The 62,603-nt window shown below is 36.0% G+C and overlaps 2 protein-coding genes, 1 long non-coding RNA gene and 1 pseudogene across 7 annotated transcripts; 3 read left to right on the top strand and 1 right to left on the bottom strand.

Annotated features, from left to right (window-relative positions):
* Window positions 1–12,641: 12,641 nt before the first annotated feature.
* On the top strand, window positions 12,642–18,104 carry LOC104893479 (probable inactive purple acid phosphatase 27). Of its 2 annotated transcripts, none has more exons than XM_057395134.1 (12): window positions 12,642–12,855; window positions 14,024–14,115; window positions 14,351–14,420; window positions 14,518–14,640; window positions 14,769–14,861; window positions 15,221–15,350; window positions 15,702–15,783; window positions 15,864–15,996; window positions 16,237–16,442; window positions 16,683–16,808; window positions 17,146–17,455; window positions 17,647–18,104. In XM_057395134.1, exons 4-12 carry the CDS (start codon window positions 14,521–14,523, stop codon window positions 17,950–17,952), a joined length of 1,506 nt encoding a protein of 501 aa, XP_057251117.1. In that variant the 5' UTR covers window positions 12,642–12,855; window positions 14,024–14,115; window positions 14,351–14,420; window positions 14,518–14,520; the 3' UTR covers window positions 17,953–18,104. The 2 variants fall into 2 exon arrangements, with proteins under 2 accessions (XP_057251117.1, XP_010677881.1); XM_010679579.4 differs by lacking the exon at window positions 12,642–12,855 and adding an exon at window positions 12,955–13,370.
* Window positions 18,105–24,613: 6,509 nt separating this feature from the next.
* On the bottom strand, window positions 24,614–33,954 carry LOC104893480 (uncharacterized). 4 transcript variants are annotated; one of them, XM_057395132.1, is made up of 8 exons: window positions 33,493–33,630; window positions 32,989–33,095; window positions 32,495–32,681; window positions 32,169–32,419; window positions 31,564–31,678; window positions 30,589–30,681; window positions 27,911–28,054; window positions 24,614–25,410 (listed from the first exon to the last, which is right to left on the bottom strand). In XM_057395132.1, the coding sequence occupies exons 2-8, from the start codon at window positions 33,033–33,035 to the stop codon at window positions 25,300–25,302; spliced, it is 948 nt and encodes a 315-aa protein (XP_057251115.1). In that variant the 5' UTR covers window positions 33,036–33,095; window positions 33,493–33,630; the 3' UTR covers window positions 24,614–25,299. The 4 variants fall into 4 exon arrangements, with proteins under 4 accessions (XP_057251115.1, XP_010677883.1, XP_057251114.1 ...); XM_010679581.4 differs by lacking the exon at window positions 32,989–33,095 and having other exon boundaries at window positions 33,493–33,952; XM_057395131.1 differs by lacking the exons at window positions 24,614–25,410; window positions 27,911–28,054; window positions 32,989–33,095 and having other exon boundaries at window positions 30,583–30,681; window positions 33,493–33,954.
* Window positions 33,955–45,506: 11,552 nt separating this feature from the next.
* On the top strand, window positions 45,507–48,339 carry LOC130591515 (uncharacterized). The gene is made up of 3 exons (XR_008969270.1): window positions 45,507–46,148; window positions 46,334–46,394; window positions 48,048–48,339. It is a non-coding gene; the product is annotated as an uncharacterized LOC130591515 (long non-coding RNA).
* A 967-nt stretch (window positions 48,340–49,306) lies between these two features.
* Window positions 49,307–52,012, top strand: LOC130591426 (uncharacterized; annotated as a pseudogene).
* Window positions 52,013–62,603: the final 10,591 nt, after the last annotated feature.

Raw genomic sequence — 62,603 nt, 5'->3', positions numbered from 1 at the left:
ACCCAACGTCACCCTCCCCAAAACCACCATACCTAAGCCCGAAACCGCCCCAAACAAAACTGTAACCACCACGAAACCACCAAAATAGCAAAACTACCACAACCAACTTTCGAAAGAGGGAGAGATAGAAAGGAAACACTGCGGCGGTGGAAGTTCGGTGCTCAAAGTGTGGCGATCCGGTGGGTGGAGGCTCGGTGGTTGGATGATCGATGAGTGATGAGAGAAGTTGGAAGATAGTGGAGAGGGAAGCAGGAGATTGAAAGAGAGGAGAGAAGAATAAAGACAGAATTAAGAAGAAAAAGAAAATTAAAGAAATAAAATAAAAATATTACCTAAATAACCGGTTACAGGTCATCTGACCTAAATTTGGCAAAAATGATTCAAAGGTTGTATTATATCTATATTTTCAAAAGGTTGGCTTAGGGGAATACCGGCTAAAGGTTGGCTTATTTTTGGCAATTTTTTCTTTTGCTTTTGTTGTAAATTTTTTAGAAAGGGGTAGGAAAGGGGTCTTCTAGCAAGTTGAGGTTTTAATGATTGGACTCATCTTAGTATTAGACTTAAAGAGCATGAGATAGGGGTAGAGCATAATAAAAATATGACTACTTGGTATGAGTTACGATTAAGATTGCCTAAGAATGAAACTATAGATATGGTGGCCCAAAAACAATCTGCAAAAACAATAGAGCACTGTAAAAATGTTTTCCTAAGAATAATTTCAATGATTATATTTTTTCGCAAAACACAATTTAGCTTGTCGTGGTAGTAATGAAATGTTGTATGAAAATAGTAATGGAAATTTTTTGGCTTTGGTTGATATGTTAGTAGAGTTTGACCCAGTTATTCAAGAGCATGTTCATCGTATAACTAACAATGATCTCCATTTTCCTTATCTTGGCCATAACATTCAAAATAAGTTGATACGTTTGCTTGCTTATGCAATAAAATCTGATATCATAAAACAAATCAAGCATGCTAAGTATTTTTCTATTATTCTAGACTGTAGTCCTGATACAAGTCACCAAGAACAAATGTCTATGATCTTAAGATATGTAGATGTTTCTTCAAGTTTAATAAAAATCGAAGAATCATTTTTGGGTTATTTAATTGTAAATGATACAAGTGGGCAAGGTCTTTTTGGTGTTTTACAAGATGAATTGAAGTCCCTTGATCTTGACATGGATAATATTAGAGGACAAGGCTATGATAATGGTGCTAACATGAAAGGAAAACATGAAAGAGTACAAAAAAGAATTTTGGTTATAAACCCTATAGCTTTTTATACTCCTTGTTGATGTCATAGTCTTAATCTAACATCATGTGATATGGCTAATAGTTGTGGAAAGGCTAGAGTTCTTTTTGGAGTTGTTCAACTATTTACACAATATTTGCGAATTCTACTAAACGATGGAAAATTCTAAAAGATAATGTGACAGGATTGACTCTTAAATCATTTTCATATACTCGTTGGGAAAGTCGAGTTGAGAGTGTGAAAGGCATTAGATTTCAAATTACAGACTTAAGGGAAGCTTTACTTTAAGTTGTTGAAATTGATCTTGATTCTAAGATAAGAAGTGAGGCTAAATCTTTAGCAATGAATTAACTTGTGATTTTGAGTTTTTGATGGCATTAGTTATTTGATATGACATTTTGTCTTTTTTTTTTTTTTTGGTGAACAAGGATAATTTCAAGATAAATTAAGTGTTTTGGCCAAAAAGCCTAAAACAATCCGAGGCGATAAAGTTTTGACAATAATTAGCTGGATGGGGAAAATGCCTAATTACATTAAGGGTGTTCGACCCATGCCTACTTTTTTTAGCTAATGCATCCGCTACTTGGTTATCTTGTCTTCTAACGAGCTTGAGATCCATGTCCACAAAGTAATGCCGCAGCTCCCTGCAATCATTTGTAATATCACAATATAAATCCTCATAACTATCTTTAGAGTTGACAAGTTCAATAGTTTTTCTGCAATCCGAGTGAACAACAATGTGCGTGAAATTGGCGTTGTTGGCTATTTGTAATCCCTGACGAAGGGCAAGACATTCTGCATGGAGAGCATTAGTAGCATATAATAAACAAATTGCACCCGTGATCCAGGTGCCATAATTATCCCGAATAATACTTGCAATACTCGAAGGTGTTTCAATATTCACAAATGATGCATTAACATTCACATGGACATAAGTAGCTGAATAAATCCTCCCATTTTTTGAGATTTGAGGAGCTTGGACGAGAGTGGAGGTTTGGTTGGCAATGAACTCTTTGGCAAGGCTGGTGGCTTTTTTAATGGTGATTTCAGGCAATGTGTGGGGCTTTTCTTCAAAAATAAATTTATTTCTTTCTTTCCACAACTCAAAGCAAATAAAAGGAAAGAAAACATCCCAATACAAATCACGATATTTTTGTGTGCTACTAGAGTTATGTTTAAGCCACTTACCTATACGATCATGCTTCCAAAACCCCGGGGGAAGTGCAATAAGATTCCACACTTGTTGAGCCTTAGTACAATTACAGATGACATGCATAGTGTTCTCAGGAAGGATTGGGCACGAGGGACAGTAAGGAGATTGGATAATTTGTCCATAATGAAGGAGAGAGTTATAGGGGAGGCGATCCCACCACATAAGCCACACAAAAAATTTAAGTTTAGGGAGAGTATTGAGCTTCCAAATCCAGTAACTTCCAGTGCAATGCGGCCTTTTGTCTACAAGGGTGTTATAGGCTAAGGTCAAGGAGAACTTATTCCTCTCAACTAGGGAGGACAAGGTAGAATCAATATTTTTGGAAAGAAATACGTGTGGAATAGATGCGTTGAGCAACGAACTCATGGAGGGTGAAGGAAAAGTGACTAGGATCCCATTGGTTATTTACTATGATGTCCTTTACTCTCATCATCTCTTCGCTTTTGTTAAAAGGCCCCTCCACTAATTTACAGATAGCTCCAATTCCAAGCCAATTATCATTCCATACATCGATAAGAGCCCCATTACCAACTCTCCAGTTAAGACTACTAGCTAAGAGATCTTTTCCTTTGGCCACATTTTTCCACACTTGCGATCCTTTGTTACAAGAAATGATATAGTATTCTCACATACTTTGAAGAAATACATTCCTTAGCAAGATTATCAGGCCCTGGTGTCAATTTCCAGCCTGGCTTAGTCATGTAAGCAATGTTTAGATCATGGTGACTCCTAATTCCTAACCCTCCTTTACTTTTGGGAAGAAAAATATGTTTCTGCCCAACTAGGTGAATTTTTTGTTTGCCTTCAGTTTCTCCCCAAAGAAAGTTGCTACAAATTCTATCCAGGTCATTCAACGTTGATTGTATGAGTGTAAGTTTCCCGGCTCTTGAAAGGAATCTAGATTTCCACAAAGCTAGTTTTCCCCGAACCTTATCAACAAAAAATTGCACATCACTTCTTTTAGGTCTTTTATGAGTGAGAGATATTCCAAGGTACAAACCTAGGTTTTCACTTTGCTTGACATTTAATGTTTCTTGAAAAAGAAGTCTATGGTCAAGGCTAGTATTTAGTGAGAAGGTTAGGCAACTCTTACTCTCATTAACTTTTTGACCCGAGATTTGACAAAACTTATTCAGGATCTCCCTAAGTTTGAAAGAAGTGGTTTCATCTACCCTCCCAAAAATCAATAATTCATCAGCAAAGAGGAGATGAAATATAGGGACTCGCTTTTTTCCAACCCAAAAGGGTGTCCAAGATTTCTCCAAGCAGGCTTGATTGATAATGCTGGTAAGTTATTCCAAACATATATTGAAAATGAAAGGAGACATTGGCTCTCCTTGACGCAGGCCTCTAGAATGTTGTAATGATTCCGTTTTTTTCCTATTAACTAGGACCGAAGAAGTAGCTTTATTAATACAGTTCATGATTAGAGAAATAGAGTGAGAATCAAGATTTTGATCAGTAAGGCTTTGTCTAATGAAATCCCATCCTAATCGATCATAAGCCTTTTCTAAATCCACTTTCAAAGCAAACCACCCCATTTTTCCTCTCTTCTCATGCATAGAATGCAAGACCTCGGATGCCACCACAAGATTGATTTCAGTACCCCTTCCCTGAATAAACCCATTTTGATTTTGAAACACCCAACGAGGAATAAGCGGTTTTATTCTGTTTACTAGAATTTTTGTGACAAGCTTATAAATGATATTACAGAGGCTAATCGGAGGTAACTGCTTAACACTCCTAGGGTTATCTTGTTTAGGGATTAGGCATATTAGGGCATGACCAAGGTCACTAGGGATATCACCTTTTTGAAACCAAGATCTAATGGAGGTGCAAATATCCGAACCTACAATAGCCCATTCTTTTTGGAAGAATATTAGATGAAACCCATCAGGACCGAGGGCTTTAAGGGGTTTCATGGCAAAAAGAGCCCTTTTTATCTCATCATTGGACGGACTTGTGCTAATATTGACCTGGTTAGTGATGTTATTAACTTCACTCCTAACCGAAACCCACTTTTATGTGGAATATAAACCAACATAGAACTCTCTAATATGATTGTTGAGATGGATTGAGTCAGTAATAGGATTTCCACAACTGTCTTTGCGACACCTAATGGAACTCTTATGACGCTTAATCAACACACTTTGGTGAAAAAAGGTCGTGTTTCTATCCCCATGGTTAGACCACTCAATCCTACTTTTAACAAGCCACAACCATTCCTCTTGCTGGAGTATTGAAATGAATTCTTTTTGTAAGGTTTCCTCTAAGATTAGGTGTTCTAAGGAGGAAGGATTAAATTGTAAGTAGTTTTGAATCCATTTTAGCGTAGCTAGAACACGGTTCTTTTTAGCATAAACATTACCAAAAGCATGAGTATTCCAATGAGTTAATTCCATTCCTAGATTGTGCAACTTGTTTTTTGTATTCTGCTCATCAATACTCCAAGCATCTAAAACAACCTTTTCAAAGGTAGGATCATGCATCCACATAGGTTCGAAATGGAGAGGTTTTGGACCAATTGAAGGAGGAGGGGTATCAAAGAGATAGAGAATAGGTGCATGGTCAGATGATATACGGGTGAGATGCCAAATACACGAGTTAGGAAATTTTTCGAGCCACTCTCCATTACCCAAACCCCGGTCAAGTCTCTCAAAAATAGGATTATTTTTCGTTTATTAGTCCATGTGAATTTTGGGCCATTGTAACAAGATCAAGTAAATTGCAAGTATTCATAACTTGTTTAAACACATTAGCTCTCCTTTGATTTATAGGTCGACCACCCCATTTCTCACTTTGCCACATGATCTCATTAAAATTTCCAAGCACTAACCAAGGCATGCTAATAATTGAAGCAACATCACATAGATTATCCCATAATATACTCCTAATATGCATTTTAGGACTAGCATAAATTGCAGAAAAGAAAAAAGAAGGGTTCGAATTTACCTCCACCAAAGCGTGAACCCCTTGAGCATTGTGACTAATGATGTGGAGGTAAACTCTTGCCGAGTTCCACATAATTAGAATACCGCCTGCATAGCCGGATGGGTCAACCAGAAACCAAGAGTCAAAGGGCAGGGAACCTATAATATTTGCAGTTTGGCTACGAGAAGTTTTACTTTCAACAAGCACAATAATATCCCGGTGATTATGGCTAATTAAATGGAGGAGGTTTGGCTTAAAAGCTGGACGTGCCAACCCACGCGCATTCCAGTAGAGAATTGACATGTTATACGGCAGATACGGCTTGCGCATTAGCGCCTGAATCACCCCCGATGGTTCTTTTCCCTATGGTTGAACTTCCTCTCCGGTCATTGGACACACTCATCGTTTCCTTTGAGGTAGCACCAACATCTTGGTGGACCTTAGGCGTCTTGCGGCGCTTATCACGTCCCATCGTAGAAGAAGTGTCATCTGTTTTAGCATGGGTTGTATGGTCATTTCCCAAGTGGCATTCTTGTTGTAGTAGGAGGTGACCCTCAGCAGCATTTGCCTTAGTTGTACCCTCTTCCTTCTGTTGGAGTCTTGGAGATAAATGGTTTCCGGTCCAGCCATTGGCCGAATTGATGCAGGGTCTCCTTCTCTTCTTCCTCTACCCCTACCTCTTTCTTTAGGAGCCAATTGAGTAGTATCTACGGTATGGTTGGCAGGTATGCTGCATCTTGAATTTGGGGAAGATGAGGGACTTCGAATTGATCGGCTTGACGGTACATAAGCAAGTTGGTATCGGTTAACTTGGCTCTCACTGGATGTAGTATTAAAGCTTTCACCTCCGCGAACGAGAGTTCGTTGAGAATTTCCCCCTCCTTCCTTAGATAAAAGGTGGTGCGAATATCCACTTCTGGTAACAATGGCAGCATGGTTTTCACAATAAGGCATGGGTAATTGGGGTCGAGATGTTCGTAATGAGGGGGGGAGCGAGTGGGCGAGACGGGTTGTGTTTCGTCGAAGCTTGTTGGTGATGATGGCGATGGTGATAAATCGTTTCTCACCATTTGATTGTTGATGAGAAAATGTGGAAGCATTGGAAACATTTTGAACGTGGATTTCTTTTTGTTTTGGCTGGGTGAAGTGAGTTTCTTTTTGGTTTGCAAAGGAGAAGGGTAAGAGAGATATAACAAAAGGGGGGGTGGTGTCCAATGCACTGTTTGAGTTGACATTACCATGTTTCACAATTTTATTGGGTGAAAGGGGGGGGGGGGGGAGGGGTTTCTGTTGCAAGGGAGAGATTTTCTGAGTGGTCTTGCAAAATTGAAAAAGGGTTATCAGATTGAAGTTTCTCTTTTGAGTAAGAGTGAGAGTGATTAGACAACTTAGGATCATAGGATGGGTGGGATAGGATGGGTTGCCCAATTAAAGATGAAGTAGATTTTTTGGGTGTCCACCTTTTGGGAATTGGTGGGTCCACCGTAGTTTGACTTTTGCTATTTTGAGCATGAAGACTTCCAGCTTTCCTCCTAGCATGCAACCGCATTGTTTCATCTTCTATTTGAGGACTTTCGGCCGATGGCAATGGTGATGGTGATGGTGAAAATGAAGACTCCGATCACGATGACCAAATTTATTACATCTTGAACAAAACCAAGGACCATCGCTGAATGTGATTTCTTGAAAAAACTTACCGAGCCATAATCCTTTAGGTGGACTATTTCCCTCTTCCATAAGCAAACATATATTTGCATATCTTCTGCCATCTCCTTTCATAGCAATGCTATCAATTTTTAGAAGTTTTCCCATGGATTTACCTATTGTTTCTAACATTTCTTCCTGAAAAAATTCAACCGAAAGTTCATACAAACTTGCCCATGCAGCTCCTAACTTCGGAATGGATTTTGATGGCTTAAAACCCGGCTCCCAATTCTGGGTCTATAAATGGAAAAGTTGTATTAGCCATGGACCCCCTGCTAGGATGTTAGATTTCTCTTCTAAGGATGCACATTTATATGTGTAGAAACCTTTACCCAGAGCAAGGAGTGATGGTATTTTGGGCAACACCCAAATTTTCTTGAGTTCAGAGGCCAAGAATTCCTTTGAAAAGGATTTGCCGACGACTTCTATAATGACAGCAAGGGTGCATGGTTGACTTAACTCCTCTTACTTCTCAGAAGAAATGGGAATGAAAATGTCACACCCCAAATCCTCCACCGGCGGCGAGGTGGCAGCAGGGTATGCAACTGTAACACCCTGATAATTATCTCTTTCTAGAAAACACTTTTATAACATAAACCTTAGAGAATTACCCAGGCATTATCGCCCGTGTGATAACGTATCGATTTATTCAGAATTTTGCAACGGAAAAACGATTAACAAAAACCAACTTTATTAAAACTCACTAAGTAAATGACATATGTTTAGAACTTAAACAAACCAACTTAAATGAACAACCATACATCTGAAATAAATATGTTCCTACGGAAGCAGAAATTAAATTACGCTAGATATACAGTCTCTCCACTCCAGATTCCCAATGAGATGCACATCTGCGAACCTGTAATGTCAATGCAATATCGACTCTGCTCACCGGAAGGATCATCACAAGATCAATAGGCAAAGCCATGATCACACGCACAAGTAAAGCACGTAATCAGCAAAGCTGAGTACTACATAGCAAACATAAGCATTCCTAAGCATGATACTAAATAATAACGTATAGGAATAAATAAGAAATAATCATATAATAATCCGCAGGCAACTTTTACTGAACTAAACTCAAAACATCATTTTAATTACTTTAATGGAATAGTTATTGAACGAGTTGACTTATCTACTAATGTGAAATACGGGCGCGACTCCATACTTCAGAGTGACCTACGATATCGAGGAACCTTTGAACTGAAAGAGGGATGGTGATCAATCCATTCCTAGAAAAGCCATGGGCTACCACCATGTACTCCAACCCTTAGTGTCCAACTCTAGACGTGCACCAGTCTAAAGTCTATGACTTATTCTCGTTACACTTTACGTTATTTGTATATTATTACTTGTGTCGACTCACACATATAAGTAACACATACATAAATAATCAGACAATGATAACTGAACTTCTTTTTATCTTTGGATTTAACAAGTGATCACAGCTTACAATCCAAGACCACGTTAATTCCTTTTTACTCTTAACTTTCTTTACTTGTTGAACCTAGCCAACAATAATCTCACCTTTATATAGGTATAACTTGTAAACTTACCAAATAAGGTCCACAATCCTCATAAGATAATAAAATAATACTTCTCAAAGAATACATGAATAACATGATTCACTTTATAACATATACTAATTCTTATACGAATTAATAAGTAAACTTTCTTAACATGCTTGCATCAATTATTCCATACAAACATATAATTCGATATTCATAATCAATTCCAAGTCACATGTTGCACACAGGCATAAAACATGTAAAATAATTTCCAGAAATCACATATACGAACAAATTAGGTTCCTATACATGATACTAAAATTTAAATCTTCCTTAAACATGATACTAAGCCACATAGCACGTAAATATGTACGTACCTCGTGTATACTAGCCTGTAGGCCACTTTTAAACCGCTAAAAGTCTCCTACGATGTATTCTCCGCCTAGAAAACAAGGTAACTAAAATTAATAACTTAAAATAAAAATTACAGCAGCTTTAAATACTTCAAAACCCCCTCAAAACACGTTTTAAATCGGTTTTAAGTATCAAACTTGTATTATTTTTAATTCCTAGTATAGTACTACTATTCTAGTAATTAAAAATCCTTAAAAACTCTATAAATAACTCTTTTCTGAAATTACAGCACTTTTAAAATCTAATAACCCTCCTTAAAACATGTACAACGTATTTAAAATCACGTACTAAGTAAATCTCATAGTTCATAATATATTACTTTAGTTTTCTAGCAATTTAAAACCCTAAAAACTCTTGTTTTCATGATTAAAACTAAAATAAACTCAATATAGCAAATCTGAAATTTCTTATAATAAATAACTATATATGCCGAAATCATATATAAAAAAAACAGTAATTTAACTTGTAAACATGATTAATAATAATAAAACAACATAAAAACCTAGTCTTTTAATGGAATCTTAAGAAGGAAGAAAGAAAATAACCACCAAAAGAGGAAGAATAAAGGCGCCGGCAAGGACAGGACCCCAAGTAGCAGCACGGCAGAGCAAATTTCGAGATTTTAGGGAGACTTGTGACATTTCTTGTTGAAAAAGAAACGTTACTTGAAGAAGAAGAAAGGTGATTTGAGAGAGAGAAAGGGAACGACGGCTGAAGAGGAGAGAGAAAATCGAAGGGAAGGAAAAGGACGTGAATGGCGTGAGTTGAGGGGAAAATATAATTGTGTGGGATAAAATAATTGGGTATTAGGATATTTATCTAAAGGCTTCCCTTTTTGGGCTTAGGAAAAGAGATAAAGTTTAATGAAGTTTGATGATCCATAAGATGAACAACTTAAGACTTTAATCATCAACATGACTTTTTCCTTTTTATCCTTTTAGGATTTTCGATTCCATTAGACTTCTTTTTCAATATACTTTAATATTTAAAACTTTTATTAAAACACGCTTAATTAAAATATTTCCAATTTTATTAAGTCATGAAAAATAATTTCATTTGACTTTTAAAAATAGTCAACCTTTTCAAAATAGTCAAATCATTTTCCAAACTCATTTGGGTTTAAATATAACTATGTAAATACTTAAATATATTTATAAAATCCTTTAAAATTGTGGGGGATTACAGCGACAGGTGGCAAAAAGGATTTTGGGGGAGGGGATGCTTCCATGGATGAAGAAGCCAGAGCTTGGCTAAAGGTTTTAGCTACAAGGGCAGGGGAGGGAAGGTTTATGGAGGGTGGGGGCTTGTCTGGGGGCTTGTCTGGCGGCTTGGGATCGGGGGGTTGACTCTTGGATGACTGGTTGTCCCCGACAGCGAGGCTGGAGTCCACAAGGTGGAGGGTGGTTTGAGCCGTGAGGGCTGGGTCTCTCACTTGGGTTTTCTCTCTCTCTCACTCTCTCTCATAATAGTGTTGGTTCTACATTTTGTCTGTAGTGAACTTGGTTAGTAAGCATTTACAGGAAAAAGATATGTTGATTGATGTTGCTATTTAAAAGGTTAAGGGATTAATTTATTTTTTTGAGAAATATAGAGAGAGTGGATTTTCGATGCCGTGGATACTGCTAAAAACATAATTATAGATTTGAATATTGATCTGTTTTTTCCCAAAAGGTGCGAGAATCGAAGGAAAAAATATTTTGATAAGAATTCAAATGATATGGCAGCATTATCAGAAGAAGAATGATTTAGAGTCAATTATTTCTTATATCTTGTTGATCATGCAATTTCTTCTATCACTAAAAGGTTTGAGCAATACCAACAATACGAAGATTTATTTGGGTTTTTGTTCACATGTGGGAAGATTTATGCCTTGGATGATAAGACTTTAAAATCTTATGGTGTGAATCTTGAAAATGCACTTAAGAGTGGTGAGCAATCTGACATTGATGGTAATGAATTGTTTTGGGAGTTGAAATTACTTAAAGAAGTCTTGCTAGATGAAAAAATAGGACCAATTAATGTTTTAATATTTTTAAGAGATGTTGCATGTTGTCCTAATGTAATGATTGGATATAGAATTTTATTGACTATTCCGGTTACCGTTACCTCTGCATAAAGAAGCTTTTCCAATTTAAAGTTGTTGAAATCCTACTTGCGTTCAACGATGTCACAAGATCGACTCAATGGACTAGCGATGATAGCCATCGAGAATGAGTTTTTGTAGAAAATTGGTTACGAAGAATTGATTGATGATTTTTCTTCAAAGAATGCTAGAAGGGTTGCAATGTTCAAGTAGAATTTGTATGTAGTATATTAGAATATGTTGAATTTTGTTTGGAAAAAGAACAAATTTTATTAGTTATATGAACTTTTAGTTTTTGATATTTATATCATGTCATTTTCATTTAGCCTTTGGGGCCTCATTTTTAATTTATCACAGGGCCCCTAAATTATATGAGCCTTAAGGACGATGTCAATAATGGAGTTGATGCTGGCGTGCAGGTACGTACCTGCTAGTAATAGTATTCCAACTTGAAATGCTTCATCCGTTTCAAAAAGCGTGCTACGTATACTTTCTTTTTTATGGTTCACAATGCAAATTTTCTTAGTGTTGAATTAGGTGGGTTAGGGGTATGTGAATTAAATTGGAGGCAGTAGTAAGAATGAGCAAGGAGGTAGATGACGGTATGCAAAGAGCCCAAGAGCACAAGGTCCCAAAATTATAGAAATTTACTTCATTTTTTGAGGAAATTACTCTTCTTTTGCACCCTTAATAAATTTCTCAATGATCAATCTATAAATTTTCAACCTTCCATCTTTAATGCTCCAACATTCCATATTTATTCTTTTATAAATTTGGGGACCTAATTTTCATATTAAAACAGGGCCCCCAAATCTTCAAGATGACCCTACCTAACATGAATAAAGGAGAGAACAAAAAAAAAGAGATTGATAAGGACCATTAAGTAGTAAGTACAATAATACTACTTAAGAAAGAAAACTTGAAACTTTAAATCCGGGAATCAACCATAGTATCATACAATCGTCAATTTAGAAAACGTAAATGCAGAGTAGAGCATACCCCCCCCCCCAACACACACACAAAGATAATTACAACTGCAAATACTGAGCCTACGAAACCATCCTCAAACCTAGTGGTAGCTGCTAGAGCTGCGATCGGCAGAATGAGATGACGACATTCCACCAAAACCAATCAGCTGTTTAATATCCCATCTCCTTTCTATGTACCTGAAAATATATTAAACCTCAAGAATATTAGGTTTTGTATATCTGAATGATTTGTTCTATGTCTTAGCTAATTTATCTAATTGTTGTATTTACTTTTTTTTTTTTATACATCACTTATCTTAATTTTTTATCAATAAGTAATGAATATTTCATATTATTAAAAAGTAAGTAATAAAAATATTGTTAATGATGGTGGGATAATTAGATAGAAAAAAAGCAGTTGAGTAGGTAAAAATAATTGGAATAATTTTTTTCGGTTGAGATCATTTTATTTCTCAATCATCAATAATGGTGCTCTGACAATTAACATGACTAAAAGATTAAATAAAACAAAGAAGTCCCGTAAAAATAAAAATAAAAAAAAGTTCGAAAAGAGAAGATTAAAAGCCTTTTGCTCAAAAACAAAGAAGCCTTCTTCTGCGCCGTCAGGGACTCTGATGTGCGAACTTCAAAGCGACGGCGACGGCGACGGCAACAACAGGCCAGCAGGCGACGACCGACGAGCGGCGACTATACCCTGAGCAGCGAAGCAGTTTTCTAATGCTTCGGTTTTCTTTTTCGAAATTTTAATTCGGAAAATTGGGGTATGTTGGGATTTTTTTTCAGACAATCTGATTCTTATTGTTATTTATATGTTTTTTACCCTTTTTTCTTCCTAAATTTGGCTATTGTTAAACAAAAAAAACAAAAAATTGTAGAAAAGATAAAATAAATAATTACGTTTTTTTAAGTGCTGGTTGACTCTTATTCGAACTCTACGTCACCAAGGAACCTACTGAACTATCTTATTCCGAATCCAACTTGTACATTATAGTCCGAATACAATCAAACGTACTCATCATCTATCTTATTCACACCCTATAAATATAAATCTTCATATATTCTCCATCTCAATAATTGTCAAAAATAAACAGCAATGAATATGAAGATGGGTTTTGCATTATCGACTGTAATTGTGCTTTTATGTGTGAATCTTGTTTTGAGTCATAGACCACTTGGAGATGAACAACCTTTATCAAAAATTAATATTTTGGGTACCACTCTTGCTTTACACCCACATGCTTCCATTGTAGCTTCTCCACTTGTACTCGGCTTGAAGGTAACCTCTTTTTTTTGTGTTTTTTTATTGAGTTGAATGTGTAGGTCATATAATGTGATCAAAGATTGAATCTTTCATACTTAGAATAGTTTCCCTTTGTTTATGGTTATTGAAGAGGTTAAAGAAGTTGATTTTTGCTTATTTCATTAGAAAAAGAGGCAAATATAAGATGTAAAAACAATTTATTTATTTATTTAATGTGAATGTTAGGAGAAAAAGAATTTCTAAAGGGGAAAGATAAATTTTGTTAATTGAAGGTGATACAACATCTACAGTTGATATCAAATGTTATGAAAATTTTAAAAGACTACAACTTTTGAAAATAATTGTATAATAACTTGTTTTAGGTTGAATTGTCTAAACATTCTTCAAAAGTTGCCCTTTGTTAAATAAACCACGTAAATGAAGTATTCTTTTGGATGGTGTTACGTAGGTTTGTAAATTTGGGGAACTGTTTAATCTACTATAGTGCATCCTAAGAATCTAAGATAAACTTTACTCATTTACTGGAGGATCTGCATTCCTATCTCTGTGACGGAATGTGCATAATAATGAATCTAGTATCCATTTCCTTCGTTGTATTGTATATTTGTAAGTTCTCCCTTACAAAACATAGAATGTGATTGCAATAATTGTATGATTATTATTTGCAGGGCGAAGACACAGAGTGGATAGACATAAACCTTCAGTCTCCCAACCCATCTTCAGATGACTGGATTGGACTTTTCTCTCCTGCAAATTTCAAGTATGGTCTCTAGCTGCCTCTTCTGCACTGGCTGTATTGTTGTTTTTCTGTTTCTTTTGCAATCAGTATTTAGCATTATTCCTTTTCTTGTTGACTCGCCCGTCATGAGTTGTGTCCTTATTCTGTTGTTATATTATCTTGTTGTTACTTTACTTCTTTGGTCGAAGGCCGAAGCTATACTATTGCTTTAATTTAAGGGCAGTATTCTAATTGTACACTTTCTTACTTATGGAAGCTCGTCAGACTGTCATTCAGAAACTGATGTAAAAGATCAAGTTCCATATATATGCTCAGCACCAATAAAGGTACTTATACTATGAGGAAAGTAATCTATTCTTGTTGATCCTTTTCTTAGTGGAGTCATTTGGATTAATCACTATTTTGTTGAATGTCTTATTCCAGTACATGTTTGCAAACACCAACAATTCAGATTACACAAAGAATGGAAAAGCCACTCTGCGTTTCCTTCTGATCAATCAGCGTGCTGATTTCTCATTTGCATTATTTTCAGGCGGCTTGTCCAATGTGGGTGAAAATTTTCTTATTCAGATCTCTGTGATGATAATTGTTTTCTTGCTGCATTTCACTTTGATTACTTCTAGAAGTTCTATCTTGGGTGAACCAAAAATAATGTGTTAACATGATTTGTGCAGCCAAAGGTGGTGGCAGTTTCGAATTCCATAACATTTGCAAACCCTAAAGCACCACTTTATCCACGTCTTGCGCTGGGGAAGTCATGGGACGAGGTACGTCCATTTTTATTGTGGATTTCGTGGACGAGTAACCTTTTGATTGCTTGAAAGAGAAATAGATACTTCCAAGTGTGTTGTAATAGAGGGAATTCTCTTTACTATGTTCTTCATAAATAGTAATAGTTGCACTCGGGTTGACTCTAAACTACCGGTTGTGATCACTTGTTGTCATACACACCAGAAGGACATGCAAATTTCATGTCTTGATTTTTGAATATGATGGTGTGGTTGTAATCTATAGGCAACGCCCGAACATCCTTATTAATTGAACTCGGAATTAATCGTGTTCTATCTGGACGTGTATGTATCATAATATATTGGGGCCTTAAATATGTACGGTCTTCATTCTGCAGATGACAGTAACGTGGACAAGTGGCTACAATATAGACGAGGCTGTTGCTTTTGTCGAGTGGGGCCCTCGAGACGCAATACCAAAACGAACACCAGCTGGAACATTGACATATACTCGCAACACCTTGTGTGGTATGATTAATTTCCTGAGCTACTTTCATGTTTGTGATCATAATCAACAGTTAATACCAAAGCGAACACCAGCTGGAACATTGCAATTTGTTCTATTTGTTTGATTTGTCTGCATAATTCTGAAGCATAGAAGGCAATTTGTCATCTTTTCGTTGATACCTTTCTTTTATCTTTGTTCACCAAACCTGTATTGCACAAATTATATTCATCCTCACTCCTAAAGTGATATGGGAAAAGTTTCTCCATGATTCATTTCAACAATAAAAATATTCATCACTAAATTAACTTTTCAGTGGCAACACTTTGCTCCCTCTAAAGGTGGGAACTAATTGTACTTCTATTTTCTTGTAGGTGCACCTGCAAGGACAGTTGGTTGGCGCCATCCTGGTTTCACACATACCAGTTTTCTGAAGGATTTGTGGCCAGACAAACAGTAAGTGTCTTAAGATATTTTTGTGCATCAAACATCTAAGCAGAAACATTGGCCTTATGCTTGCGACAATTATTGTTCAGGTACATGTATAGAATGGGCCACCGCTTGTCTAATGGTTCATACATTTGGAGCAAGAAGTATTCATTCGCAGCTCCTCCTTATCATGGACAGGACTCGTTGCAGCGTGTTATAGTGTTTGGCGACATGGGGAAGGTATTGATAGTTGAAGAATACTTGTGCCTTCCCTTTCACACTACTGGGCCATAGGTTTCTGTCTTATGAGTTTAGACTACACAACTTACTCTTAAAATATTATATACGTTTTTCCTCTGTCATTAGTAATTAGCTCTATTACTTTATTGTGTTATTTTCGTTTTTGCTTAATATTACTATTTTTCCCCGTTTTCTTTTCTCTCTCTCATGAGGCGTTACATATTGTTTTTCTTCATTCAGGCAGAACGTGATGGATCGAATGAATACAGTGACTATCAGCCAGGATCGCTTAACACTACAGACCAGCTCATCAAAGATATTAAGAACTTTGATATTGTATTTCATATAGGAGACCTATCCTATGCAAATGGATATCTCTCGCAGTGGGACCAGTTCACATCTCAGGTGGAGCCGATTGCATCAGCTGTGCCTTACATGGTTGCAAGGTGTTTAAGCGCTTTCTTTTGATATTTACCACTCATCTAAATCATGAGATGACACTGAGTGAGTCGTAATCAGATTAATTGAAATAGCTAATTTTTGCTTGTGGAGATACATGATCTTGAGCGTTCTTTAGTGACTTTTTACGTAAAATCAAACACACATGTCATATCATTTCCTTTATTTCCCTATACCTAATGCCGACTAATGTATTATATTATGTTTGTCACTTTCTTTTTTCTCAGTGGTAATCATGAACGTGATTGGCCGAATACGGGATCTTTCTATGGGAAGACTGATTCTGGTGGTGAATGTGGTGTTCCAACGCAAACCATGTTCTATGTCCCTGTAGAAAATAGGGATAAGTTCTGGTAAATTACATTATCCAAGCATCTAGTTTGGCGATTTGTTCTTATTGTAACCATGACAACTGGAACCATGATGCAACTTGAAAACCTAGACCAAATTCAGGCTTGAACAAATTGAAATGGAGAAATGAGGCAATTAAGGTGTTATATGCTAGGTTGTTGGTCAAGGCTGGGTCGCTATCATCTATGCCTATTTATTTCTGATAGAAGTTGTGCATGCATTGTAGAGTTGTTTTATCATATGATTTTGTCTAAACTAGCATATAACACCAACCTATATTTTCAACTTATTTATTTTCTCTTATGAACTCATTAGCTTATGATGACAATCATTTTCTAGGTATAAGGCAGACTATGGAATGTTCCGCTTCTGCATTGGAGACACTGAGCATGACTGGAGGGAAGGCACTGAGCAATACAAGTTCATCGAGAACTGCTTTGCAACGGCAGATAGACAGAAGCAACCTTGGCTAATCTTTGCTGCTCATCGTGTCCTTGGTTATTCATCTGACAAATGGTATGGACAAGAGGGCTCATTTGAAGAGCCAATGGGCAGAGAAAGCCTTCAAAAGCTTTGGCAGAGGTACAAAGTTGATATTGCATTCTATGGACATGTACACAACTACGAAAGGTCATGCCCTGTATACCAGGTATGGCTTCTAATATTTCCACGAGTATAGTTTTCTCTTTGTTCAATTTTACTATTATTTTTCATAATAGAAAATTTAGCTATGAAACATCAAATATTGTTGTGTATATTTAAATTTATATATTCTTCTTAATGAGAATACTTAATTTATGATCTATATATCTGATTTTTCTCCCTGGTTGTATGATGCAGAACCAATGCGTAAGCTCCGAAAAGTCTCATTACTCGGGCGTTGTGAATGGTACGATCCATGTCGTTGCAGGTGGTGGAGGAAGTCACTTGTCAGAATTCAGTCAAGTGAATACAACTTGGAGTTTGTACAAAGATCATGATTTTGGGTTTGTGAAACTCACTGCATTTAACCATTCATCTCTGCTTTTTGAGTACAAGAAGAGTAGAGATGGTAATGTCTATGATTCCTTCACAGTATCTAGAAATTACAGAGATGTCTTGGCATGTGTTCCTGATGGCTGTGAACCAACCACTTTGGCATCTTAAGTTTTTGAGAATACTCAAGTACAAGTAATGGAAATTAATAAAAGGCAGAATTAGATTGTGAAGTAGATTAAGTGCAGAATTTTAATTTTGATTGACAGTGTGTTTCTAGCTTGCAAAGAATTATTTTTGTACAGATAGAATATTGATATCTATTCTTTGTGGAAATGTTTCCGAGATCAAGTGGGTTCTCAATCGAGAGCATGGCTTAGGCAGGCCCGATTAAGGCTCTATACAAGGTGAGCAACTGCAGAAGGCTCCAAAACATAAAAGTCCAATAGTGTTCTTGTAACAGTAGCTTGGATGGCTACTGTTATTATATAATCAAGAGTTTGAGCAACTCAAACTTCAGCCTTGATTTAAGAAGTGAGAGAATATCTCAGAGAGATAATAGAATTAGAGAGAATAGAATAGGAAGAAGGAGAGAAGTTGTGTTTATTTTCTTCAATGAATTCTAGTACAGAATTACTAAGGCTATTTATAGAAAATTAGTTGTAACTATTTCCCGCCAAAAGGTTGTTGTAACAATAACAACCTCTAACAACTTATTAACAGACTTAACAACTTCTTAACAGAACCTCCTATTACATTCCTCCTTGCTTAACAACAAACTTGCCCACAAGTTTATTGAACAACATTATCTAAGAAATCACAAAGTTGGGAAACGTTTGCTAAAAAATCTCAGCATTTTCCAAGGTTGCTTCCTCGATGCGCATGCCTTCCCACTGAATAAGGTACTGCACTTGTGCTGCATTTTGGTGTTTAATAACTCTCCTATCCAAGAGAACCAATGGTTGCAAAGGTGTAGAATCAGATTGGCCATGAAAACAAGATGGAATATGTGAAACTGCTGGAAGCTAAGTGCACCTTTGAATGCTTTTAATTGAGAGACATGGAACACTGAGTGAACTGCAATCTGTTCAGGCAAGTTGAGCTTATAAGCAACCTTTCCTATGGCTTGCAGTATCTGAAAGGGTCCAGCATACTTAGCAGACAACTTCTCATTAGATGTATTTCTCAAAGTCTTTTGCTTGTAAGGATAAAGCTTCAACCAAACCCATGTCCCTACCATGAAGCTTCTTTCTGATCTTCTTTTGTCTGCCTGCACCTTTTGTCTGTTCTGAGCTCTTTGCAAATGAAATTGCAACAGCTTGATCATAGCATCTCTTTTCTGCAATGACCTATCTACCACTGCTACTTTTGTTTCTCCAGGTAAATAGGGTAGATGCACAGGAGGGGGTTGGCTGTACACTATCTCATAGGGGGTAGCTTGAATAGAAGTGTGGTAATTAGTATTGTACCACCATTCAGCCAATGGTAACCACATAGACCACTCCTTAGTATTTTCACAGCACATACACCTAAGAAAGGTCTCAAGGCATTTATTAACTACTTCAGTTTGACCATCTGTTTGTGGATGGTAGGCTGAAGATAACAGCAAGCTTGTGCCTTGAATAGTAAATAAGGCTTGCCAAAATTGACTGATGAACACAGGATCTCTGTCACTAACAATTGATTGTGGCCACCCATGTAATCTGAAGACTGAATCTAGATAAACTTGAGCAACTTCCATGGTTGTATAAGGGTGCTTGAGAGCCATAAAATGGCCATACTTGCCGAGTCTATCTACCACCACGAGAATTACCTCCTTCCCTTGTGACTTAGGTAAGCCTGAGATAAAATCCATGGAAATGTCAACCCATACTTCCTTAGGAATAGGAAGTGGTTGTAACAATCCAGGTGAAGCTACACTCTCATGCTTGTTAGCTTGACACACCAAACAATTCCTAACAAAATGAGTGACAAATTTTGTCATGCCTCTCCAATAGAAGAGAGATTTGACTCTTTGTAAGGTTGCATCCCTGCCAGAATGTCCACCCTGAGCTGAAGTGTGTAGCCAAGTCAAAATTTGCTGTTTAAGAGAATCATCAGGGCCAATAACCAACTTGTGCTTCTTCCTTAATAGGCCATCAATGAAAGTAAACTGAGCTAACTGAATTCCCTGTTGCAATTGTGCAACTAAGTTCTGAATATTATCATCTAAACTGTAGCTAGCTTTAATGAGATCACTCAAATTTGAATCCAAAACAGACAAAGCCATACAAAGAATTTCTGAACCAGAAACTCTTGACAATGCATCAGCTACCACATTGTCACTTCCACACTTGTAATGAATGGTGTAATCAAAGCCCATGAGCTTAGACAACCAAAATTGCTGAAATGGAGTTGAGATCTTCTGCTGTAACAACCATTTGAGACTTTTTTGGTCTGTCCTAATTACAAACTTCTACCCTGAGAGATATTGCTCCCACTTCTGCACTGCTGTAACTACAACCAACAATTCTTTCTCATAAACAGATAATTTCTGCCATCTAGGTCCCAAAGCCCTGCTCAAGAAAGCTAATGGATGACCTTGTTGCATCAGCACAACTCCAATACCAACATTGGATGCATCAGTTTCGATTTCAAATGGCAAAGAAAAGTCTGGAAGAGCCAATACTGGAGTGGTACTTAAAGCTTGCTTAAGTGTTTCAAAAGCATCAGTAGCAGCTTCAGTCCATTGAAATTCACCTTTCTTCAAAAGCTGATGTAAAGGTTTACTCACCCAAGCATAATTTCTTACAAATTTTCTATAGTAGCCTGCTAACCCCAGGAAGCTTCTAAGTTCTTTAACAGTTTTTGGAATAGGCCATTTCATTGTTGCTGCCACCTTTTGGGATCAGTTTCAACCCCTCTTCCAGAAATGAACTGACCTAGATACTCGACCTTGTCCATAGCAAATGAACATTTACTCTTCTTAGCAAACAAAGTATGTTGTTGCATTAAAATGAAGACTTGCTCAAGATGTTGAATGTGTGTATCTATAGTGGAACTATACACTAAAATATCATCAAAGAATACCAAAATACATTTTCTAAGAAGAGTTTTAAAAATGTGATTCATCCAACTCTGAAAAGATGCGGGGGCATTTGTTAAGCCAAAAGGCATAACTAAAAACTCATAATGACCATGATGAGTTTTAAAAGTTGTTTTATAAACATCCTCCTTATGAACTCTCAATTGATGATAGCCTGCTCTTAAATCAATCTTGCTAAAAACTGTGGCCCTAGCTAGTTCATCAATAAGCTCATCTACTACTGGAATAGGAAATTTATCCTTGATAGTTTTTTTGTTCAAATCCCTATAATCAACACACATCCTCCAAGATCCATCTTTCTTTCCCACCAATACTACAGGAGAAGCAAAAGGACTATTGCTATCTCTAATAATTCCCTGGTTCAACATTTCTTGCACAAGTTTTCAATGATATCTCTTTGTTTCAATGGATATCTATAAGGTCATATATTGACAGGATTTGCTCCAAATTCTAAAGGAATTCTATGGTCATGCAAGGGCCTAGCAGGGGGTAAAGCATTAGGCTCATTAAATATGGCTGCATATTTATGAAGTAATTGGGTAATATCCCCATGGACAGGAGCTGATTGTTCATGAAGTGAACAATTAAAAAGAGTAATACCTGATTCTGTCTCAACAGAAGGAAGTAACTGCAAAAAATACAGTTGGGTGGAATTTACCATGGCATCTTTAGCATTATGCCCAATAGCTTTAACTGGCTTAGGCAGAACCCCCTTTAACTTCACAGGTTGACCCCCATACTCAAACTCCATCAATAACTTGCCAAAATCCCACTAAACTGCACCCAAATGACTAAGCCACTGGATGCCCAAGACCATGTCACAGCTCCCCAGAGGAATAAGCAAAACATCTGAAGTGAAAGATAAATTCTGCATGGTCCAAGAGAAACCTTTGCAAACTGACTGACAAGCCAAATGATTGCCATCTGCTACTGTAATTGCTTGAGGGAAAATTGAATCTAACTTCAATCCTAACAACCCTGCCATACCCATATCTAGGAAATTATGAGTTGATCCTGAGTCAATCAAGATCTGTAGTGGTTGTTTACCACACATTCCATAGACTCTCATGGTCTGAAAATTGTGATTGTCAGATAGAGCATGTACTGAAATTTGTGGGTCTACTGTCTCAGCTTCAAATTCCACAACTTCTGCAACTTCTACATCATCAATTCCATCCCGATCTTCACAGCTAGGAATCTCTACCAAAAACAACTGAGATTGCTTAAGCTGGCATTTGTGACCTCTTTCATAAGGTTCAGCACAAAAATAACACAATCCCTTCATTTGTCTTTCTTTTCTTTCAGCAGGTGAGAGATTAATTTGAGGCCTGGTGGAAAAAAATGGGTTAGGTTTTTGGAAATTATTTGGTGTTGGCAAAAGGGGAGGTTTATTTATTGTTTTGGTTACTGGGTAAGAAGGTTTATAAGCTGCTCTTGCTGCTTCTAGATTATCCTCCTGCAGTCTAGCATACTCCACAGCACTAGCGATAGTGGTAGGTTTAAAGGCTCTCACAAATGGCTTTAATGTGGGTTTCAATCCTCCAATGAAACTGTCCAGCAAATAAGGTTCTGGGAGAAAATGGCTTTGTTGTAACATCAAGGATCTTATGTTTTCAAACTCATCAATATAGGATTCGAAAGATCCCTTTTGTTCAAGTTTATTAAACTTTTCCACTACGTTAATACCCACTTCATCTCTGAATCTTGTAGTTAAATCAACTACAAATTCAGTCCAGTCAACATTTTTCCTTACAGCCAGGTAACTATGCCTTATCAACTACAATCAAACATGCTAAATCTACTTTTTGCTCCTCATAAATCTTGCATAATGCAAAGTATTTATTACATTTTTTAACCCACATCCTAACATTTGATCCATCGAACTTAGGAAATTCAAGTTTAGGTACATACCCATGTATTCTTGTAGAAGTAGCTCCACTGTCAAGATTTTGTCTAGGTGATTCTGAGTGCCTAGAACCCTCAGCTTCTTTCAATTTGTCACCCAAATCTGACATCATTTTCATCATTGTTTCTTGAAATTCCAAACTCTTCTGAGATTGTAATTCCAATTGCTGCTCTAATAGTTTCAACTGCTCCTCCATTACTTCTACCCTCCTTGTTACTGCAAGAGCCAGTTTATCTTCAAAGATATAGCAAGATTCAACTTGAAATCTGAGTGGTGCAATCTATCAAACACTTGAAGTGCAAGTGATTGAACAACAATGGTGATTTGAGCTCTACAGCAACTGATTTGCTTTGATACCAATGTAACAGTAGCTTGGATGGCTACTGTTATTATATAACCAAGAGTTTGAGCAACTCAAACTTTAGCCTTGATTTAAGAAGTGAGAGAATATCTCAGAGAGATAACAGAATTAGAGAGAATAGAATAGGAAGAAGGAGAGAAGTTGTGTTTATTTTCTTCAATGAATTCTAGTACAGAATTACTAAGGCTATTTATAGAAAATTAGTTGTAATTAATTTTCCCGCCAAAAGGTTGTTGTAACAATAACAACCTCTAACAACTTATTAACAGACTTAACAACTTCTTAACAGAACCTCCTATTACAGTTCTGTTTATCCAAAGTATAAAAAAAAAGAAATAATCTAATTACTCGGTTTCTTTCACGCTCGAGGTACTGAGGTCTAATATCTCTCTTCCTATTCTCCAATTTCCAAACCTCCAACTCCTTGTCTCCTCTGTCTTTTCAATTTCCATTAGTTGTAATCCCCAATTTCTAAAAACAAAAAGACATTATTTCTCTTCTCTTTGATTTTACATATTATAAATTAGAAGCAATTTGATTATACAATCAAGTCTCATATTTCATAGCAATAACTCTACGAAATTGCCTAATTTTTATATCATCAACCGATCAATCTGTTGTAGAAAACCAAAAGGCAAGGATAAAAGTTTTCAAACTCTCACAAGGAGTTAGATAAAACTCTGTATATGGCTAGTAATGTAAGAATGTAACCTAAAAAATAGATTCATTAGCGGGAACAATCCGACTTGCGTGGACCCGGTTCACACTAAAAATAGTGTGGACCAGGCCCAGGCACGTGACCCGTTATATCACTTTAACATACACTATATCATTTTAACATACACTATATCATCATAACATACACTATATCACTTTAACATACACTATATCACTTTAACATACACTATATCATTGTAACATACACTATATCATTTTAACACACACTATGTCACTTTAACACACCCTATATCACTTTAACATACCCTATATCACTTTAACATACACTATATCATTGTAACATACACTATATCATTGTAACATATACTATATCACTTTAACACACACTATATCATTGTAACATACACTATATCACTTTAACACACACTATATCACTTTGACACACACTATATCATTTTAACATACACTATATCATTTTAATATACACTATATCATTTTAACATACACTATATCATTTTAACATACACTATATCACTGTAACATACACTATATCATTTTAATATACACTATATTACTTTAACATACACTATATCATATCAATATACACTATCATAAACTCACGTGATATGGATCGAGTGCACACTAATTAGTGTGCACCGGGTTTATATTAGTTTTTTTTTTATAGCGGGAAACAATAAAAAGTTTCATATTAACAAAAAAAATAAGGACCTCAAAAGGTTTTGTGATAGAGGAGCATCGTGTTAACCTGATCTTTAAAGACGGAAATATTGCTCAGCCAAAATAAATTGAATAAAATCATTTGACTCCAAATTGACCAAAAATCAAAGTCGATACAAGTAGGCCATCTGTCACCTATGTAAAATTAATCAATCAACATCCTATGTCCAAGCCAAAGATCACTAAAGTGAGTGAAGCTTTCATTTACATAGATCATGACCAATCCAGAATTCCAGACTAGCAACACAAATCATAAATACATCAACTTTTCCAAGTATTCATAATAATCATCCTCCATAATACACAAGTCACAAACAGCAACCTCTAGTAAGCCTTCACACTTCCAGACCGCCAAGTCCATGTTGTTGGAAAATGACTATAGCTTCATTTGTTTTGGAGGAAACGTTATTCCACGAAAGCGATTTTTCCCATTTTCCGTTGTTTGTTTGGACAAGGGATTAGAAAAGAAAAACTAAAGTGGAAACAAGTTTTCATCCCTTTGTAAACATTTTCCTCTAAAATTAGCAGGAAAATCATTTTCCTCCACTCTCTTATTCCCAACATCTCCATTTCCCCCTTAGCTTAATTATTTCCATCAAACCAGACAAAGGAAAACAAATATTTTGGTTTCCCATCAAATCAAACGGACCCTAATTGCTACATCAAATTTCTATGACCTCGCCAAGTTGATATATTTCACCACATGATTCAGAGAACAATGAAGTATTCTGGTACTTTTGCGGATTACTATCAACCAGACATCTCAACATCTTTATTTCCTGGGTCAATTTGTGAGTTGATGGATCCTAGCAAATCGTCGATTCTAATAGGAGAACATCGAGCCATGTATTGAAATACAACCTGCCAGAATTGTTTAAAACAGTTAGGAGAAAGGAAGATTCACATTCCTAATGCTGATCACAATTTATCAATCAACTACGGCAATTTAAAACAGCAATAAGCTATAAAACATAATAAGTAGCAATTGATTACAATACCTATAGGGCAAAATTCATCCTCGGCGCAGAAGAGTTCAATCTTCCTCGTGTAGCTAACCCATTTAAGGGAACTCTTAAAAACAGTAGCTGATATGCAGAAATTTACGAAGAAAGACTTCCATTAAAACTTCCACTATCGAACACAAAATCCTAGGACTCGTGAATTATTGATGAGATCAAAGATATTATAGGTTTATAGGTCAAAGGTGTGCAATGGAGACCCTCAGAAAGCAAGTGTTGCACATACTTTAGTACATAGTAAGCTTTGAAGTTGGAACTTCTAAGCAGAATAGTGGGACTCAAAGGCAAAATCAGCAGTTGTTGAGAAAGACGAGTCCAAAACCCACTTCCCTTAGACAGAGAATAAGTGACCTTTGGTTTCAAGTCAGCAACACAAATGGGCAACTACTGAAGATAGATATCCTTTTAGTAATTTCTTCTTACTAACCCTATTCCAAGAAAAATGGGTATGGAAAAGCACATTCTGGCAGATTGAGTGTAAAGAGAAACCAGGCATGAAAGAGCGGCTCTTTGTTACATGGGATGAGGTGTCGCACTTTAATACCACTGTCTCCATAATGGCTCATTTTTCACCATTTTGGCTAGAAGTGAGCTCTGTTCAGACCTGTGTCTGCTTGATATAGGATGGGAGTAGTGACGATGACTATGGTCCAGAGATGAAGGATATTCAGTTTAAAGGTAGAGATGAAAATGGCAGGGCAAGCTGATTCTAGGGAGACAGATGAGAAGAGGAGTGGGGGAAGAGAGACCTTACCAGTTTCTCCTGTTACCTTTGCCAAAACCAGAATTTTGTTGAATGCACCAATTTCTGGAAGTTTAATGTTGCATTATTAGAAAAGTGAAGCATTGGAAAGACATTAGAAGATATTCTTCTGTGTCTTTGGGCAAAAGTGAGGAAAGGCATGTAAAGCATCACATCAAGCTGTATACATCTCACAGCTGGAATTTTCGAGATCCTTACTCTCAAATCCTCAATTCATAAGTTCAAAATCCACCTGAATCTTGAACTCTTAGATTAATTTGCAGATGTTCTAGAGGTAGGGCAGGGAAAACGGTGATGGAGAAGGTGAGATACTGTGATAATGACTAGGAAGTGGAGACATGGGCAGAGAAAGATTGGAGAAGATAGAAGTAAGTGGTGCCATCAAGGACTAGACAGAAGAGAATGTTATTTTAATTAATACTTCCTCCATTTTCTTTTACTTGCAACATTAGAGCATGGCGCACAAGAATTTAAGAGAGAGATAAATAAAAAGAAAAGGATTCCATGTGCTTGGAGAGAAAGAGAGAATATATTGCAAAAAATGTCAATATTACAACTATGCAACTTCGTAAAATGGGAAATGTTGCAAACAAAAAAACAGAGGAAGTGCATATTGAAAGATAGACCAAATTGGGTTTTACTGTAATCAACTACTGGATGAAAAATTCTAATTGGTGAATGGTGATCAATTTTGTTAGAAAAATCTATGTAACTCAGACTCAGCTAGAAGTGGGGCACATGGATAATATGTCGCGTGTTGATACGTATGAAGTGCCCAAATATCATACAAGTAACCTAGTATTGGACACGGGTACTTGAGGTAAAATGAAGGGAGAAACATCCGAAAAATCAACTAAGGGTCCATTTGTCATTGTGTCACTTTTCAATTTTTCGTTTTATAAATATAAAAGTCATATGATATAAGGAGTATAATAAATTTAAAATTGGTCATACTTATACTACACATGTCAATTTTGAAAAGTGGCAATAAAAAACTGGAAACTACTTTTTCTGGTAGCCATATTTTTGTTTTTGGTTTTCAGAAAAACTTAAAACCGGAAACAGAAAACGATAACGAACAAGGCCTAAGTGGTAAACATTAATATTCTTTGTTTCATTTGAGGATGGTTCTAAGTGTGTTTTCTAGTTAATTTTCCTTCATATTTCCCAATATGTTTTGAGTGATGTTCAAACCAATAACCCGACATGTATATTGGCCATGGAACCAAATGTAAATCGAGGTTGAACAATGGTCTACTATGGCTTATGATGGCTTGAAATACAGTGCTTCTATTAAAAATTAGAACGGATGCCTGGAAAGAAGAAACAAAAAACAACTGTATATATTTTTTTGCACATCGTGTAAAACTAGTCATTTCCTCTCTTTAAGCTACTGCAAAGAAAGGTTAAAGCCCTGGGGCTCATGCTAACAGTTCAAATTCAAATTAATGACTAAGATACAAAGGTGCCAAACAGGCAACATGAGCTTAACCATAAACAATATGACAATACTAATTTACAAAGTGCTAGCATTGACTATATCCATTATCATGATTAACTATACACTTTTCCAACTGACCTTTGAGTAACTGTCAGCAAAAGCTCGAGCACGGTTGGTCTTTTCTTGGTATAGTAAATCGGCCTTCTCAAGTTTCCCATCCACAAAATTCAGTCCTCCATCATTGATTGAAAACCGCAGAAGATCACCAGGAGATAATTCTGCCTGAAAATAGATAAACTGTCGACTCAAAAATGCAACCTACTATAAACAGTGAGAAATTGGTACAGCAGAAATTCGGTGAAGAATACAAGCATATAACACATCGTTAACAAAAAGATGACCAGGCAAGACTAACTTTGTTAAGACTCTGTTGAATCTGTCTAGGTTAATACATGTGAGAGTTTCTATTGTATACATAAATTAGATCATCATAAAATCCACTCATTGCCCGTCCCAAACCTGGATAAAGGAGGAGGGTTGTGGTGCTAACCATCATAAATCTAAATCACGTCTATGAGCATGGGCCAGTATGATACTTTCATGGGCATGCCCTACTCATCGACACCCTACACTTCCTAGAACCATGTGTAAGTTATAAGTATGCAAGGGTTGCTAGGTTCTACCTAAGGTACACTAGGGAAGAGCATTGAACTAAGTTGTGTATAGGATCTATGACTAGAGAATCTCTTACAAGAAAGTTAGTAGAGCTTGGTAAATGAAAAAGAAGAAATATAGACATCATGTGTCTTCACGAGACTTATGAGAAAAAGTTATTATAAGCCCTTGGAATAAACAATATAGGAGTAGAAACAAGTTTGTATTTACATGATGGGCTCATCAGCTAGTAAATGATGTATTCAATGTATAAAAGAAGGCGTTAAGCCGATAAGAGTAGAGACCACGTGTAACAGAAATTGACATAATATGTTTAGCACGGTTAATGTACAATATTACCTTTCGAGCAGTCATTCGACCAAGTCATATTTTGCGCAGTCAATATATATTAATACCTTTTGCACAGCCAATGTATAATAGTACCTTCTGCGCAGTCATATGATAGGGTTCTAAGAGTAAAAATCACATGACTATGCAAAAGATATTATTGTACATTGACTTCCGAAGTAGAGTGAATAGAGCACATATAGATCTCCTCTTGACAAGCAGTACAGATAGGTGTACTTGTCTTAGCTAAGGTAACCACACATGAGAGCGTAGCCACTCAACATAAAGTTCTAGTACTATATGTTCATAAAAACGCAAGATTGATAAATTATAAACGTCCAGGTAAACCATGAGTAAGATGGTAGGTTTAAGCAAAAATGATGACGAAGCTTCACCTACAGAGTTATTCACATCAACTTGGGGGATTTTAGAGTATCGAAAGGGATTCCAGGAGAATCAGAGAGAGAAGTACTGGTGTACAAAGGCACAACTTAGTGAAATGAGGATGTAAAGACAATGGTTAAGAAAAAAATAGAATGCCACTTAGGCTATTAAAATGTGGAAATGAAGAAAATAAGTATAAGGACAGCAATGTTGATAGGAAAAGTCAAAGGTATGTCAAGAGCTTAATATTAAAAAGCATGTTGAAGGCACACCAAGGCGTTAGCACCTCCTTGGACACAGCAACCTACAACCTAAAAGACGGGGGAAGGTAGGCGGACACCTTGAGGGAGGCATAAGGCATTGGTCCTAGCCGCCTCTTGGAAAGATGAGTCTCTAAGAGAGAAAGTGTTATACTGTCCTCATCAGGATTCATCCCTTACTCTTTGATGATTCTCCCCATCTTGGGACCCTCCAGTCACAATTACTAACCCCTCATCTCACCGTTTACATCCCCCCCTGCAGCCCACAACTGCTCTATCTTAAACAACCTATTCTCTCCTCATCTTAACACAGCCTTCCTCCACTCCATCTCTTAAACACTATCCCCACTCTCTAACCCACTGCAATTGCCACTGTAGCTTAACTTGATCAAACACCCACTGAATTTAATATATACACAAAGTGATGGAGGAAAGAAAATAACAGTGGTAAGTCATGTGCACGCCATATATGGTGGAAGCAACAAACGACAGTCTAGGTGATGGCCAAGATTCAGCCCTGGGGTGGTTGAACTTTCACTCTAACCCCCCAGGTTTATGACTTAGAACAATTAGTCAAAATGACCAATGAAGAGTCAACCTAGCCTTCATCCTTCCTGTTGGAACGGAATTGGCATGATAGTGGTGTCACCAGAAGTGTGGAAAATGTGAGACTGAGAGAGAACAGAACAGGAAAAGTCTAGTGGTGTGAGGGGAAGGGGTGAATGTACAGATGGTGGTCATAGTTGTGATACCTGAGAGAGAAAGATGAACACGGTCATAATAGAAAGGTGAACACCAAGCACACAAAGGAGGGGAAGAAAGGAGGATGCCCACAGAGTAAGGTAGTCTGAGCAAAGGAGGAAAGAGATCGTTAATTAAAATCAAATTAAAATTCTCATTCTTAGATTCATTGCCCCTTTACCTTTTTCCACTACATTACCTCTCCCTTATGTGAATTAGATAGCCTCTTCACAATCTTTTTATATGTTAAGACATACCAAAAACAACAAATTTTCAACTTCAGGCTAGCAATGAGATCCTTTCTGTTCCAGACAAGTACAGAGAAAACATCAACGAAATTCACCAGCATGAGCTGTATAATGACAGCTAATGTACTGTCTACTCACAAAAATTAAACAGAATTTTCAAGTGTACTAAAATCCACTACACCTTTTGTACAAAGTCCTGATCAAGGCAGGCAATTACGACAGGAGGATCATCTGAAGTAGCCACCTTTCCATCATCTTGAAGCTCTAAGACCACCTGTTCATAAGCAGCAAAAAATAAGTGCTACATTGTAAAACAGAAGCAACTTCGTATTGAGTTACTAGGTACAATATTGACACAATAAGCACCCAGAATAATCGACAAAGTTGACTTCACATCCAACTTATAACAATTTACTGAGATAATCAAAAACTGTTTTCCAATTCTCAAGATTGCAATACATACTTCCTCCATTTATTTGTAATTGCAACACTTCCCATTTATGGCAATCTCAAATTAATTGACACTACTTTATTTGGCATTGAGTTCTCTCTATCTCTCTCTTTATTACATGGGTCCCACTTTCTAATCTCTATTATCTCTCTCCTCTCCTTAAAAATTGTGCCTCCCCCTGATGTTCCAATTAGAAGTAAACAGAGGAAGTATAATTCAACCACATTTCCAAACTCACCACATATGTCAACCATAAAAGGCTTAAATGGTCACAAAGAGTGTTATCACCCTAGAGGCCTAGAGTATATTGCTTCATTATCCAGAGGCTACTGTCTACCTAGTTCCCAGCAATGACTCAACTGGTAAGAGTACTACATGTACAGCCTCCAAATATTTGTAATTTTGAGATTGCTAGCAAAGTAGCGGGATTGGAAGGAAGAGAAATTAGATAGGTGGGGGATATTAGAAGACATCTGAACTAAAAAGTGTTAAAAATTAAAACTTGCAACTGTGTTACTGCCAAAACCGCAGATACAAAAACTGAGAGAGAAGTAAAATTTCTAAAAGAAAAAATTCTGAAGTTAGTGTCAAATCACCATGGCAATAACACTAATTTAGTTTCATTTATAGTGCCTTTAGTTGTAGAGTTGCAATGATTGATAGCTAAATATGTCCAGATTAGTAGATTGCCCATTCAAAAATCACCTGTTGCTTGCTTGGAATTTCACCTTTTTTATCTGTGTCTATAACATATTGGCTACATTTGTCATCCTTCCAGACCAATGTAAGCGGTGTATTTCCTGCTTGATAGTTTGCCTGCCTAAGGAAGGAAAGCATAACAAAGAATTAGGTTACTGGTATTCAGAATATATAAAATACACAGTAAAATTATTGTACTATATAATACTGATACATTGTTGACCTTTGCTGCTAAAAGAAGGCCTCGTCTTATTTTCCATCATCCCATAATTTTCCTTCTATTCTACATGTTAGGGATATCTTATCATATAAGCCTAGCCACTGGCTTTAGTGTCCTGCTTTCACAGAATTAATCACCAGCCTATTACTATGAAGTATCAAGCACTGCATCTAAAAGTCCATATATACGAAACCTCGTAATGTTGATGCAATGGCTGGAAATCTACAAGCCACTGTTTTTACTAGGTCCAAACAAGGCTCACGACATTCAAAATCAGAGTACACGAAAATAGTAGCTGGGAAAACTTTGTTCACAAGGTTGCCATATGAACAAATGAAAAATTGGAGGCCATCTGAGCTAATATTCCAGCATGCAGGCAATAGAGTCTTACTTGTTATAGAATAACAGACCATCTTTGACATAAGGTACTTGTCCTGTATATGCTGACAGCAATCCACTCTGGTCACAGTTGTAGACAGGAACTGGACTAAACTGATACTTGTGGTAGTGAGAAGGTGGTTCACAAGCTCCACTTTCAGAAAGCTTGGAGTTCAACCAAAAAAATCTGAACTCGGCATTACAATCGTAAAGAGAGTATCCTCGCCAACATACCATGTCAATCACATAGTAAGTCTGGTCCATCTGCATTCACATTCATCAGATAAGTGAACAAGCATAAGCTGAGAATCATGGATGTGGATATAAAGACAAACTAACCTCGTGAAAAATGCAATCAAGAATACTATACGACTGTGAAGATCCAGAATTCTCCCTCGTTCTAGCTCCATTAGGTAGAGCGGACGGGAAATGATGCAACACCGAGCCATTACGTAGTCTACTAACTGTTGTCCCATTGATGGAAACTACAAAGCATCGCTTCCCAGCTGGCCTGGCTAATACAAACCTGAGAGACATAACTCAGGACATGAAACAATCATTTTGCCAAACCACCACCCTAACTGACACATTAATCTACTTGCATAAAAACAATTTGAAACGCCAACATCATAAACTTTGATGCAACGAAGAAAAGCATCATCAAGACCGAACAAAATTGTGTCAAGATTAATCACATTATCAATGATAACATAACAAGAAATTATATACTATTCCCAAAGCAGCCAAGATTTTCTAAACCCATAAGAAAGACCTCCACCACCATTAAACCCAAAAAGTTAAAGGAAATTTTAGAAAATGCAACACAAACCCACCATAATTTCACAATTCCAAGCAAACCAGACAACAGTACAAGACCCATCAGAAGAAGGTAATTCACATGTCTCTCCCTCCTCCATTACTTCACTAAAACACTCAAAACCTGAAATTTCCCATTTCATAACCATTACAAACATGTTTAGGTTCCTAACATTTGGCAGTTGTACATTCAACAATACCCAACAAACTCATATTTATCTAAATCAATAACATAAAGTAACATAATGAGAAATATAATCTACTAGAAGTATTTCCAAAGCAGTAAAACTTTTCTAATAAGAAATTAAAAAAAAAAATGTGTTACAAAACGTATAACAATCATGAAGTTCCTGGTCGTAAACTAAACAATAATTATTGTACATTTAGTTATAATTGTGGTATAAGGAATCAGAAATGTTAGTACTTGATATAAAAATGAGGGTATGAACATCATCTATTAACATACTCATCAGGAACTAAGCATAAGGTATGAGTGGACTTAAAAGAAGCAGCAGACAAACCAGTCTTGAGAAAGAAGATGTGGAATGTCGATCATCCACTCAGGAAGCATCAACTGGCGAGCAAACCAGCGGCGAGATTCTTGACCACGAAGCCGAGAAGCCTGTCGAACATCCTTGATATTGTCAACTTCAGCACCATCCTCCTCGTATTCTGGTTCGATATCAAACTCGAGAGAGGCGTCGTAGGAGGAAGAAGAAGTGGGGGTTGGTTGATGGAAAGAGAGAAGAGTAGAGGCCAGACGACGAGCTTGGGATTGCGCGTCTAACCGGTTTTGCTGTTGCCGAAGGAGAGAGACTTCTCGCCTTTTTTGCTGGTCTGATATTGCCGCCCGCTTGTACGATCGCCGGAGTTCGTGCGTCGGCATTTCTTCTTCTTTTCTCCAACTGAGTTATGGATGGCCAGAGGATTTGTTTGCAAAGAAAGTACTTTTTTTTTCGTCGGACTGAGCCACTGAGGAGTTCATTCAAAGATTTGATCATTTAGTGTTGGCAAAAGTATCGTCTGTTTGGTGGGTTGTAAAATATTTTTAGTTTAAAATAATTTTTGAAAGTAATAATTTATAATTAAAAAAAATGATTTTAGTTTTTGATCGGGGGTAAAATATTTTCAGTGTAAAGCGGTTTTTATGGAAAAACAATTTATAATGGAAAAAATGATTTTAGACTCATCTGCCAACCTAATAATGTAAAACTGAAAATAGAAGAAGATAGATTTCGAGGAAGATGCTTTACACTTTATCAAACGAATGCCTTATTAACTAGCGAAAAACAGAGAATGATGTGACAGGATATCGGGTTGGAGTCGGGTTAGACTATATCAGAGGTCAAATTCGAGTTCGACCCGGATTCTATTCGGAGTCAGATTCCTTAACGGATTTGAATCAGGTTTATATACTCGAATCTGGGCTGACTTGGATCAAACTCGGATTTAAATTTCATCCCTACATATAGCTTTATTACTAGGAGTATAAACTTGTTTGTCATGGGGGTGAAATATATTGATTCGATCCGAGATCTTGGAATTGTCTATTTCGTGTTTCAGATACCAAAATGAATATCCGACGAGGTAGAACCATCTTTTGTATTTAATAATTATTGGCGCGTGTTGCAAACTGCTACTAAGAACATCCCTAATAATAACCAAAAAGAGGACCCTTAGTTTTCCTTCTTGTTATTTAACAACAAACGGAAAAAATTGTGGGATGATTGTCATGGAAATAATGTCTAACTGTTAACCGTGAACGAAAAGTCACGAAATATGATAGTTATTTTGATATATATTTCACACATTTTATTTTCTATAAAAATGAAGATGATCTTCTACTTCTTTGATAATTGCTAAGAGGAATAATTAGAAAAAGATTTAGGATGATATTTTTTAGATAGAGATTGGAATGATCTTTATTTTTGGTCATAGTAAATGATGATGTATTAAAAACAAACTTCCAAAATTAATTAAAGGTTGATTTAATTGCATATGGCATTAGGCACCTTGAAGTTATGTAACTTTCAATCACAGTACTGGTCATGAATGAGGTTTTTGAAATTACACAAGCGACATAAATTGGGGCATGTCAATTATTGGCATGTTTTTATGTCCTCCACCCCATCACCTCCATTTGCTTCAAGGCTTGATCAACACTCAATGGATCAAGCGTGGAGCCATCACCATCCAAAAAGTTGGGTTGTATTTTATCTTCACTTGCTCTCAACGAGCAGATGTCGATGCTTTGTTGCAACAACATACCGCCATTGTAGATGGCCTCGAATCATAAGTTTTCGTTGTTGTCATTGGTCTGTAGTACCACAAACCATCAATTTTAATTCAGCTAGGCTATGGGTTCGTGTGTTTAGGCTTCCATTGTATCTTTTGGTTGCATGGGTCATGCAAGCCCTACGCCATGTTGGCTTCATTGAAGAAGTGGAGGAACATGAAGCAGATCTACCCCCTAACATGGAATTCAGAGCCAAGATGATACTTAATCTCTCCAGACCTCTCATTCCAGGTTGTTTTCTTCCTTTATATGACTCTGAAGTCATCTGGGTATATTTTCAATATGAGGGTGCTTCCCTTTTTTGCACGCTCTCTCTCTCTAACTATGAGGTTCATCGTCGTCTGAGATTGGAAGTTGTTGAATTGGAATCATCGCAATCTTGTGTCTTCTATGAATGAACCTGGCTTACTATACGAATTATATAGAAGAACTTCCAGGTCAATTTTGATACAGGAACACTAAGGTTAACTTATATCAACCAATTGAAGAAGATGATTATTTGTTACATTGTCATTTTCCTAACTCGACGGATAAAGAGAAATATTATGATCGAGATTCTTATGGGGGTCATTATAGGCGTGTTTCAATTGCCTACGCGGGATGTGCACATATTTGACTACCTAATTATTGTAAAGGTTTTATTATTTTATTCAATCATTTTGAAAATGAAGAAGTCGCCAACAAGTCTTCAAAAGAAGATTCATAAACCTAATTGGATATTGGAAAACCATAGGGATAACTTAGCTTGGGGACTTATCTAATGTAGATTTCTCCGTCATGACTCCATAAATGGTCAATGAACCAAAGATTGAATTTGGGGGGCGAAGGTACGAATATAATCAGGAATCACGTTCACCCATTGATGACCTCTACTTAATATCATTCATGCCTAAGTGTTATGTGATTGATCAAACACGCAATATGTTTATGCAATCTAAAAATTAATCTATGTCGGTTCATTAAACACGCAAAAGACTAATTTTTGGTGACATGTTATTATGTAATCAAATTATAGGAACCTAATCTAATTGTCCAAATTATCTGAATTTAGCATTGGAATATTTATTTAGGTCTTTGATTAACAGAAATAATCATGTGCGGTGATGAAAGCATCAAATCATACAAGCATGCATATGAATAATAATAATGACAAATAAAAGAAAAATTCTACATGGTGGCCTCTAAGTTTCAACTTTTAAAAATGGCGACAAGGCAAAAAAATATCTCCGTCTTAGAAGAGTTCGAACACTTTCCTTTGCCCCAAATTAGTTTGGACACTTTCATTTTTGGTATGGTCTCACTATCAATATATTATTTCTTTTACACATCTTTGGCCCACACTCTACCTTTTATCAATAAAAAAAATTACCCAATTTTCTCTTCCTCTAATAAAAGTTACTCCACCAACTCCCGGCATATGTACTTTTTAAATAAAATAATATTTGATAACCACACTACAATTTATCACCTTAAACTATGTGTCCTACCAAGTGTTCAGATCTTTATGGAATAGAGGGAGTATTATCCAAAGCGACCCTCAAGTTCCTAATATTCTACATGGTGGCCTTTGCAACCCTACTTCACCCTTAAACAATCAAACCATTACTGTAACACCCTAAAACCACCCTTTTCTCTTTTCTCTCTACCGCCCATCTTTCTCCCTCCTCCTTTTTCTTCTTGCTCCACCGCGCACCACAACAACACCTCTAACGTACCACTACTGCCCAACAACAACCATTGTCCATTTTAGGCTCGAATCTCCCCCGAATCGATGGTGGAGGCGGTGGACAGAAGAGAGAGGAAGTGATTTGTGGGTGTTTCGGGCCAGTGGGGTGGTGGTTGTTTGTGGTGGTTTCAGTGGCAGTGAAGTTGTTTTGTGGGTGTTGTGGTGGTGTTCATGTTTTTATGTGCCATAAGGGGTGATTTGTGAGTTTTCGTGGGTGTTCGAATGGTGGTAGCGTTGGTTAATGAAGTGGTGCTAACGCGGTTGGTGGTGGTGGTGCTGATGTGGTGGCATAGTTATGGTTTAGAGAGAGAAATGGGAGGAGGGAGGAGAGAGAAATGGCTAGGGTTTAATTGTTCAGCCACCAATTAATAAAATAAGGTCACTATGTAAAATTTTCTAAACTTGGGAGTCACTTTGTATAATATTTTTTTCCTTGCCAACATATAGAAAAGTTGAAATTTGAAAGCCACCAGGTAGAATTTTCTGGAATAAAAATATAAAAATAATGAAGATTAATGAATAATGTACGAGAGAGCGTTAATTCTTCGAGGATCTACATTATGACAAGTAGACTGTTAAAAAAACAAGAGTTAAATTGGAATTGACCCTCATGAATTATATATTTGTCTCTTAGGTCTTATGTAACAATCTACATGAGGAACAATTGAAACTTAAAATTCGAAGATTAAATGTAGCTTGAATGTATTTGAGTGTTTGAATGTATGTTTGAATGGGAAAATTAGGAAAGCAAGGGTGGGTTTAATCTTTCGAACAAGGATAAACAAACAATTAAGTTCCATCCAAAAGCTCTAAAAAATCTGGCAATGGCAGTTGGTTTTGGTGTGGAAGGAGGTTATGAGATTACCTCAAAACTTTCCAAGCTTTCCATCAAACTAGGGGTGCTTATTGCACGAGCCAAACCCGAATAGAAGTTGGCTCGACCCGAGCTCGTTAGCTTTTCATGGGTTCGGCTCAGCTCGTGAGCTCGATGAGCTTGAGGGAGCTAAGCTCGGCTCGAGCTCGTGATGGTTTTTGCGGCTCAAGCTCGGCTAGGCTCGAGCTCGTTTTCAGGCTCGAGTTCGATTATGGGCTCGAGCTCGTTTGGGAAATTTATTTGCAAAAAATTAGTAAAAATTGAGTCCAATGATTCTATTTTCGTAGATGATTCCAATAAAACAATACAAATTTTTGAAACAATACAAAACTTTCACAATTATTCTTGTCATACACCCCAAAGCCTCCAATACCCGCTCCATGCTACTTTCATAACACCATACAATCATAGCTTAAATATAAAGTCATATTGTAAAAAAAATGATTGAAATTTTATTTAAAAAAAACCATATATCATTACCTATACGATAGGAATAATGATTTCTTTAGGTTATTCAGCCTTGTCCTGAACAATAAATGAAAATGAATACGCCATAACAAATATACCAAGTTAGTGAAAGCCTTGCCTTATATTTTCTCTTCACCCCATGAAGTGATCTGCACCAATATCCAGTGCAAAATTAACATTTGTACGGTTTCACGACTTAAGGAAGACCTATAAGGATCAATCACTCATGTACAGACACTAAATGTAGCCTCAGATGATAAATTACTAATGCAAACGACTAAAATATCAGCTGCCAATCTAGATAAAACAATTAATTCGCTAGCTCTATCTATCCACCATCCCAAGATGTCAAACGAAGCACCATTATCCTCAAACTCCGCAACAAAGCACCGTTACTCAAGGTGTGACTCAATTTCTGATTTTCGAATCCCGATTGTGTCTTGAGACCTTGCAACTTGTATTAGTTCAAACATTCCTGTTTTCCTCTTCCCACCACCAATACTAACATCAACACCATCACTAGCACTAGTTGTACTTCCGCATTGACAAGTAGTTGAAGAAGAATACAAAAGAACATATTCATCATAAATCTAATACAAAGTTGCTTTAACTTTATGAATGTTCTCCCTAGCAACATCGACCGAAAACATTGTTAGGAAAACTATTTCAAGACTTTGCAATTTAATTTGAGGGTCCAACACAACATCTATAGACATCAATAAATTATATTCATCCCAATACTTATTAAACCTTTCTTTCATGCTCGAATCAAACTTACTTTCCAACATCTTTTTGATTCTATAAACTTCCCCAAGAAATAAATTAGAAGTGCGGGTACTCTGATCCCGAAATTATCATAGTAGCCTCATAAATATTTCCAAGATCTCAGCCAATTTCTCAATTATATCCTAATTATTAACACTTGGACAACAAACATACTCACTATCTTCTAAAGCAAGTCTAGAAAATACCTCTTTAAACTTGAGAGCATAAACTAATATATTGTGGAATTCCCTAGTTTTTGGAAGGATTTATGTTTTCCACAAATAAATTTCCCAAACGAGCTCGAGCCCATAATCGAACTTGAGCTCGAGCCAAGCCTGAAAACGAGCTCGAGCGGCAATAATCATTCACGAACTCGAGCCGAGCACATCTCCCATTAAGCTCACGAGCCGATTCAAACCCATGATAAGCTAAACGAGCTCGAGCGAAGCCACTGCTATTTGGGCTCGACTCGTGCATAAGCACCCCTAGCCATATCAATTAACAATGTGCCTTTGTACTTCCCGTACAAGTAAGTACCATCTATGGTGATAGGGGGTCGACAATGACGAAATCCAACAATGGACAGTTTTAAGGCCCAAAAGACCAAAAGACTCTTTCTTAAATATATGAACAAATTAAAGGAATCATGTGTCGAGATCATACGCCAATGCACGACAGGGATCCGATTGGACTCTTTCAAGGCTTGCAAGTACATTGGTAACTCTTAAAAATACTTCCTCTACTCACCAAAAATGTTGGTTATTGCCTTTTGTTTGGCCAAACAAGCTTGCTTGTACGTTATTGAAAAATGATATTGTTACTTCACAAAAGTCAATGGACTAGACTTTGAATAAAAGATTGATCCTAATGAAATACTCAATGAGATCTGCAATGAAATCCAAGTAAATAAGAGGATGATCTTCAGATCTTATGTCTCCCACATAGTTGCTTGCTTGCCGACCTCCATATCACACTATTTTAAATGAATACAAACAAGTCATAATTTCACTCAACCTTCATGGACAATGACACACATCCTTTTGAACATATTCAATGAGATACTTTGTTGGCTTTGACTCTAACTGTAATAGTTCTCATCATTGTTTTAAAGGGATTTAGCAGGCTACTCATTCCAACAAAATGCATCTTTCTTTTAAGAAGTTCTTCTACTAAGATATTCCAAATTTAAGCATACTTGGTTAGGAGTAGTCCAGAGATGAGTGACTGTAATCTCCCGTCAATTTATGAAATTAATAAATTTATTTTAATGAATATTTATATATATTTCAGTATGCTTTAGCATTCATATAATTTATTTCTTGAAAGGATGATTATTTGAAAGTTAAAATAATTATTTAATGATTTTAAGTAATCAAATATTTTATTTATTTATTCTTTGAAAAACCATTTTATAATTAAACTAGTGGAGTCGAAGTAAAAGGATTTAAATATTGGGTTAGAGGAGCCCAAACCTTATGGATTTTCCTACGAAAATTTTCATTTAACTAACCCATAAAAGCTGAACTCCTTATTAGATCCTTAATAGGGGAACCTATAAATACCCTAATTTACACAAATTCGCACCCATTAAAGACATTTATTTTCTCTCTCTTCCTCCCCTTATTTTCGGTTCTCTCCTCTTCCTTTCTTCTCTATCTTTTTCCTTCTCCCTCCACCGTTTTTTCCTCTCCCTTCGACCGCCGCCGCCGCACGCCAGCTGCCTCCCTCCTTTGGCAGTCTTCCTTCTCTCTTCTTCTTTACTTGATTATTTTTCTTCCTCCTCAAGTTTTATTTAATTCAAAGTTTATATTTTTAAAGATGATTTTCAATATATTTGTGTTTAAAAGTTATAGTTTGGTGATTTAATTATGAACCTAACATTATATAATTTATGTAATGAATGAATTAAAATTCAGATTTTCTTACTATGTTTGGATTGAAATTTTTATTATCAAAGCATGGATTTTTAGGGTTTTATGAGTTGAAAAATCATAGTAGTATATTATAGTTTATGAAATTGAGAATTCTTATGATTTTAAGTATGTTTAAGTATGTCTAAAAAGAGTTTTTATGTTGTTTGAAATTTAAAAAAGAGTGTTGATGTTGGAGTTTTTATGATTTAAACATGGATTTTAAGGGTCTTTGACAACTAGTGTAATACTACACTAGTTGGTTGTAATAACTAAGTTTTAATGGTGAGAAAGGTTTTTGAACACTTTTACGTAGAGTTTAAAGTATTTTGTTATTGCTGTAAATTTTTAAATGATTGATTGTGGATTTATATTAGTTGTTTTAGGCGGAGAATTCTCTTTAGGCTACTTTTAAGGTTGTGAAAGTGGCCTCTTGATTTGTCTACACAAGGTATGTACATACCTATGTGTAGAATGGGTTAGTATCGTGTCATAAGGACAAGATTTATGTAGTATCATGTATAGGGAACTATTATTAGTTCATATGTGATTTCTATTAAGTTGGATTTGCGTGTTTTATGACGTTGTGTGAAACATGTTTGTTATGATATTTATATTATGTTTGTATGGAATATTGATGCAAGCATATGGGATTTGGAAAATTTATTTTAATTTCGATTTTAATAATTAAAATGTTTTTAATTAAATTAGATTTTCGAATTAATGCTTAAGTGGTTGCTAAAATTAAGGAGCACTAACTTAATTCTCTCTCACGTTCAACAATGATCATGGAGATCATGGGATGATTGAGGAACGTGTTCCTCCGGGTAAGGAACATCATGGGATAATGGTTCTACCACTAATACATGTTTTAATCCCACGTTCTAAGTTATTACCACTATAAATAATAATAATGTCAAATGAAGTTTCATTAAGTGTCTGACCAAGTGATTTACTGAGTTTAACTAAGTAAAGTGTTTGTGCCTTCATTCTCTCATAAAAGCCATTTGTTCTTTACTTTCTTACTCTAATTCTACTAAGTTTATTTGATCAATTGTATTTTGGTTTTTGGGGTAAGGGGACTTTGAGTAAAGTTCTGTAAGAGAGAAGCTTCACTAGTAGAATAAACGCTTATTGCTGCGATTAAAAAGTGGCCTATTACGGCGGTTTTGGCCGCACAACAATTAAGGGGGCAGCAATAGGTAATAAATAAATTGCTGCAGTTTTACCCGTAAAATCGCAGTAATATATATTTTTTTTTTCCAGATTTATAAGGGATAGTGCTGCGGTTTCAAACCGCAACAATATGCAGTAGTGTAGGTAAAAAAAAATTATTGATTAAAACTAATGACAAAAAATTATTATATAACATTCAAAAATATAAACAATACAAATTGAAATATATTATTACAATATAGGTAAGGTATAGTATAAAAATCAAAAGTATAATAAAAAAACAACTAACTGATTCATTACAAAAATAAATATAATAAAAACAAAAAATATATTAAAGAGAAATGAGAAACTGATCTACAAATACTAAAACAAAAAATCTACACACATCTAAAAACGAAAATAATCAAAACATAAATCCTAAAACCAAAATAATGGAAATAATATTGTTGCAGTTGTCGAACGGTCTTCAAGCGACGACGAAGAGTTTAATTTTTTTTTTTATATACAGAGCTTAAAAACGAAAAAAAGGAAATGAAAAAAAAGGAACAAAGAGATCGAACGGCCGACGAAGATGAACGACCCATCGGCTGTCGAACGGTCTTCAAGCGACGACGAAGAGTTTGCGAACGGCGAAGGGACTGCGACCGATGAAGATCGGTTTGCGAGCGACGAACCGCGGTTGAAGCTTTGGCAGACGAACGTTGGTCGTGGTTGAAGCTTTGGCGGACGAATATTGGTCGTGGTTGAAGCTCTGAACATTTGTCGTGGTTGAACTCTGGCGGACGAACGTTGCTCGAGAGGAAGTGGGGAGGAAAGAGAGAGGGGATGAGAGAACAAATGAGAGAAGAGAGAGGATGAGAGAGCAAATGAGAGGAGAGAGATGGTGAGAGAACGGCTGAGAGAAAAGAGGAGGAGAGAGGCGCGAGTTCTGAAGGAGAGATGAAAGGAGGACAGAAAAACCCTAACACACCTTATATATATATATATATATATATTTTAATGATATTGCTGCGGTTTTTGCAGCAATATATTAAAATATTATTTTTTAATATTATTTTAATATATTGCTGCGGTTTTTGTCAAGAACCGCAACAATATATCTGGTCAAATAGTCAACTATTTTCAAAAAAAATTCTGTCAACAACATATTGCTGCGGTTTTAGGTCGAAACCGCAACAATATCGTTATTTTATATTTTATTTTTTCTTTTTACATGATATATTGCTGCGTATGGGTAAAACCACAACAATAAGCAATTATTCTACTAGTGCTTTGAGTAAAGCGAGATAAAGTGAGAAAACTTCAAGTGAAGTTGAGAGGAATAACTATTAAGGGAACTGTTGTTCAGGAACTTGAGTTTAGGAACTCAAGGTGTGGCTCGTGATTAGAATTAGGTTGTAACAAAGTTGTTTGGCCTAATTAGTGAAAGAGTTGAGTTTAAAATCCCTAGTGGTCGAGGTTGTTTCTTCTTGTTGGGCCCAAGAAGTTTGTCCTCGCAAAAATCTCTTGTGTTCCTTTAGCTTGTTTCTTTGTTTAAGTTTGAAATTCCGCAAAAAGTTACGTTTATTTGTATACATACAATTCACCCCCTCTCTTGTATTTTTCCTAGTGAAATAACAATCACCGTGTCCTACTTTTATTTTAAAGGTTCCTCGATATCGTAGGTCATGGGAATACGGAGTCGCACCCGTATTTCGTCTTCTAGATTGAATAATGATTTTGGTTTAGACAACTCGTTCAATTGACTATTCCATCTAAATTAATTAATCTATTATCTTTAAAGTTTAATTCAGTAGAAGTAGTCTGCAATGTTAGTTTATTATTATTTATCCTTGTTTATTATTTATTAGTCTCATGTTAGGGTTGTTTATTTATTTATTATGTGGTACTCAGCTTTACTGATTACGTGCTTTGTGTTTATATGTTGATCATGGCTATACCTTATTAATCCTGTGATAATCCATTTGTTGATCAGTCTGTAGGGATCAATAGTGCATTGTCATTTACAGGTTTGAAGATGATGCATCATGGGTTCGGGATTGGAGAGCATGTGTTGACTATTTAGTATATTTGACTTTACACTTTTTATGGTTGACTTTGATTATTGTCGTTGACTTTGACTTTTGAGGTTGACTTTGGCTTTCGTTTGGTTTGACTTTTAGAGTTGACTTTTTGGTTGATTAAGTTTTATTTCTAAAGTTTATATATTATGTTTTCCGCTGCAACATTTTGAATAAGCCGATACGTTATCACATGGGTGATAATACTTCGATATTTTTCTAAGTTTTATATTAGAAAGGTATTTTAGAAATAGAGAATTGTTGAGGTGTTACAGAGATCTCTTGGGAAGTTTCTCAAGGTGCACATGAGTTTATTACATTTATTGACCCTGAATGCGCATTAGTGGCGATAGATAACTCGACTTAGTATGGGTCGGGTGTTACAAATGATATAACAACAACCCTATGACCTATAAATTATATCAGAACAATCCTGCAACCACGTTCTGATCGTGTGGAAAATTAATCCAAGGTTAGTCGCCAAGTAGGGGAGGATTATGGGGCTTTATCATCGGTTATGGTTGAATAGTGATTAGTTTTTAGGTTGGGGATACCCACAGGTCGTTGTGGCCGAATATGTGGAGTCCTCACGCACAACGAAGGCGTTGTTGTCCTTAGTGGGGGTGTATATAACACTACTCATGATTGCTTTAAAGGGATTTAGCAGGCTACTCATCTAACAAGATGCATCTTTATTTTAGGGTGCTCATTTCCTGAGTCAGTCCAAAGTTAAATGTGCTTGGTTGGGAGTAGTCCAGCGATGAGTGACCTCCTAGGAAGTTTCTCGGGGTGCGTATGAGTAAGGGTAAAATGCCTCGGAAGAACTTGTGTTGGTTATTCAGAACAATTGTTGACCATAGATGCGCATTGGTGAAGATAGACTCCACTCCGCATCACTAGTAGAATAAATGCTATTTGCTGCGGTTAAAAAGTGCCCTATTGCTGCGGTTTTGGGCGTGCAACAATTAAGGGGGCAACAATAGGTATTAATTATATTGCTGCGGTTCTAAAGCGCAGCAATATTTGAACATATTGCTGCGGTTTCTAGCAAACACCGCAGCAATATATTTATTTTATATTAGCAAAGTTCGATATATTGCTGCGGTTTGTGTAATACCCCGTATTTTTAGGCATTTATTGAGATTATTTTAAAAAAAAATTATCTTCAAAACTCATTTCAAACTATTTTAAAATCACATTGGAGGGAACCATTTGGAGGGAAATATAGTTTGAATTTTAAAGGTTATTTTAGTAATTTTTAACAGTAGTTGCTCTTGTCATTATCTTATTTATTTAATTATTTATTTAAACAAATATTTGATAAATAATTTTATAAAATCCAAAATTCATTTTTGGGTAATAAAATTAGATTATACATTTTAGTATGTAATTTTCGGATTTTTTTTAAGTGTTGTTTTGAAAAAAATCGATTTCTTTAAATAAAACCGAAAACTTTAAATATTTAAAATATTTTGTTAAATCTTATAAAATCAGATTTTTATGAGATTTATATTGAGTTAGAAAGTATGGGATTTTAATTGATTTGGCAAGATTTAACAATCTCTTTAAAATCAAACAAAATTGATTTTAGGAAAGAATTTTTAAAGGGAAGAGTTTTTATAAAAAACAAAAAAACAAAAAAATATTTTTGCTGCATTCTACAGCTGCTGCACGCAGCTTTGTAGGATGTTGCAAAATTTTTAAAGTTCTTTTGCCCTAATTTTAATAATTCAGGAAAGTTTTACCTCTTTTCTACCCTAGTTTACACTATAAATACCCCTCTAATCCTTCACTTTCTCTTCACAAAAAAATATTGAGAGTTCCTTATAAAGTTTTCCCTAAAGTGAGTGGTCTCTTTGAGTAGTTTTAGTTTTTCACCGAGGAGTTTTAGCGGGAGGTTTTGTAAGTACTCTATTTTTTTAAAAAGTTGTTTTAATTCCTAGTCTTTGATCTTTTTGAGTTTTTAAAAAAACATGTTTTAATTGTTTGAGCATGAATCATGTCTATAATTAGTTAGTTAGCATAATTTTCTTTTAGAGTTCATATATTGTTCATCGTTTTGATTAGAACTAGTTTATAATTAATAGGAGGATTTCGTTCGTGAACATTCCCTTACTAGTTGATTTTCTTATTTCGTGAATTATCAAGGTACGTTTACGTGGCTTGATCTTTAATTATTATGTATACATTAGTTATGTGTGTTTTAGTATAAATAATATGAATTGGTATATGCAATTGGTTAATCAAACTTCTTATTATTTAGGCTAGATAAAATTAAAGCTTGTATTTTCTCTTTTTTGCTGACTCGTAGATATGCTAAACCAACCAAATATTGTTTTGTTTGTTTTTAGAAAAGTAAATAAAAAAAATAGTTTGCATGTATAATCCATTTTTTTTATGAAGGAATCCACTTTTGCAAATCAGTGGCTTTGAGTAACTAAAAATATTAGCATGAGTTTTAGTTTTAAAAGTTTAAATTATCTTTTTTAATTCCCTATAATTAAGTTTGTTTATCATAATTCTTTATTTGAATTAAAGGAAAGGTTTACCCCTACATTATTCTTATTACAATTACCCCTTGGCTTTGTTCAAGAAGGGTTCTTCCAAGTCCACTAGTTGGCATTAAGGTTACTCCAATGTCTTTGTATTCATAAAGGTATACTAGCTTGGGGGTGTGCACACTTAGGTGGATCAAGGAAAGGGGTTTAAGTTAAGTTCTTATATTATTATTTTCCACTTTTAATGGAATTATTAAAGGAGATATATTCTTTGGTGTTAACGTGAATTTAATAATGGATTGATCTTATCTTTTGTTATCACTAGAATTGTGAAATAAAGCATGTTTATGAAAGTATGTGAATTATATATTTACAAGTTTACAAGTCTTGCACGTAATTGTACTCAGTATTTCAACTGACTCGTATTTCCTATTTGTTTTGGCTTTGCCCTACTTTCCTATGGAGAGTAGTTTGCAGGTTATTGATGATTCATGATGCATGGGAGGAACCTTTTGGGATCATTAGAATTAGATCACTATTTTAGTAGTCTTTAGACTTTTCTATTAGTATTGTGTTTTTGGATAATAATATTATTTTTATAAATAAAGTTAGAAGTTTCCGCTGCATATTTTGTGTATCAAGTTATAGTATTGCCAAAATATATTTATATTTGGTGGTAATACCCTTAAGTTTCTCCAAGTATTTTACGAAAGTATAAGTTTTTAAAGTGGAGAAATTTGGGGGTGTTACAAAGTGGTATCAGTTTAAAAGCTAGGGATATGAAACTGGAATCTAAAATTAATGGGTAGACTTAAGGATGGGCATATAGGTTAGAGAGTTTCGCATTCTTTTCATATTTATATTATTTATCATAAAAATCTATTTTATTATTTGAGGAAAAACGATTGATTTGGATAAGTTGGGTTGTCAATGCTTCTGGCAAGGAAAGGCTTGGGCTCTCACCAACGTTGCCTGTAACCAACCCTTTCCTGGGAAATTCATTGGCCCGACTATTCTTTGTCATGAATCAAGTACTCATTATAAAATATATTTGGAAAAACAAAAGGTTGTAAAAATAATTTTGGCAAGAAAAGTTTTAGCATTTTATGTGCATAAGTAGAATAAGATGATAGACTTTGATTTTTTTTTCGAGTACCTAAATAGTAGGCCGTTTTTATCAAGTTGCATTATTATTTTTAGGACTATTCTTTTGTGGAAAAAGGAGAAAGAAATTGCGTTATGCAACTTTATTTGGTTAACTATTTGCAAATTAAATGCTTACTTGTTAAATTTTAAATTTCAGATGCTTGAGTTTGTAAGGGATACTTACTATGATGCCGCCTATTTTAAGAGGCATTATCACACTATAGCATTCTTTATTCAAGGAATTCATCTTTATGCGAAGTTCTTAGTTTCACAAGGAAGAAGAGAAATGAGGACTGACCCTTGGAAAATTCTTCTAACTCTTATTCACTTACCTAGAATTCCAAAGTATGAAAATCTTTTTAGGAAATATGAGGATGTACTATTGAATGAAAATGAGTGGAATAAGCATGAACACGTGCATGAAGGGGTATGGATAGCTGATATGTTGACATTTGGGGAGACTTATACTATGCAGAGAAGACATGGGAAAGGAACTTAGAGTCTACATCTAATGCTACCATAAAATTCTGATAGCTGATTCGCTTATGTCTGAAGCCTCATCATCTCATCATATTATACCATCATCTGTTCGCTCTACAAGTCCAGAATATACACCTACAACTCCTAAAGATAACACTTCAAAGGCACGATCCAACCCTCTTAAAGAAGTGCCACCGAGTCCTGAATACTCACCCATGTCGTCGGCCGCCTATGAAAGAGAATTTGGAGGGAGGGAGTCTTACCTATGATTTATTATGAATAGGATCTTCATGTTAGGCTTAAATAATTGTCAGTAGTTGACAAGTTAATGTAGTAACTTTATGGGGTTATTATTACTATTATCATTTTTGTGTTGCTTTCGATAAAGAAACCATGTATGCAATTTGATTATTATTAATGAGATGGTTTACCTGTTAATGTTCATTATATGTTCGTTTAGTTAAGACTATTGTTTTCCACTCAGGAAGATGTCTCAAAGGCATAGGGGTGGAAATAGTGCCAAATTGAATTCTGCTTTGAAAAAGTTGACTGAAATAGCAGCTGCCTTATCCCAAGCTGCAAAGCCCCACCCCGAAGTCCAATGAATTAGATGCATTTGGAGAAGTATTTAAGAGGGTGTCTGCTTCAAAACCCCTTACTACAAGGGAAAGAGGACCCAGCTAGTCTTGAAAACTGGATTAGGGAATTTGACAAGCTTTTTGATGCCATCAACTGCCCAGAAGAGCTTAAGCTGAATAACGCAGTGTATTATCTGAAGGAGGAAGCAGATCTTTGGTGGAGCCAAAGGAAAAATGATTTGACGATTGAGCGCAATTTTGGGTGGACCGAGTTGAAAGAAGCCTTAAGAACCAAGTTTTACCCTACACACTTAAGAAAGCAGAAAAGTATGGAGTTCATTAACCTTAGGATGGGGCCATGTCCATTTCAGAATACTACAGTAAGTTCATAGAGCTAATGAGATTTGCACCTGAAGTAGTACCCACTGAGGCTCTTAAGGCTCAAAGATTTGAGCAAGGCTTGACCCTATCTTTGCAAGGAAAGCTCGGAGGAGCCACCTTTAGCACCCTTGATGAGGTTTATGGGAGAGCTGCCCACTTGTATGGGATTAGAGGGAAGGAACTAGAGGGAAACTCTTCAGGAGAAAAGAGGAAAGGGAATGGCAACTACCCGAACCAGGGGAATGAGAAAAAGTTTAAGGGAGGAAGCGAAAGAAGAGATGGAAGAAACCTTGGGGCTAGGACCAATGATCAGACTTCAAGGAATCAATCAGGCGGAGAGAGGCCCAAAAGGGTGTTCCATTGTAAGAAGTGTAATAAGAACCACCCAGGAAAAGATTGTGAAGGGAAGCCAGTGACTTGTAGGTATTGCCAAAAGCTAGGTCATCGTGAGTATGAATGTTACTGGAAATCTGAAGGAAAACCACCATTCCTTCCCAGGATAACAAGACCATAGCTTCTAACCGTCAAACCCTACTCAACAATCTGGAGTGCTAAGCCAGGAAACGGGAATGGAAATAGTCAGACCAAGGGGCGCATCTTTGCAATAAATGGTCGTGAGGCCGAGGCCACATCTGATGTGATAGCTGGTACTTTTTCTGTTAATTCTATGCCTGTTAAAGTTCTATTTGATTCAGGAGCATCACATTCATTCATGACTAGGACCCTAGGTGAACTTCTAGGACTAGTCAGTCCTGAATACATTTCTGTCAGTTTTGCATTACCATCAGGAGAAGAATTGCATTGTTCTAAGTTGTATAGGCAGGTACCTCTACTTATAGCAGGAATAGAATTCCCGTCTGACTTGATTGAGTATGAGATGAAAGACCTAGATGTCATCCTTGGGATGGATTGGCTTGGAAAATATAAGGGTCATATCAATTGTGAGGCTCAAAAAGTAATTTTAACCGGACCAAACAAGGTTAGGGTGACTTACGAGGGAAGGGAAACAAAAGGGCCTACGGATAATTTCTGCCTTGCAACTACAGTCTTGTATAAAGAAAGGGTACCCATTGTTTATGTGTAGTGTTCAAGAAATAATGGAAGAGGTTGAACCTAGCAAGGTACCAGTGGTGAGTGAGTTTCCAGATGTTTTTCCTGACGAGATTCCAGGAATGCCCCAGTGAGAGATCTTGATTTCACCATAGACTTAGTGCCCGGAACAGGACCAATCTCTAAGGCCCCATACCGAATGGCACCTGCAGAAATGAAGGAACTAAAAGTCCAACTGGATGAGCTGTTGGAGAAAGGCTACATCAGGCCAAGCTCTTCACCATGGGGTGCACCAGTACTGTTTGTGAAAAAGAAAGATGGGAGTTTGAGGCTATGCATTGACTATCGGGAACTAAATAGTGTAACTATCAAGAACAAATACCCACTTCCGAGAATAGATGATTGTTTGACCAACTCAAGGGGCTGGAATCTTTTCTAAAATAGACCTGAGGTCTGGTTATCATCAATTAAGGATTGCGGAGAATGATATCGCAAGGACAGCCTTTAGGACTCGCTATGGACATTATGAGTTCACGGTGATGCCTTTTGGTTTGACTAATGCACCTGCAGTTTTCATGGATTTGATGCATAGAACTTTCAGAACGTTCTTGGATAAATTTGTTGTTGTTTTCATCGACGACATTCTGGTTTACTCTAAGGATAGGGAGGCACATGAGGAGCATTTAAGACAAGTTTTGTCAAAGTTGAGAGAGCATCAGTTATATGCTAAGCTTTCTAAATGTGAGTTTTGGTTGGAGGAAGTTGCATTTTTGGGCCATGTGATCTCGAAAGAGGGTGTTTCAGTGGATCCCGCTAAGATTCGAGCTGTTACTGAATGGCCTACTCCGAAGAGTGTATCTGATATAAGGAGTTTCTTGGGTTGGCCGGATATTACTGAAGTTTTGTGAAGGACTTCTCTAGGATTTCGAGGCCTATGACTAACTTGATGAAAAAGGAGTGTAAATTTATTTGGAGTTCAGAGTGTGAGGAGGCATTTCAGAACTTGAAGAACAGGTTAACTTCAGCACCAGTTTTAGCATTGCCAGATGAAGGTCAACAATATGAGGTTTATAGTGATGCATCGAAATATGGCTTAGGGTGTGTACTGATGCAAAATCGAAAGGTGATTGCTTATGCTTCGAGGCAATTGAAACCTTATGAGGTGAATTATCCAACTCATGATTTAGAATTAGCTGCCATTGTGTTCGCCTTGAAGATTTGGAGACATTATTTATATGGAGTAACTTGTAAGATTTATACAGATCATAAGAGCTTGAAGTACATATTTACTCAAAAGGAGTTGAACATGAGGCAAAGGAGATGGTTAGAACTCATTAAGGATTATGACTTGGATATCCATCATGAAGGGAAGGCTAATGTTGTGGCTGATGCTTTGAGTAGGAAGACTAGTCATTCGATTAATGCAATAATATTGCCAGATCAGTTATGTATGGAGTTTCAGAAGATGAACTTGGAAGTCATGGAGCTAGGAAGCGTAGAAGAACTACTAGGTGCCATAGCGATCCAACCTTCTATTCTTGATGAGATCAGGGAAAGTCAAGCTGGGGATGATAAATTGGAAAAATTAAGAAGAAATTCAAGAGGGCCAAGCACTAGACTTCAAAATATTTGATGATGGCAGTGTGAGATTCAAAGGAAGATGGTGTGTGCCTCAGAATCAAGGGGATCTTAAGCAGAAATTGATGGAGGAAGCTCACAACTCACCATACTCAATGCATCCAGGGGGAGATAAGTTGTATAAGGATTTGAAGAAGACTTTTTGGTGGTCAAACATGAAGAAAGAAGTTGCTGAATTTGTGGCTAAGTGTCTTACTTGTCAAAAGGTAAAGATTGAACATAAGAGACCTCAAGGGATGGTCCAACCTTTGGAAGTGCCTAGCTGGAAATGGGACTCTATCTCAATGGATTTTGTGGGAGCCTTGCCAAAAGTAAGAAAGGAAATGATACTATTTGGGTGGTAGTGGACCGTTTGACTAAGACCGCAGTTTTTATACCAATAAAGAATACTTGGTCGATGGATCAATTGGCTATAGCCTATGTGAAGTTCGTAGTGAAGTATCATGGAGTACCAAAGGACATCATCTCTGATCGAGATTCTAGGTTCTTATCGAACTTTTGGCAAAGTGTGCAAAAAGCAATGGGGACCAAGCTACTGATGAGTACCGCTTTTCACCCAGCTACTGATGGGCAAACTGAGAGAACTATTCAGACATTGGAAGACATGTTAAGATCTTGTGTAATGGAGTATCAAGGATCATGGGAAGATTACTTGGATTTGATTGAATTCTCCTACAACAACAGTCATCATGCAAGTATTGGAATGGCACCGTTTGAAGCTTTGTATGGTCGAAAATGTCGAAGCCCGATATGTTGGAATGATATAAGTGAAACGATTGTACTTGGGCCAGAGTTTATCGAGGACACCGTGAAGCAAGTCAGGTTAATTCAGGAAAAGATACGAGCCGCCCAAGATCGACAGAAAAGCTATGCCGATTTGAAGAGGGATGAGGAGTACGAGGTTGGAGAAAGCGTCTTACTCAAAGTTTCTCCGACAAAAGGGGTAACGAGGTTTGGAAAGAGAGGCAAGCTAAGCCCAAAACACATTGGACCCTATAAAATTTTGACTAGGGTTGGCAAGGTGGCTTATCGTTTAGAGTTACCTAATGAGTTAAGCAAGGTACATAATGTCTTTCATGTGTCACAATTGAGGAAGTATATTGCAGATTCTTCTCATGTGTTGCAGCCTGAATCTATCGAATTGGATGAGACCTTAACCTATGAGGAAAGACCGATTAAGATCCTAGATGAACAAGGATGTAAAGTTATTGAAAGTTCTTTGGTCCAATCACAAAACCGAGGAAGCGACTTGGGAGGCTGAGGACGAAATGCGTAGAAAGTACCCAGAGTTGTTCATTAGGTTAGTAGAGTTACGGGGGCGTAACTCCCTTTTTAAGGGGGTAGAATCGATAGAGTTGCGCTCTTTTACATTCTTAGAGCATATAGAGTCGTTATATTGCATCTTACATGTGCATTCATAATTTTAGCATGAAAACAAATATTTTTAAAATCTTTGTAAGTTTCGGGACGAAACTTCTTTTAAGGGGGGTAGACTGTAATACCCCGTATTTTTAGGCATTTATTGAGATTATTTAAAAAAAAATTATCTTCAAAACTCATTTAAACTATTTTAAAATCACATTGGAGGGAATCATTTGGAGGGAAATATAGTTTGAATTTTAAAGGTTATTTTAGTAATTTTTAATAGTTGCTCTTGTCATTATCTTATTTATTTAATTAGTTATTTAAAAAATATTTGATAAATAATTTTATAAAATCCAAAATTCATTTTTGGGTAATAAAATTAGATTATACATTTTAGTATGTAATTTTCGGATTTTTTTAAGTGTTGTTTTGAAAAAATCGATTCTTTTAAATAAAACCGAAAACTTTAAATATTTAAAATATTTTGTTAAATCTTATAAAATCAGATTTTTATGAGATTTATATTGAGTTAGAAAGTATGGGATTTTAATTGATTTGGAAGATTTAACAATCTCTTTAAAATCAAACAAAATTGTTTTAGGAAAGAATTTTTAAAGGGAAGAGTTTTTATAAAAAACAAAAAAACAAAAAAATATTTTTGCTGCATTCTACAGCTGCTGCATGCAGCTTTGTATGATGTTGCAAAATTTTTAAAGTTCTTTTGCCCTAATTTTAATAATTTAGGAAAGTTTTACCTCTTTTCTACCCTAGTTTACACTATAAATACCCCTCTAATCCTTCACTTTCTCTTCACAAAAAAATATTGAGAGTTCCTTATAAAGTTTTCCCTAAAGTGAGTGGTCTCTTTGAGTAGTTTTAGTTTTTCATCGAGGAGTTTTAGCGGGAGGTTTTGTAAGTACTCTATTTTTTAAAAAGTTGTTTTAATTCCTAGTTTTTGATCTTTTTGAGTTTTATAAAAACATGTTTTAATAGTTTGAGCATGAATCATGTCTATAATTAGTTAGTTAGCATAATTTTCTTTTAGAGTTCATATATTATTCATCGTTTTGATTAGAACTAGTTTATAATTAATAGGAGGATTTCGTTCGTGAACACTCCCTTACTAGTTGATTTTCTTATTTCGTGAATTATCAAGGTGCATTTACGTGGCTTGATCTTTAATTATTATGTATACATTAGTTATGTGTGTTTTAGTATAAATTATATGAATTAGTATATGCAATTGGTTTAGTCAAACTTTCTTATTATTTAGCCTAGATGAAATTAAAGCTTGTATTTTCTCTTATTTTGCTGACTCGTAGATATGCTAAACCAACCAAATATTGTTTTGTTTGTTTTAGAAAAGTAAATAAATAAAAAAATTAGTTTGCATGTATAATCCATTTTTTTTTTTTGAAGGAATCCACTTTTGCAAATCAGTGGCTTTGAGTAACTCAAAAATATTAGCATGAGTTTTAGTTTTAAAAGTTTAAATTATCTTTTTTAATCCCCTATAATTAAGTTTGTTTATCATAATTCTTTATTTGAATTAAAGGAAAGGTTTACCCCTACATTATTCTTATTACAATTATCCCTTGGCTTTGTTCAAGAAGGGTTCTTCCAAGTCCAATAGTTGGCATTAAGGTTACTCCAATGTCTTTGTATTCATAAAGGTATACTAGCTTGGGGGGTGTGCACACTTAGGATTCGCGGATCAAGGAAAGGGGTTTAAGTTAAGTTCTTATATTATTAATTTCCACTTTTAGTAGAATTATTAAAGGAGATATATTCTTTGGTGTTAACGTGAATTTTAATAATGGATTGATCTTATCTTTTGTTATCACTAGAATTGTGAAATAAAGCATGTTTATGAAAGTACGTGAATTATATATTTACAAGTTTACAAGTCTTGCACGTAATTGTACTCAGTATTTCAACTGACTCGTATTTCCTATTTGTTTTGGCTTTGCCCTACATTCCTTATGGAGAGTAGTTTGCAGGTTTATTGATGATTCATGATGCATGGGAGGAACCTTTTGGGATCATTAGAATTAGATCACTATTTTAGTAGTCTTTAGACTTTTCATATTAGTATTGTGGTTTTTGGATAATAATATTATTTTTATAAATAAAGTTAGAAGTTTCCGCTGCATATTTTGTGTATCAAGTTATAGTATTGCCAAAATATATTTATATTTAGTGGTAATACCCTTAAGTTTCTCCAAGTATTTTACAAGAGTATAAGTTTTTAAAGTGGAGAAATTTGGGGGTGTTGCAGTTTGTAAGACAAACCGCAACAATATACCCTATTTTATAATAAATAATATGTATATTGCTGCGGTTTTCAGTCAAAACCGCAGCAATAAGTAGGTCAAAAAAAAATTTACAGAACATAAAAAAAGAAAGAGAAGCTTAACATTACAAACAAAATGGAGACAAACATAATATTATATCAGAAAAGCTTAACATTAATTCTAACCCATTAACAAAAAAAATGCAGAGACAAGCTTAATATTATATCAGAAAAACTTAACATTAATTCTAATACAGTAACAAAAAAAATAAAGAGACAAGCTTAACATTACATTAGACAAACTTAATATAAACTAACAAAATTAGAACTAAATAATGTAAGTTTTCCTCGTTTTCATCTGCGTTTCAGTCATTTCAACCTTCATCAACTTCCTAAAATAAAAAAAAAAGCAGCACCATGAGAGGCCAACCCAAAAAAAACCAAAAAAACGAAATAAAAAACAGATCTAAAAGAAAGAGAAAAGAAAAACGAAAAAAAAAGATTTTAAATAATAAAAAATTGAAAAAAATAAACAAAACTGAACAATTGAAAATCGAAAAAAAAACAGATCTGCGAAATGAAGAAAAGAATGATAAAAGAAAAATGAATAAAACAGATCTGAAATAATAAAAAAACGAAAAAATAAAATAGACTATGAACGAAAAAACCAGAAACAAAAATAAAAACGAAAAAACAATGCTGATGAACGAAAAAAACAGGAACGAAAAGAAAAACAAAAATATAAACAAGGCTTATGAACAAAAAAAATCAGAAACGAAAATAAAAATGAAAAATAAACTGATGAACGAAAAAATGAAAAACAGATCTAAAAGCCAATGAAGAAACAGTAAAAAAACGAAAAACAGATCTAAAAGCCGATGAAAAAGAAATCTCGAGGATGAGTGGCGAGGAGCACGGCTGCAAAGAACGACGAACGGCGACGAAGAAACGTTCCGACGAAGAAACGTTGCCGACGGCTGTAAAGAACGTTAAACGGCAACGAAGAAACGTTGCCGACGGCTGCAAAGAACGACGAACGGCCGACGAACAAATCTCGAGGTGTTGGTGATGAAGACACTGGAAGATGAGGGGAGTAATGAGTGTGAGCAGTTGAGAGGTTGAGAGGAGGGATTAGTGTGAGAGGTTGAGAGGAGAGAGAAAACAGCGAGGAGAGGAGGGGATGAGTGTGAGAGTGTGAGGGTTTGAGAGGAGAGAGAAAATGGCGAGTAGAGGAGGGATAAGTGTGAGACTGTGAGGGTTTGAGAGAAAATGGCTGGGCAAAAAGGGAGGATGAGAGATTTAAAGGAAACCCGCTTGCTTTTTTTTTGGTAAGTGAGTGGAGCAGACAATATTTTTAAAAATATTTTTTTATTATATTGCTGCGGTTTCCCGCCCAAAACCGCAGCAATATTAGCTGTCTCTAGGCCCCACATTTTTTTTCTAAATGTATTCGTTGAACAATATTGCTGCGGTTTTGGACGGGAACCGCAACAATATTGTTATTTTCTATTTTTTCTTTTATTTTTACGTGTTATATTGCTGCGTATAGGTAAAACCGCAGCAATATCACCGCAGCAAATAGCATTTATTCTACTAGTGCATGGATCGGATATTATACTAACACCCGAAACTTATTGTTTCCGGTGATTGACCATGCTTCACAAAATCTTTTAGCTGCTCGAAAAAGGCAAACTCTTGCCCAGTCTAGAGTGCATAAGTCACTATCAAGGAGCTATTGCATTTCCAAGTCATCTAGGCATGTACCCATCTTTAATCAACTTCATCAATTTTAAGCCAATTTGTGAAGGAACACATTCCTTAATCGCCTTATCAGCTATTTATCTTGCATCATCGGCCTCCTCCTTATCGGAATCCATATGCTCCTCATCATGACCCAAAAACTCTACATCATTCAGATTAAGAGTTCTATAATGGTAAGTGAATGGTATGTGGGGAGACGCACTCGGAGAAGTATACTTAGTCATGTGCTTATTGACATAATTTGGATCAAATAACATGATGCTTGTAAATGATCCAAATTATATACTAAAAGAAAATGCTGCCCCTGATATCCATAGTAGGAACGTAACCCGCATTACCCTACACATTTATCTCTTTAGGGACTAATTTAATGTATACGTCCATTGCCATAACCTAGGTTTGAAACACTAAAAGTCACATAACACTTAATGACTCGTAATCCTCCAGTGCAATTGGGACATATTTACTCGGCTGCTGATATCGCACAAATAACCTAAAATCCACAAGCATATGAAAAACCATCTGCATCATAAACCCTACTCAAAATCTCTCCATAGACACATGCTCGTGTCTTCCCATTTAAGGATCCAATGATGAAACATATTGCAGTCTTAAATAGTCCGACCCAAGGGCATAACACTCAGAAAAGCCATTCAAAAACCATTTTGAAAAGTGTTAAAGTCCTATTTTAAAGCTCAATTAATAATTCGTGATAATTAATTGTATTTTTAGCTCAATCCTTCCCAAAACCTAATAAATTATTTAGTAATAACTAATTATTTTATTTTAATAAATAAATATTTTCAAAGATATTTTTTATAATTAAAATAAGATTTTATCCTGTATAATCAAATTTCCGGAATTAAAGGATAAAATAAAATCTTTTTGGACGCGTTTTTAGAAAAGGTGGCAAAGACACGTAAAGAGAGAGACTGGTGCGCCTAGTGCACCACCTTGTGCCCAGCGCATGTCTGTGCTTTAGGAGAACCATTGTCCACCTGCGTCAGGTGCATCAATCTACACATGACACGTGGATTTCTGACTCACACAGAGTCCTGCGGCAGGCGAACTTCTAGCGTTAGACGCGACTTTTATTTCTTATCTTTTTTAAGACATGTACCACGTGTACGCTTTCTACTGGGCATGTCGTGTCATGCACGTGGCACATCAGCCTGTGCTAGGCGCATTGCTGTTTTCCCTGTAAATAGGATTGATTTCCGTGCAGATTTGAAGATGGATTTTCCACGACACTTACATTCGACTTTTTACACTTTACGAATACAATTACGAATTCTTTCTATAAAACCTCCCTACATAACTCATACCTTTCAAACACAAACAGATTCAAATCTATATACTTTCATACATTCATTTTTTCAGGCTTCACGATTGCTCGTCCTGAAAGTTGTCAATCTTGCAGACCCAAGCCATGGTATCATCTTGAGGGTCCTTAAATTAATTCTCTATTTTTATATTGAAGTTATTAACTGTTTCTTTCATGATGTAGATCTTTAATATAAAAATCGTTGATAAGTGCGTTTCTAATGCACTTTATGGACTCAATTTAACTGATTTTGATCCTCTTTCTCCCCTCTTTCTTCTCTCTTTCCCCTTTTAATTCATTCACCTGATAATTATTGATCATAGTGACATTCTGCTAGATTTTCAATCATTTTTGACCAAATTTCTAGTACATTTGCTTTCACCCTATTTTGCGATGTTCTTAATATGGATGGAACTATCTAATATGGCCATGAGTTATAGTGTTGGCAAAAAAAGAAATGAAAATAGAGCACACGTTGAGAAATGGTGCGCTTGCACCTTTTCCCATGTCCACTCGTACAAAGGAGCACATTGCACAATAAAATCTTATTCAGGGAACTTCAAATGTACATAACTTTTGAAACACAAATAGGATGAAGGTAATTCTAGTTGGAGGTGAAATCTTGTTTCAATATCTTTCCAAAGACAGGTCATAAGCTTTATTTGGATCTAAAACGAAAGAGTTATGCGCGTTTTAAGTTGAATTGTCCGATCAAAGCATAACAGTTGGTGCGCTTGTATCAGCTAATGAGATGCGCCTGCACCAAACTGGTGCGCACGCACCACTTATGGAGGTGCGGCTGCATCACTTATCGAGGTGCGTCCGTACCACGTATTGAGGTGCGCCCGCACCTCTCGACAGATTGCTGCATTTCGAGATCAGTATGTTTGGTGCGTCCGCACCTATTTGTGCGGTGCGCCCGCACCATCTATGTTCCCTCATAAATTGGTAGGCCTCGTACCTAATTCAAATAGTAGAGATGATTATTATTCGACTTAGGCTCTATTCTATATACTAGAGAATATTATTAGGGTTTATATTGGAAATGAAAACACTTTAGTTTTATTTAAGATTTGAGATCCATAGATTAAAGTTATTGGTTTTTTAGACTTTCAAGGTACTTTCATTAATTTAATTTCAAATATTTTAGTTTTATTCATCTTTTAGATTATATATCTCTCCTTTTTCATAGTACCAGTTCTCTTTTATTATAATTTCATATTTGTTTATTTTCATTAGAGTAATTATTCCTTAATCATATTTAGCCCTAGATTAGTTATAAATTTTGTGTTTTTATGTTTAGAATCCATGATTAGCGAGTAGTCTTTTATCTAGGGTTAGGGTGAAAGTATGGATTAGGATTTTCATGTATTATTAATGTAATTGCGATGATCTAAAGATGATTATGCATTGATCTTTGAGTTTTGAAGCCTTAGGATAGGTATTTATCACATTTATGCTTTGGCATTTTGGTTTCAAATTTTCTTAATCGAATTTTGAACTCTCTTATCATTCTCATGAACCAACTTAATTTCTAGGCCAAGATATTGGATAGAGATTAAAGGGATCCTTGTATTAGGGGTTTTACGAATTCATTGAATCTCTTAATCAATTGACTAAGACCATTTGAGAGAGGATTTAGTTGATTGATTAAGCGATTATTCTTGAGGACCATTTGACAGAGGACTCGAGTATTTTACAGGAAAACTAAACCTTGCATAATATCGTCGCCTTTGAATCACAATTACATTAATAATCGTTGTTCCACTTTGATTCATAAGAGTAACCTTAACTCTATTGTCTTCCTTATTGATATTTTCATCTCTTGTCATTTGCTAGTTCTTTGATAGCAGCTAGTCGTAGTTGTTACCAAATCATTTTAAACCCCAAAAAAATCCCTCAATTAGGTAATTTAGACTTGATAGACTTTGATTAATCTCCTTTTTCCTGTGGATCGATCCTTGACTTGCCTTTAGTACGTTCTTAGTAATTGCTTATTAGGTTTTATAAATATTGTTTGAAAAGAGATTTGGCGCCTATACGACACACTAAAAGCCATCTTACCACTAGTTTATGTCAAGCCCAATTCAAGTCTAATAGAAATCCGTTCCATTTTAAGCCCAATCTTAGTCCATTTTTAATGTCAAGCCCATGTGCATTTTCAAGTCTACTTTCGAACCAATATACGACTAAGTCCAAAATTAGGTCCATATAAAGCCAAACTCATTTGCTACGTCAATCCAATCCATTTTCAAAATCCATATAGAACGATGTCCAAACCCCTTTGACCTAGCGAAGCTAGTCACCCTATAGACCATAACGAAACCCTTTGACTTAGCAAAACTAGTCACCCTTAAGACCATAACGGTACCCTTTGACTTAGCAAAGCTAGTCACCCTTAAGACAATAAGAAAACCCTTTATTGAGCGAGAAAATCACACAAATCTTATGCGGTCCACCAAACCGCATCAGATTTTAAAAAAACCATATCGGTTTATTTGATCTGATGCGGTCCACAAGAGGACCGCATCAAATTGTACTCCCAACTTCTCCTCCCATTTTTAATGTTTATTTTCGATTGCGGTTTTACAAAAACCGCATCTGTTACTAAGTGACATATAAGGTTTTTTTTTCCACTAGTGCTATGGCTCTCAAGGGGATGAGCAAGGACCTGTTTGCTTATTTCTTTTCCTTGAACTTGGATGCACATCCATTTAAGTGTTTCAGATCACTATAAGACCAAGTTGAATTACTGGGACTATATCAGAAAAGAGTTCCACAAAAAATACATATACAATACTCAGCTTCTCATTGGCTTTCGTGAGTTGGAGTTAACTTAATACAACTCCAACGAAGATTTCGTCACCTTCCTTAACAGATAGAGGGAAAAGGCTGCACAAATGTCTAACAGGCCATCTAAGAGGATCAAGTCCGACTGGTGATCCGTAACCTACACCCCAAGTATGGGGATCATATTAAATTCCAACCCTCAGAGTCTTTGACAAAGCTTTATAAGGTAGGCTTGCTGACTGAAGAAGAGGTACAAGCCAACAAGAACAAGGGTTCAAACAACAACTCTTTCTAGAAGAGTAATAACAACCCTTCTAGCTATAAAAGCAACGACGTCAATGCCCTAACTACTGAAAAGAGATGTTATCAAGGCTGTAAAAGAACATTCCCCTCCATTAGGCATGACTCTACAAGAAGCCTTCACTGGACTTCATGCAAAAGGAGCACTTTGGCCTCTTGGCCCTACCTCAGACCCTGCTCTTGAGAAAAGATCCAGTACATGGAACCCTAATGCCTACTTCAAGTATCATCAAGGAAATGAGCATATACAACACACTACTGGACTTTGAAGCATGCTCTATAGGATATGTTTGAAGACGGTAGATCGCCAGTTGCACCTGCAGCAAAAGTCAGCAACAACGACAATCCCTTGGGAAATGCCTAAATAATACCGGGGCTTAGTCATTTAGCGTATGTTTGTCCCTCCCCTAGCTACTTCATTTCCCTTCCCGTCGAGTCTATATCCTTTAGGACTATAATATTTATCAGTCTTGTTTCATTAATTTTTAATTAATAAAATAATTGCATTTTCATTTTCATTTTCATTGCGCTTCCATCATTTTAATTATGCTAATAATTCAATGATGAAACTTAAATCACCTAATGAACTTGACTAATAATAATAATAAAAAGAGATCAGAAATAAAAAAAAAAAAAAAGAGAAGAATGAAAAAAAGAGGACATACTTTGGATCAGGAGTTGTTCCCCTCTTTCCCCATTATCCATAAACCATCATTAGCCAAATATCCCTCGACATCAAAGCTCCAAAAATAG

The sequence above is a fragment of the Beta vulgaris genome, chromosome 5 (genome assembly GCF_026745355.1).
Source record: "Beta vulgaris subsp. vulgaris cultivar EL10 chromosome 5, EL10.2, whole genome shotgun sequence".
Lineage (NCBI taxonomy): Eukaryota > Viridiplantae > Streptophyta > Magnoliopsida > Caryophyllales > Amaranthaceae > Beta > Beta vulgaris.
This window is presented reverse-complemented; position numbering and strand designations above follow the sequence as displayed.

What these genes read in the sequence shown, in the direction of transcription:
- LOC104893479 (XM_010679579.4), top strand. Translation starts at nt 13,188, where the DNA reads ATGAATATGAAGATGGGTTTTGCATTATCGACTGTAATTGTGCTTTTA. An exon ending in TATGCTCAGCACCAATAAAG is followed by an intron (nt 14,421 to 14,517) that starts GTACTTATACTA and finishes GTCTTATTCCAG; the next exon opens with TACATGTTTGCAAACACCAA. An exon ending in GTGCCTTACATGGTTGCAAG is followed by an intron (nt 16,443 to 16,682) that starts GTGTTTAAGCGC and finishes CTTTTTTCTCAG; the next exon opens with TGGTAATCATGAACGTGATT.
- LOC104893480 (XM_010679581.4), bottom strand. Translation starts at nt 33,857, where the DNA reads ATGCCGACGCACGAACTCCGGCGATCGTACAAGCGGGCGGCAATATCA. An exon ending in GGTCTGTTATTCTATAACAA is followed by an intron (nt 31,679 to 32,168) that starts GTAAGACTCTAT and finishes TTCCTTCCTTAG; the next exon opens with GCAGGCAAACTATCAAGCAG. An exon ending in AAATTCCAAGCAAGCAACAG is followed by an intron (nt 30,682 to 31,563) that starts GTGATTTTTGAA and finishes GCTTATGAACAG; the next exon opens with GTGGTCTTAGAGCTTCAAGA.